This window comes from Ambystoma mexicanum, chromosome 7q (genome assembly GCF_040938575.1).
Source record: "Ambystoma mexicanum isolate Mex_15411 chromosome 7q, UKY_AmexF1_1, whole genome shotgun sequence".
Lineage (NCBI taxonomy): Eukaryota > Metazoa > Chordata > Amphibia > Caudata > Ambystomatidae > Ambystoma > Ambystoma mexicanum.
Window position 1 is genome coordinate 355,385,125 of NC_090941.1, and position 72,089 is coordinate 355,457,213.

Here is a 72,089-nt window from a genome sequence, read left to right on the forward strand (position 1 = left end):
TGAGTGCCTCGAGGAAGCTCGCAGGGAGTTTGAGCTGAACATGGGGTTATCCCTGCGAGACCTCGGGGCCAGGACAGAGTCCCGCCTCCAGGACATCGACATGGAGTTCGATGATGCCCTGGCCAGCAACATCAACAAGTGAGCCGCAGGACTTGCCCGCTGCCTTTGTATATAGTTATATAGTTAGTTAGTGTTAGGTTTCCTTTATTTGTTTTTATTATTTTGGACCGCTCGGACAATGGCCACTTTTTTGTATATATTTTTTTCATTAGGTAGTAGTAGGTTTCCTTTATGGTGTTGGGCTCACGGACCCTGGTACATTCCTGTATTTAGTTTATTTTTTTGAAGGAACATTTTCTTTTTTTCATTATTGTGTTCACCATGTGGAAATGGTTTTTCATTCTTTTGCTTCTACTTGATATTGCTTTGGTCAACATTTGTTTTTGTATTCCTTTTTCGTTTTTTGATTTTTACTTTTGTTCTCCAACATGGACCATTTATTTTATTATCCACATAGTTGTATGTTTGATTTGTTTACTTATTTTTGATCTTTAATACATTTTTTATTTTTACTTCCACTTGTCTTATTTTGTCTTTGGTTTCATACATGTCATGATATGGGTTTTGACATTCACTTGCAGCCATTGTGTATGTGTGTGTGACGGACATGTGTTCATTTACATACTTGCCATTGGGGTTGTGTCATGTAATTGCATTCACTATGTGGGTGGATGCAATCCTTGCCTGGGTGTTTGTGCTGGGTATGCTGCCCATTACTGCCATGATTGTGTATCGTCAGGACCTGGGGGCAGGGGGACATGGGTGGGGGCCTGGTGGAGGGTGCCCCTGGTGGCTGGGGGGTGGGGGTGGTGGGTGACATGAGTGGGGGCCTGGTGGAGGCTGCCCCTGCACTGCTGGGGTGTGGGGGTGGTGGGAGACATGAGTGGGGGCCTGGTGGAGGGTGACCCTGCACTGCTGGGGTTTGGGGGTGGTGGGAGACATGAGTGGGGGCCTGGTGGAGGGTGCCCCTGGTGGCTGGGGGGTGGGGGTGGTGGGTGACATGAGTGGGGGCCTGGTGGAGGGTGCCCCTGGTGGCTGGGGGGTGGGGGTGGTGGGTGACATGAGTGGGGGCCTGGTGGAGGCTGCCCCTGCACTGCTGGGGTGTGGGGGTGGTGGGAGACATGAGTGGGGGCCTGGTGGAGGGTGTCCCTGCACTGCTGGGGTTTGGGGGTGGTGGGAGACATGAGTGGGGGCCTGGTGGAGGGTGCCCCTGGTGGCTGGGGGGTGGGGGCGGTGGGTGACATGAGTGGGGGCCTGGTGGAGGGTGCCCCTGGTGGCTGGGGGGTGGGGGTGGTGGGTGACATGAGTGGGGGCCTGGTGGAGGCTGCCCCTGCACTGCTGGGGTGTGGGGGTGGTGGGAGACATGAGTGGGGGCCTGGTGGAGGGTGACCCTGCACTTCTGGGGTTTGGGGGTGGTGGTAGACATGAGTGGGGGCCTGGTGGAGGGTGCCCCTGCACTGCTGGGGTGTGGGGGTGGTGGGAGACATGAGTGGGGGCCTGGTGGAGGGTGACCCTGCACTGCTGGGGTGTGGGGGTGGTGGGAGACATGAGTGGGGGCCTGGTGGAGGGTGCCCCTGGTGGCTGGGGTGTGGGGGTGGTGGGAGACATGAGTGGGGGCCTGGTGGAGGGTGCCCCTGGTGGCTGGGGTGTGGGGGTGGTGGGAGACATGAGTGGGGGCCTGGTGGAGGGTGCCCCTGGTGGCTGGGAGGTGGGGGTGGTGGGTGACATGAGTGGGGGCCTGGTGGAGGCTGCCCCTGCACTGCTGGGGTGTGGGGGTGGTGGGAGACATGAGTGGGGGCCTGGTGGAGGGTGACCCTGCACTGCTGGGGTTTGGGGGTGGTGGGAGACATGAGTGGGGGCCTGGTGGAGGGTGCCCCTGGTGGCTGGGGTGTGGGGGTGGTGGGAGACATGAGTGGGGGCCTGGTGGAGGGTGCCCCTGGTGGCTGGGGGGTGGGGGTGGTGGGTGACATGAGTGGGGGCCTGGTGGAGGCTGCCCCTGCACTGCTGGGGTGTGGGGGTGGTGGGAGACATGAGTGGGGGCCTGGTGGAGGGTGACCCTGCACTGCTGGGGTTTGGGGGTGGTGGGAGACATGAGTGGGGGCCTGGTGGAGGGAGCCCCTGGTGGCTGGGGGGTGGGGGTGGTGGGTGACATGAGTGGGGGCCTGGTGGAGGGTGCCCCTGGTGGCTGGGGGGTGGGGGTGGTGGGTGACATGAGTGGGGGCCTGGTGGAGGCTGCCCCTGCACTGCTGGGGTGTGGGGGTGGTGGGAGACATGAGTGGGGGCCTGGTGGAGGGTGCCCCTGGTGGCTGGGGGGTGGGGGTGGTGGGTGACATGAGTGGGGGCCTGGTGGAGGCTGCCCCTGCACTGCTGGGGTGTGGGGGTGGTGGGAGACATGAGTGGGGGCCTGGTGGAGGGTGACCCTGCACTGCTGGGGTGTGGGGGTGGTGGGAGACATGAGTGGGGGCCTGGTGGAGGGTGACCCTGCACTGCTGGGGTTTGGAGGTGGTGGGAGACATGAGTGGGGGCCTGGTGGAGGGTGCCCCTGGTGGCTGGGGGGTGGGGGTGGTGGGTGACATGAGTGGGGGCCTGGTGGAGGGTGCCCCTGGTGGCTGGGGGGTGGGGGTGGTGGGTGACATGAGTGGGGGCCTGGTGGAGGCTGCCCCTGCACTGCTGGGGTGTGGGGGTGGTGGGTGACATGAGTGGGGGCCTGGTGGAGGGTGCCCCTGGTGGCTGGGGTGTGGGGGTGGTGGGAGACATGAGTGGGGGCCTGGTGGAGGGTGACCCTGGTGGCTGGGGGGTGGGGGTGGTGGGAGACATGAGTTGGACATGGGTGGGGGCCTGCTGGCAGGTGCCCCACAGTGCTGGGGGGTGGGGGTGGTGGGGGACATGAGTTGGACATGGGTGGGGGCCTGCTGGCAGGTGCCCCGCAGTGCTGGGGGGTGGGGGTGCAAGGGGACATGAGTTGGTGTTCATTAGTTCAAGGAGACATGTGCCTTTGCTGGGGGGCATGCCCATGGTGGGTGGGCTGCCTGCGGGACATGACCAGGGATGCAGGGTAGTCCCCTGTGGTGTGGGCTGCCTGCAGGGGCCGTGGAGGGTGTACAGGGTACACCTGGGAGGACCCACACTGTCAAATCACATGTGGAACTTCCCGCGCACCCCTGAAATACACGCGCCCAGGCTATTTGCGTGTGGAACTTCCCACGCACCCCTGAAATACACGCGCCCAGGCTATTCGCGTGTGGAACTTCCCGCGCACCCCTGAAATACACGCACCCAGGCTATTCGCGTGTGGAACTTCCCGCGCACCCCTGAAATACACGCGCCCAGGCTATTCGCGTGTGGAACTTCCCGCGCACCCCTGAAATACACGCACCCAGGCTATTCGCGTGTGGAACTCCCCGCGTGCCCCTGAAATACACGCGCCCCCAGGCTATTCGCGTGTGGAACTTCCCGCGCACCCCTGAAATACACGCGCCCAGGCTATTCGCGTGTGGAACTTCCCGCGCACCCCTGAAATACACGCGCCCAGGCTATTCGCGTGTGGAACTTCCCGCGCACCCCTGTAATACACGCGCCCAGACTATTCGCGTGTGGAACTTCCCGCGCACCCCTGAAATACACGCACCCAGGCTATTCGCGTGTGGAACTCCCCGCGCACCCCTGAAATACACGCGCCCCCAGGCTATTCGCGTGTGGAACTTCCCGCGCACCCCTGAAATACACGCGCCCAGGCTATTCGCGTGTGGAACTTCCCACGCACCCCTGAAATACATGCGCCCAGGCTATTCGCGTGTGGAACTTCCCGCGCACCACTCAAATACACGCGCCCAGGCTATTCGCGTGTGGAACTTCCCGCGCACCCCTGAAATACACGCGCCCAGGCTATTTGCGTGTGGAATTTCCCGCGCACCCCTGGAATACACGTAGCCCGCTCCCCCAGGCCCGATCGCGTGAGGAACTTCACGCGAACCCCTGTAATACACGTAGCCCGCTACCCCAGGCCCGATCGCGTGAGGAACTTCACGCGAACCCCTGTAATACACGTAGCCCGCTCCCCCAGGCCCGATCGCGTGTGAAACTTCACGTGAACCCCTGAAATACACGTAGCACGCTCCCCCAGGCCCGATCGCGTGAGGAACTTCACGCGAACCCCTGTAATACACGTAGCCCGCTCCCCCAGACCCGATCGCGTGTGAAACTTCACGCGAACCCCTGAAATACTCGTAGCACGTTCCCCCAGGCCCGATCGCGTGAGAAACTTCACGCGAACCCCTGAAATACACGTAGCCCGCTCCCCCAGGCCCGATCGCGTGAATAACTTCACGCGAACCCCTGTGATGCACGTACCCTGCTGAAATCGCGTGTTAGACTTCCCGCGCACCCCGGTATACACGCACACGTATTTTTTGTCAGCGGGTGTCCGTGTTTGTGGGTACCCCTTTGCACGTCATTTTTCCTGGAGGGCCACAGTATGGGACATTCATCATGGCAGTATATAGGTGCTATTTGTTGGCGCACCTTTTGGCGCACATTTCTTACAGCCGCAGAGACGCTACCGCCTGCTTTCTTGTGGCGGTCGTGTTTGTGCCTGTGCGCTGGTTTGAGCGTGCGCTTTTTTCCCCTATTCTATTCCATGAATACGTGTTGTAGGCGAGCGTGTGGGCGTTCTGCGCACTTGTGCCCTGTACTTCCCCCGTGACGCCCACGTTTTGGCAAGTTGTTCCCCATTCCGAGTGTTACGCCCGTGTTCCGCCTACTTTTGTTGCGTGCGCCGCGCTATGTGCGAATTTCGCTGTGGCCTGTGCGATTTTCGCTGTGACCTGGCGCACGCTGTTAGATGGCCTGTGCGCCAACGTGCGCCGCGCACTTTTTTATCGCACATCCGCTGGTTTTCTCGCGCACGGCCTTCCATGAATCGACGTGCGCTGCTTTTCGTGCGATTTTCGCAATTGCACTGCGATTTTCGCTATTCCACTGCGATTCGCACGTTTTTGCCCACTTGCGCCACGCTAATTATTCCATGAATCGGCCTGACAGGCTATAAAAATTCACAGATCTTTAATTTACTGTACAGTTTACAAAGAAACAGATAGCTATCTGGCTCTCAACACCCCACAATGTGTACCAGCCTGACAGAAAAAGGTGAGAGAATCCTGGGCATTTAAACATTCATACTTTTATACAATTTCGAATAATATTGTCCAGCCCCTCTTCATGTTAATAATCTGTGGTCTAGAGTTCGTGCCTAGTTCACATACAGTCTTCAAGTGTAGCCCAGGATTATGGGTACAGCTGGTCTAATTGGCGACTCATTAATAGATCACTTAGATTCAACAAGTCTTACAAGTTGTCTCAGAGAATGTGATTTAAGGGATAGGAGACCCCCTAAATCTATGTATTAAGTTCAATTTCGGTCGCAGGTCACTGGATTGACGGGAAGCCGGGGAGAACCCGTCATGCACAGTCAGATGAAAAAGAAAAATAGACTCAACCAGAACCAATTTGAATTTGAATTTGCTGGTGACCATAATTGTAATCAAATCAACTTTTTGGATCTCTACATACATGCACAGAACGACCATCTAGAAACTTGGACCTTTCGAAAACCAGCAGAAGTCAATTCAATATTGCATGCGCAGAGTTGCCATCAACGTTCAACAATTCACAATAATCCACTTGGAGAGTATATCCGAGCAAGGAGGAACTGTAAAGCTGATTATAAGTTTCAACAAGAGTGTCAATTCCTGAGAAATCGATTTAAGAAAAGAGGCTATCCTAACAAATGTCTACAAAAAGCGTTTGAGAAAACTAGGAATCTTCAACAAACTGATACTTTGATTGCCAAGGGCACATCAGAGGCAAAGCAGATGAAGCTAATGTGCATAACACAGTTTAATAAAGATCATCAACTGATTCGGAAGACCTTACAAAAACATTGGCATTTACTTCACCTGGATGAACATTTGACGAAATTCATTGATGACAGACCTACAATCATATTAAAGAAGGCCAGTACGCTGAATACAATCATTTGCCCATCACTGTTACCAGATCTACACAAGGAGAAACCAGTCACCCGGCTCACCAAGAATGAGCCATGTTTTCACAAATGTGGTTTTTGTACGATGTGTCCCTATGCGGGAGACAAGATTAGTGAACTGAAGGGCCCTGACAGCAAACTGTTCAGGAGTAAGCAGACGTTAAACTGTAGATCAAAGTTTGTAATCTATGTGATTATTTGTATCTGTAACAAGTTATACATTGGCAGTACTAAAAGAGAACTGAGAACCAGGATTCGTGAGCATTTAAGCAAAATTGGAAGTCAGGACCTGACTCTGCCACTGTCAGCACACTGGCAGAAAAATCATCAGTGGGATGACAAATCTGCAATTGAATTTGTGGGGTTACAACAGGTCCAAATGAATAAAAGAGGCGGAGATAGAGTCCTACCACTACGCCAAGCAGAGGCTAGGCTTATCTGTTACTTTAACACAACCATGTTGGGTTTAAATTTAGATACAGAAATGGCGTCATTCCTATAATTCACTGCAAGTATATTATATAATGTCCTATGTTTAGACTAAATGGTATGATTGATGTGTTGAATTGTACAAAAGGATAGACCGAATTCATCATACACATTGTATGAATTGCATAACAGTCACTAATATGGCATGATAACTATGTCGAATTTTTTCGTCTTGTTTTATTTTTTATCAGGTAGCAACCACATATTCGGGATGGGAATAGATATATTTGCTTGCACCCAGTATGGGTTACTTGGTTACCATGGCACAGTACTGAATGAGGTTCATTCATAATACCGAAGCATCACCCATCCTGCCTTAAATGCCTTTGGTGACTGCTAGATGCATGCAAATATTGGACTTCATCGTAATCAAACAAACTATTCATTTTTTTCTGTCAGGTTTTCTCTTTAGGAATAAGCGTGTCAGTTGCTCAGCAACACCACACTTGCTTAACTAGATGCATGCAAATTCAGGACCTCTTCATAATTAAAACACAATAATAATAATCTCTTTCAGTTAAGTTTTCACTTTATGGAACGAGCGTGCCAGTTGCTTAGCAACATCACATAGCGACGGATCGAACTACGCGTCACCTTGGGAACATGAAAACAAATAGTACCAAGATGGCGCCTGCCCGCGTTACACTTTCGGACCAAGCCAACGCGTATGACCAAGTAAGCAAGCTACTCTTAGCAACTCTGTTTTTGGGCTTTACTTTTGCTCTTTAGGACGGCATCTTATTATATGGGGTAAAGATACTTATGGGAACTTGGGGTCATGCTCCCACATGATCGAACGATGACAAAATTACCGTGCCGCAATGAAATGCATGACTCAGCAGGCTATGAAATTATTATTGTACCAGCAGATTCATCACTTGTCTCTCTATTCATTCCAGACTATTCTAGGAATAGATATGACAAATTATGGGACTAAAAAATAGATAAGAAAAAGAAAATAATTTTTCTGTGATAACGCCAGGTTCACAAACCGTTTTACGATTATTTTACAGCAAGACTTATTTAATAAGTAACTCAACACGATACAGGCGACAATTATGATTAATGGTTGTTTCTTTTAAATTATTATAATAACAGTTTGGAGGGAAATGGGAACAATCCCAAAAACTTTTTGAGACAAATAGACTAACTCCTGAAGAGGGTATGCTTTAAAACAATGCAACATAAGCTTTAATTGGCAGTATAAAATTGGAATTATTGTTACTAACAAGACCTTTCTCTTGTCTTCTGTTTTTGCTTGTTTCATCTTGTCCCCTATTTCCCTACCCTCGGTTTGCATTGTATTTTATTTATATATTTTTTTCATTTGTGGTGAAATTTCCATAATCATTGACCATGTGTTTCTCATTCACTCCCATGTATCCTTCCCAATGCCAATCCCTATTTTTCTGTCTGACGCACAAACTATTTTTGCTTTGTTCTGACATATGAACATGGGATTATTTTTGATGTGTTTCTCATTTGTTGAACATTATGTGTTAAATACTCGGCATTGCATTGGATACTTATGGGGCTCAAAACATTACGGGCCTCATTACGAGTCCGGCGGTAAAACCGCCTGGTTACCGCCAGACTCATATTACCATTCCGCCTCCGTGATTCCTGGAATTACCGGGGCATTACAACCCCGGTTTCCCGGGAATCATGGAGGCGGAATGGTGTTAATCCCCATTCCCATTGAGTCCTAAGGGACTCAATGGGAATGGAAATAATGGAAACACCGACAGCATCTTGTGATGTTGCCGGTGTTTCCTCGTCCGCCTGCAGGTGGGCAGTGTTAAACCCGCCAGGTCAAACCTGGCGGGAACATCACCTCCCACCTGCAGGAGTCGGGATCAGGCGGTCCGAAAACAACGGTGGCAGCGGGTTTACCGCCACCGTTATTTCCGGACCGCCTGATTTGTAATGAGGCCCTATGATTTTGTAACTTTTACTTTATGTCTTTACAAGGAATGCACTAAGCCCTGATTTGAAAAAGGCCAAAAGAGGGTCCAAACACGTGTCATTAATTGAGGGCTATTTTTTCATTAAATAAGCTTTTCACCTTATTGGGCACACTGTCCTGGACTTTTTCCTTTCTCTTCTGATAGTTCACATACAGCTTATACAATAATATGCAAAAGGATTACATAAGTTAGCATTTCCATGAAGATACAATAGTGGTGTATATTCTCGGATCCTGCGGTAAGCCTTAGTCTATATTACAACACAATGCAGTTTGGCCTGTGTCTACGCTTGAGGTTTACTTTACATTGTTTCAACATTTATACAGGGATAAGTCTTATGTGCGCAGACAATACTCGGATGACAGTTCATATGGAGCGCAAGGTTTCTTTACCTAGTCTAAACAGTCGGCACTCGGACAACCTAAACATTAACAGGACTCAAAACTCGAGAGGCTTGGTTGCAAGCTGAAAACACAATCCACCATTTTAGAACAGAGAATCGTACAAACATAAATCAAAATGGCGTCTGAATCTTAAAATGGCGACGAAGTCGATCCAAAATCGGAACTTTGCAACGCGGTTTTCTGTGTAAAGCAATTTGGCTTAGGCCAACATAAATATAGGGCGGTATTATACATTTACAATTTCATAAACCCTCCTTTTGGCCTAAGCCAATAGCTCACTAAATATGTTTGCTTTACTCACAACTCCACGCTTCAATGTCCATACATGCTAAATCATATTCATCAGACACATTGTTCATCATTGGATCCTTAACAGTGATATCTTCATCGCCACAAATGAAATAACAGAATCATCTACATACGGAGGTCTGTCCCCACTAATCAAATTTGGAATATTGGTACAACCCTTAAAAGGACCCTTTGACTGAGAACCATCTCTATGTATGTAGAAGGAAACAGAATAGGGGTTGTGATTGATAGCGCAAAGAGGGAGACGTGGCATCCCGGTTGCTTACAGGTGCCATTTTGAAAAGAAATAAAAAAAGGCTTAGGAATCTACCAAAAAGGGCCTGAATAAAGCAATGTTAAGCTTGCTCCTCTTTACAAAAAGAGGACATCCCAGTGGCATCAGAACTCGCCTTTAAACTTGTTCAAGTTAGTGCCATCAAAAATTCCTCGAGATGCTATCATTCACATAACCAAAGAATAATGCCCTCAGAGAGGCTTAGCATACCGTAGATTTTAAAGCAAAGGATCAACATGTCTGCCTCACCCTTGACCACCTATCATAACAAATGTAAACATATCCATTAATTAATCCTAGTCAAAATGATGTGACTTACATTCATAATAAACAGAAGTGTCTTGTTATAATAACCCCATCTGTGTTGGGAATCCCTAAAGGATAGAGTGTGCAGATGCACAAAAGAAGAAGACATAATAGAAGCATTTATCAACGAATATCAAAGTTTCGAATGGATGCACCCCCTTTCAATATACCAAAACCTAGAAGCAATCAATACTGTAAGACTGGTTAACACAATTATATGAAAACAATACGCCCTTGCGGACTATGTATTTGATCGTCTACTGTCCTTGTTAGCCACACAATCAAACAATTGGTTCGTACGTGTAGAGATAACGACAAGCATTGTTCCTCACAGCTCTTCCCCGAAAAGTTCTTGCGAAAAACGTTGTAGTCCATTTGCTGGTGATCTCCTGATCACGTGATTTCTTAGTCTTTCCCAGTCCCCAGCCACCTACTTTCCCTTTAATGGAAAAAGAGTGTCAAAGGACAAGCTCTGTGGCTGTTCCCCTGTGGGCACAGCCGTGCTGTGCAGTAAACCAAGCTCCATGGACGCAGATTGTACCTTGTGACTCCTGGTACTACATGATCTGCGAACAGAGTGTCATTGCTTCCTGATGGAAGTGATGAAAACAGCGGAAAGATTGCTCAAGAGAGCAGAAAGATCCAAATAATATTTCAAAGACAAAGTAGCTGTCTCCCCAGGCCCCATGGGCTCAGGAAGTTTCCCCGACGTACCCTTGATGTCATTCAAGATTTCTTGATCCTCAGAGACAGGGCAAGTAGTTTTTATTCTTTTTCTTCTCTGTCAGATGACAAAAAGAGCAAGGCATTTTCCTGATGTGCGTCGATCCGATGTCTTTTTTCCATCTACCCGTACCGCTGTCTGTGTAGTCAACAGGACCTGGAGCGGCCCTCTTTGTGTGGTGCGAGACTGGGTGCTCTCTTAAATGACTTTGGGAGCACTCATCTACCTGGTCGTATTCGGTGACCCGGCCCCTAATACATAACTGGGAGGGCTTCTCGCACCTGTTAATAAATCAAATACACGTTTTGAGTTAACTGGTTACAGCATTTAGTAAGAAGCAAAATACTCCACACACTTTTAACTGGCCTCCCCTCCATGGTTTCATTCGGGGAGGGGAGGGGTCCAGTTCTAATCTGTGGGGTCGTCCATATGGACAATAAAGCTATAAGTTAGTGTCCAATTACTTCAAATTACTGGGATATCTTGTGTTTACCCACACAGGTTTTAATATTTTACGGATATTTCTAACACATGTGTAAATGGGACCACGAGCCATTGTGATCATGGAGGTGATATTTGTATCGGCTAGTGTCCTACTTCCCTTTACACTGCCTACCCAACACCTTTCCTCATCCAAACTCACTAAAACCAATAGCCCAGTATCGAAATTCTCTTGAAGTAGCATCAGCTTGAATATTCCTTGCCAAACAATCCCTTCACCTAGTATACATATATTTGTGGTTTCTTTCCCGCCATACGTTTCTAAATATAAATCAATAGAAGTATGTTCAGCTATACTGTCAGCAAAAAGCGGTACCTCTCCCTGCATCATCTACTATTTTTTTTTAATGTGTTATGCACTTCATGATTAGTAATTGAGTAGGGAGTGCAAGTGCTGAGAATAGCTGAACTATCGGGGTGCCATGATGGATTGTTCTGTTTTTCGTACGAGATCAAGAAACCTTGTTCTACCCTCTGTCAACCCCTAGTTATGAACCACCCCAAAGGTATACCAGTTATCTGTAAATATATTCACTGTAAAACTTTCTAAAAGTTTACAAGCTTAAATTGGTGCAATAATCTCTGCGGCCTGCACAAAGTTATTCAAAAGTTCTCCTGGTTTCCACAATCTTGCTCAGTGTAGAGATGGCATAAGCAATAATGGAGGTACCATACGAAAGTTTTAAAACAGGAGCCATCAAAAAACAGCTCCCCTTGTACATCGTTCAAAGGTGCATCATTTAAATCAATCCCGCCTTTAATTTCTTATTCTGCGGTATAAAAGGCGGTCATGTGACATTTCATTACCGCAAGTGATATGCGGTACATATAAGATCAGTTCATATTTTGTTGATCGTGCGGAAGTAAGGTGTTGTGTTTTTGCATTCTACTTCATAGACCGTCTACAGAGTGAGGTGTCATGCCAGGTAAAATATGGCCTAGAACGATTCCCTCACTCTGCTTCATGAACTCAGCAGCAGCAGCGGCAGCTCTCAGATATCACAGCAAAGCGCATGCAACAGGATCAACTATGGAGGAATAAATAACCACACAGTCTATTCTCTCCCCCCTCCATACTCCTGTATTAACACAGCCAAAGCACATTCGTCACATTCATGCACATACAACACAAAGGCCTTATCATACTTCGGTGTGACCAAAACTAGTACTGGACATAGTGCAGTCTTGAGCAGGTCAAAAAAGCTTTCTGGTGTTCCAAGTTCTACGGCAATGACAAAGAAGTGCCCTTCTCTGTAAATGCCAACATTGGTTTTGGGATCCACTATCTACAGTAAGAAGCCATTCCTATCAAAGCTCTAACTTCTTTCTGTGTATTTGGGACAGACATGCTAGAAATGCTTCTTATACTTTTATATATTTAATTTATTCAGGCGTCATCAATCGTCGTCCCTCCTTTGACAGGAGATAGCCTAAATAGGCGACCTCCTGTCAATAGTACTAAACTTTTACAAATGAAGCTTTATGTTCATGTTCTACTATATGAATATTTGATAACACAGTACTCTCTTTGCAAACACTTTCCAAGTCTGTAGCTAAGAGAAGGTCGTCAATATACTACAAAAATGTACAAGCGAAAGGCAACTCAAATGTATCAAACTGTCATTTCAAGGCCCTACTATAAATGCTTGGACTCTCTGTGTACCCTTATGGTGCACGGGTGAATATAAACGAGCGTCCCCTAGGGTGAACTCAAACAAATCTCTACTATCCATGTATATGAGAATGCTAAAGAAGACATTCTTAAGATCCACAATACTAAAAGGAGTAGCAAAAGTTGGAATCATTGTCAGTATCATCGTTACATCAGGCACAATTACATTTTGTGGAACTACAATCTTATTGACAGTGCGTAAATCGAAAATGAAACAGAATAGAATCGAATTATCCCCTTTTCTTGTACCCCGGTGAAATCAGACTATTGCACAAACTTCCTGCAATTCCCTCAATCATTCCACGATGTACAGAATCAGAAATTATACTCTTCAAAGCTTGCTCACCATCAACAGAAATCTTTATATTGTGGAATTCGCGGCAACTTAACTCCAGGTTTCAAAACGATTTAAACAGGCTCAATTTGTAAAATACCAACATCATTGTCATCAATTGCCCATACACACTCCGGAACGTCACTAAATTCCGGCGGCAAAGGTCTAGTCAGAAACTGTGAGGTAGAAAACTGCTGTGGTGAAATCATCAAATGCACTCCATCTGAAGAACAATGAATTACCGAATTTAATCCCTTCAACAGATTCAATCCCAACAAATTCTCACCACAGTTTGATGTCAGAAGGAACGAACAATAATCCGCGAATGGACCCAGTAAAATCAGTATCGGAAAAGAAATCATACTAACCACTAACGTACCAGAAAATTCTAAAAACATTATTCTGCCCTTGCAGTAAAATGCTTGGAAACCATGAATGATCAATGGAACACTTCTGTGCCCCATATGTACGAAAAATAGATGCTTCCTATTCCCCACCTTTATCTCATCGTAGAGACTTCTTCGATTAACGGGAACAGGCATCGGACCAAGATCCTCCTTCAGGATAACCAAACAGAACAATGTACCTTTGAAGGGAAGATCCTCAGAAAAATAAGCAGTAGAAGGATTATCAAAAATATTTTTGCTATCTACATTATACTGCTGGTTACCTTGCAAAAAAGACTGGGACTTTTGAGCAAACTGGTTTCTACCAAGACCCCCTACTCCAGGGCGGCTTCTGGGTCGTCTACCCATGACACCATATGTTTTATTCGACCTCTGCTGGAGGATCGGGCATTGTACTCGCCAATGACCCTCTTGTCTGCAATAGGCACATTGGTTCGCATGTACAAGACCCAACGGCACATTACCTTGTGGCACATACTGTCCCCGAGACTGTGTACTACCCCCTCTAGGTCCTTTTACTATCTGTTGCAACAACACCTTAGTTTTCAAATCTCCCTCCTTCTTTCCTATCCTTTCTTTTTCATTATTAACTTGGTTCTCATAATAGCAAGCCATATGCAATACTTTGGACAGTGATTTAGCTTGCCAAGCACTCTCGGAAGTCATAATTTGTGCTTGGATATCAGGCAACAATCCATGCACAAATTTGTCCACAAATAATCTTTTGCCAGTCTCGGTGCTTAAATCCTATCTGCTAAAATCCAAAAATACCTGTTCAAATCAATCAGAGAATTTGGTGGCACTCTTAGATTTTCCTTCGATACAAGCAGTAAGTTTGTCCCAAACTATCCTTCTCTCAGGGATTAAGGTTTTTAATGTTTCCGCTATTCTATCTGGCAAAGTCGGTAACACCTGTGGAAGTTTCTCACCAACTTTTCTTTCTCTATCTTGTCTGAGCAAACTATCCCATGTGTCACCCAAACCCGCTACATTGTCTACAGTCCTAATCTATTTCCAGAAGTCAGCAGGTAGGAGCACGGGAAACAACAAATCTATATCACCCAAAGTGAAAACTGACGACCGCAAGACAGATTCAATTTCTTTATAAAACCCTATAGGATTCTACCTAATATGTGGAATGGACTGCCTGATGGTATTCACTTCCTGTCTTGAGAACAGGACGTGAACAAACTATGATAGATAATGTGTGTCAATATCATAGGCGGCAACACCTGTTGAAGCATTAGCCAGAACCTCAACGTTAGGGACAAATGTCGGAGGAACCTCTCTCACATGCAACTGAGAAGTAGGCAACTCCGTACATTAGTTAAGCAATAAAGTCAGATCAAACGCTAAAAAGTTGTGATAGGAATAGTATCGGATGCAAGAAAGGGCTCCCTTATAGACAATCTTTGATTCCACGGGACAACAAATCTAATTTTTATACACTCATCCTTCAGGTATTCTACCATTACCTGTTGACACTTACCTCTGCATTTCTGGAGTATACTGACTATACATTGCATATACTTCTGTGGGAGACATCAACACATAAAAAAAAATCCATCTAAGCGCATCCCTTGTGAAAATTCACGTTTCTTCACTCTTTGGTTTACAAGGAGCAAGGAACCGTTTCTGTACATAAAAAGCGTCTAAACTATCACAATCTATTTCATCATTCTGTCACCATTGTAACTCCCTTCTTAACTCAAAACCCTCTCGACATGCCCATGTGCTTTGTCTGCAGAATCCCTCGAATAGCCTAAAACATTAAAATCCCTTTTGCTCTTCTCTTTGGAAATTATATCCTATGTTACAACCTTTGAATTAATGCTCGCCCCTGTATCGACTACATGCGGAGCAAAACCGCTTGGGAAAGAAGGACAGTAGATAAATCCTGTACAATAAACAGTGGAACTACTACTAGCAACAAAAGACAAACTTTCTGGAACAGTAGCAGTCGGAAAAGGTGGAAGTACAGGTAGAGAAACAACACTAGAAAACAAAAGCAATAACTAGTGATGGAGAAACAACAGGAAGAACAGGAATTGCTATGGGAAAAGGAGCAACATCAAGAAGAGGTAAAACAGCAGGGATAGGTTCATAAGCAGGTGGTGCAGCGGCACCAGGCCTTTGTTCATTTAGGAGTTTATCAATTAGTTCATCTAAGACATAAAACATTTTTAGACAGATATATTCTTTATACACCAAGATTTTTTTTTTAGCACCCTATCTATGTTCCTAACAAACTCTGTTTTTGTTGATCATAAATTATGGTTTTCTCCAGAATTTTCACATATGACGACATGCATACTTCTATTTACTCTGAGGTTGCTACATAGCTTCTCTTTTCTAACTTTATATTACATTAAAAAAACTGCAGGTCTAGTATTCGGGCAATCTTAAAACTACCATTGACTGACCACTGAAATTCAGAAACATGTCTAGTTTGTCTGTGCCAAATATTACCAAATACTCTACTACCAAATGCCCTTATTACAGTTCATAGACATGCCGGCGACCCCTCCTGTGATGCCAGTTGGCCAAATATCAAAGAGTGTCTGTCTCTGGCAGAACATTTCTCAGGCATATCAGATTACTGGTGTTAGCTGGCAATAATTGTGTTCGTGAGAACAATGCACCAAATCAAATATCAGGATACTTAGGAATCGGGGCACGACTCACCTGATTCAAAGGACTAAGGGAGGTCCGATCGGATTACTAAGGACAACAAAGTACCCTCGTGGTTGGTGATTTTGGCAAAACTGCCCGCCTCTAAATGTGGACCCTCGTCAAGATGCCATCTCGGATCGCATGCTCACCGTCCAGGGATCGGTTTGTGCAGTACTGTTGAGGTATTGCATCTCATCCAAAAGGGGCCCCCTTTTCTCACCATCCAATCCCGGTCCAATAGCCACGGCAACTGTTCAACGAGGTGGCATCAATCTTGAGGGTCCCTCTTCGGGTGCCATCTGTAAGAGCAAAGAAATATCAAGGCTGAGTACCACAAATGAAATACACCAAACACGGGCTATAATAGTTCACAGATCTTTAATTTACGGTACAGTTTACAAAGAAACAGATAGCTATCTGGCTCTCAACACCCCACAATGTGTACCAGCCCAACAGATAAAGGTGAGAGAGTCCTGGATGTCTAAACATTCATACTTTTATACAATTTCTAATAATATTGTCCAGCCCCTCTTCATGTTAATAATCTGTGGTCTAGAGTTTGTGCCTAGTTCAAATACAGCTTATACAATGAAATGCAAAAGGATTACATAAGTTTACATTTCCATGAAGATACAATAGTGGTGTATATTCTCGGATCCCGCAGTAAGCCTTAGTCTATATTCCAACACAATGCAGTTCGGCCTGTGTCTACGCTTCAAGTTTACTTTACATTGTTCCAACGTTTATACATGGATAAGTCTTATGTGCAGACAATACTCGGATGACAGTTCATATGGAGCGCAAGGTCTCTTTACCTAGTCTAAACAGTCGGCTCTCGGACAACCTAAACATTAGCAGGACTCAAAAGTCGGGAGGCTTGGTTGTAAGCTGAAAACACAATCCACCATTTTAGAACAGAGAATCGTACAAACAGAAATCAAAATGGCGGCTGAATCTTATAATGGCGGCAAAGTCGATCCAAAATCGGAACTTTGCAACGCGGTTTTCTGTGTAAAGCTATTTGTTTAGGCCAATATAAATATATGGAGGTACTATACATTTACCGTTTCACACTATCACCCTCCTGAGACTTAGTCTTGACCACCTGCCAGGCTACCTAGATTGGTATGGCTTGTCCAGAAAGTTCCCCTGTTTCACTAAACCGAGGGTGGCCTCCTAAACTTTGACACATTAAGTAAGAATTTAGAACTCCATCTTAACAACCACCTCCAGCCCTTGTAGATTCATAGGCTCCTCCTTCAATCAGCTATGCACTTGCACAGCTGATTGGCACAAGGCCTAGTCAGAGCATGAATGTAACGTATGTAGTATGGGCACGCAATGTCACCTGTCTCACATTATGGTAGAGAGGGCTGCCTCAGGAGCACAAGGGAGTATGAATGGACATGTATGAATTGTAGTAAGCGCTGTTCAATTGAAGGTAGTCCCCTGTTACACTCACACCACAATGAATACAACCCTCTAGGAAAAGAAGCCAACTGGTAGCATGCAAGGATAACAAGGTTTAATTGCACAGAATACAAAAAATATAAGCAAAGGATTCTGCTGCTCGAGAAAGTTCTGAATCCGGGAATGAATGTTGTTTCCTTTTGAGAGGCAACAGCGTCAGTAATGACATCGGATATAGGGTCTGAACCTGCACAGTTGATTGCTAAGACAGTATACATGATCCTGCTCCATAGGGGATGCCAGGCTACAATTGGTTCCCAGCCGTCTGTCGATTCCCACGTGGGTCAGCTGGGCTCATCTCTCCATGGAGTGAAAGCCAGGTCTCTCATAAGTTACATTTTGAAAACTATGATAATATGCTAAGCCTACTACTACACCACTATAGCTTCCACCTGGGAGGCTTGGGGGCTGGTGCCACGGGGAAGGGAGGAAGAGATACAGTCACACTGACCCAAACATTCTATGCTTTGTCCCATGAAACAGTGCTGGACAAAGGAGAGGTGTGGTTTTGATTGAATTTTCTTACAGAGATATCCCTGCAGGCAGCAGCAACAAATACCTTTCTGGATTGTTCTTACGTTCCTGTGGCAAAACATATTTTACAAAGCTGTTTCTAACTGTGCTTGTTTTTCTAAACCACTTGTCCAAAGCAGAGTCTTATCCAGATTTTTTAAGTTTTTTTATGTGTTATTTTTTCCAAAATCGAAACCTACCCGTCTCTGGCTACAGTCACTGAAAACAGGATGCTATTGTTATTTGGCCTTGAGCGAATGTCAGCAACTGTTTGAAGGACACAAAGTGTCAAATACCCACAACAAATTATAACTTTGACCATATTGAAAGTGGACATACGAAAATTTAGTTTCCATTTCTGCGATCTGTTGTTTGGAGCGGTTAGTCAACGTGACATTGAGAGAATGGAACTTCCTGAAATTGTGTAAGCTCAACTATGCATAATATGGAATGGGTGCTGTGTGCATAATGACTAATTCAGCGATGTGCAAAAGTGTGATTTGAACAAAAGAATTAACACAGTACTTTATGTTATGTTGAATGATATTTATACATTGCGCTATAAGAAACTGAGTGCGTAACTCGCAGTTTGTTAATCTGTCTAGTTATGATTGTTACTTGTGTATAGTTTAAAAAGGAGTGAATGAAGGTATGATTATTTGGGAGTTATACATACTTCACAGCGCTAAACTTTCATGCACGTTGTGGTCTCAAATAGTCCCCCAACGTTGTCATGTGTGTGCTCATTCTGTGTGGTTTGTGTTTATGATTAGGTTTTATACTGTTCTGAATTATACAGTAATGTGTCATATTCGATTACAGAACAGCTACTAGAATATATTATTTTATTCTGTTTTCTACACAGCTATATTGTACCGTTCTGCATATGCCATAGTTTTCAGCTATCGCCGGATGGATTCTTCAACCAACATTGGTGGATAATCATCAACTGTGCTTATTTAATCACTGTTATGTGGGACGACCGACAGGGACCAATCTGCCCTTTGGCAGTAGCAGAAATAAGGAGCAACCTGTGATTGTTTCTGTTGGGAAAACATGATGCAGCGAAGGTGTTGCGATTGAAAGTGCAAACAATCCAAATCTTCTCTGTGGTCTAGAGTTTGTGCCTAGTTCACATACAGCTTATACAATAAAATGCAAAAGGATTACATAAGTTTGCATTTCCATGAAGATACAATAGTGGTGTATATTCTCGGATCCCGCAGTAAGCCTTAGTCTATATTCCAACACAATGCAGTTCGGCCTGTGTCTACGCTTGAAGTTTACTTTACATTGTTCCAAAGTTTATACAGGGATAAGTCTTATGTGCAGACAATACTCGGATGACAGTTCATATGGCAGCGCAAGGTCTCTTTACCTAGTCTAAACAGTCGGCTCTCGGACAACCTAAACATTAGCAGGATTCAAAAGTCGGGAGGCTTGGTTGCAAGCTGAAAACACAATCCACCATTTTAGAACAGAGAATCGTACAAACAGAAATCAAAATGGCGGCTGAATCTTATAATGGCGGCAAAGTCGATCCAAAATCGTAACTTTGCAACGCGGTTTTCTGTGTAAAGCAATTTGTGTGTGCTCATTCTGTGTGGTTTGTGTTTATGATTAGGTTTTTATCCTGTTCTGAATTATACAGTAATGTGTCATATTCGATTACAGAACAGCTACTAGAATATATTATTTTATTCTGTTTTCTACACAGCTATATTGTACCGTTCTGCATATGGCATAGTTTTCAGCTATCGTCGGATGGATTCTTCAACCAACATTGGTGGATCATCATCAACTGTTCTTATTTAATCACTTTATGTGGGACGACCGACAGGGACCAATCTCCCCTTTGGCAGTAGCAGAAATAAGGAGCATTCTATCATTGTTTCTGTTGTGACAACATGATGATGCGATTGAAAGTGCAAACAATCCAAATCTTCTCATGAACGGAACACCATGTGTGTCATTACAACGTTTTGCTGGTGTAACATATGGACACACAAGAATTGGAGTACATGGAGTACATGGATTGATAGATCGCTGATCGCAATTGCCCTATCATGAGGACGTTATAAACAACATTCCGAGCATGCAATGTTCGCTAGCTATAACTTGTATGGCCAAAATATATTGTTCATTTCGTGGACTTAATATTCTCTTGTGAGCGTTCTTTGAAAAATAAAAGCACTTGTTCTTGCAGACTATCGATGTTTTCTCAAAAAAAAATGTTTTGCTCTTCTATATTGGACAAGAAAGAAAAGTTACGTGCTGTGGGATTATGCGTGTGTTTATCTTCCTGGTTCTGCGTTATGTAGCATTATGGCGTTTGGTTATGCTGGCCACAAATGTCATAAAAATAGGTGAAGCATATCGTTTGGACTAGTTATGTCAGTTTGAGGGGCGGGTGATCTGTATTCTTGTCGCGAGGGCACTTGAACTTAGGGCGATGCATCAACAGATAAGATTAGCAGAAGATGGCCATGCCCAACCCATTGTTTTTGCATGTGTAAAAATGAGGAAAACTAAGGTAAGATGCATAGGAAAACATTTTAAGATTGATTACAGTATGCTTAAAAATACATGCCTGAACGATTGGGACAATAACATTTTTGAACGGACAATGAGCCTCATTCTGAGTGTTGAGGTAATCATGGCGCTATTTGCACCATGACTACCTCCCATACCTGTACCGAGTCCGCCCTGGTTCAATGGGGACTTACCGGTCTATTCCGACCTTTGCAGGACCGGCAAGTCCCCATTGGAAAAGCCATTCCCCATTCCCATTTGAGCCCCCATAGGGCTCAATGGGAAGGGGGAAGGTGCTAATAACGGTACCGCAAATTGTGGTACCGTTATTGGCTCTGAATTCCCTTAACGGGTCCCTTCCTTAACGCCTGGTAAAACCAGGCGTTAAGGAAGGGACCCGCTAAGGGACCCGCTAAGGGAACTCGGAATAGGGTGCAAAGGGATTACCGGCACCGGTGTCCTTAACGTTGCCCGGTATCCCTTTGCGCCCAACTCGTAATGAGGCTGAATGCCTTTAATGCCATGACCCTGACTGTGACTGCTAAAAGGCAGCTCGGCAGGATTTATTTTCTAGGGGTGCCTTACATTCTGAAAGCAGAGGCCAGGAATTTAAAAAAAAATATCTTTTGGGATGTGAGCAGCAGTGCACACTCACCACCCACGTTATGCCACGTTTGGTGTAAAGCGCAGTTAGTAGCTCCTGCGCTCCATTGGCCATCTTGGACTGGAGGGCCATATGCAGTGAACACCGGTTCCAATCCTGCAGCAATATGCAAGGCAGGGGCCTGCAGGGGGCACTACGCCACTGCCCACAGCTGCTTTTTTACAATTGTTTTATTTTTTTTATTTTAATGTAGGGGTCGCAAAATAACGTCCCTGAATATGAACGTGCATGGATATGATGATAGAATTCTTTCTAATGCAGATTTATGACAAGATTTTTCCTATTCCATTCTTCACTCTTTCTTTTTTGAAAACTTGTTTTTCTTTGTGCATTCGACTGTCGCAATTTGGCTATTAATGAACATTATTTCAATAGTCTACTTTTAATGTACTCACTCATATGTGATCCTCAATATTCAAATATGTGGTTCTGCACGTCATCTTTATGCATTTGCTTTGTTGGTATCATGCACTACATTGAGAGGCTTTCTTTGGAAACGGTTAAACACTATCCAACATGCGATTGGTTTTGTATTACATGTCTATTGCGCCATGTGTCACAATATGTTCATGACAATTAATCTGTTTTCATGGATCATATGTACTCGGTCTGAGACGTGCCTTTTTTTCTACATATATAAATTATCCTATGACTGCTGCTATTTCTAAGATTTTGCCCCGATGAAGGGCTTTTTTGTCCGAAATGCATTGGCATTCTGGCTATTGCCGCTAACACTGGCTGATTAAAATATGTTTGCCTTCTAAAATCCAGAATGAGCTGGGATAACCTTTCCAAAATTGACAAAAAGGCAGAAATGTATATGTAAAGATTGAAGTAATGTCATATATCTTTTTGAGATAGACTAATTGAGTGTAGCCCTCACGACTGGCTTTTCAGCCGAGGTCCTGTTGTTGTATGATAATGATGGGGATCAGCTTCTGAAATGCAAGCCAGTTACAGAAAACGTGAAGGCTAATGTTTGAATGATAGAAAGACAACACATCTAGGTGTCCAAAATATAAATGGAAAGAGAATTAGTAGCTATATTTCCATTTCGTGGAAGACCGTTTCTCCAATTGTTCTCTCACCAAATTCTGATTCTGCCTTGCATTTAGGTAATTTAGTTGAATCTCTCATCCGTTTTAGTTCCTCCTCTAAGAATGTCAATGTACATGACGGTGGGTCAAAAGGCACATGTTCTCAAAGACTGGCTAACCAGATTATGTTTCATGTAGTTTGACCTGTTGATGGTGTCACATATCAAGATTTATTATAAACAGCAAGCTGGGAAAATAATAATAATAATAATAATAATAATAATAATAATATTAATAATTTGAAATGTGTTGGGACTTGTATTTGATTCATAGAAATACTGAGGTGTGTACAATACAAATGGAAAGAACATTGCTAGTCTAAGGGGTGTCAAACCAATTGCATGTATTCATTTAGAACAATCATGGCTCTTATAGGTCGAAACTTGTGCCCCACTGTACTGGGCCTTAATCCTTTGGTCACTTAGGAGGAATAGATTGCAATGATATTTCCAGAGCACTCCATGTTGTTTGACCAGAATACAGTACATACTAAATTCTGCTGAAGTGCCCAAAGGCTAGAGGTCCCATAATGCATTTGTGGAAGAATGAGGGTGGAAGTTTGGAGGAATGCACTTTGGAAGGGCCTGAAAGGAGGTGCACAGTGGCTTTTACTCACTCCGGTTTTGAACCTTTGTCCCCACTTGAAATTCAAAGGCTGTCAGCAGTATTGGGAAGGCGAAAGATGATCAGTGGCTAGCTCTACTGCAAAACGTTGCTTCATATACGTGATAGTGATATTTTGTTTTTTTAAAGATTGGGTGAAGGCATGACAATAAATACTACTCAGATACCATATTTATTCGTGAAAGGTGCAATACACGACTGGGCAAGTCAATGTGAAAAAGAAAGATGGGAGAATTGAGCCCTCATTCTCTATCAGGTTAATGTTTAGAACATACATATTAAAGGGGAGCAGCGGTGATACCCATAGCTGCCACCTTTTCTATGTGAGTGGTGAAATCTCTGGTACACCAATTGTCTGGCTATAAAGGGTACGTGTGTGTGATTGTGCCTGAAAACAGTGTACCGATGTGCACAGTGAAAGTCCATGCATTCATCGGCACTTCGATTTATGTTGAATGATAAGGAGACACCATCTTGTGAAACAATCCAGTGGTGCACAATGTTTGGCTCCCAAGATATTTTGTTCTTAGTCTTCCACAATCGCTCACCATTGATTATTCTGGGTATGGCTCAGGGGCTTGTTCGTCAAAACATCTTGTGACCCTGAGGTTGTCTACCTGTATGATAAACAGTGAATTTCACAGCTGTATCAAACACATCTCAGAGACATGCTGGAGCCAGCCACAATGTGTTAGACAAACAGCTGTGTAGGGTGAGAACAATGAGAGACATATACAATTATGACTCTACAGCACTGAAAAATAAACCCTAAAAAATATATATCTGGAAAACTGAATTGCAAGTTTATTATGTTTGAATGAAAAGCATCAAACTAGAGAAATGTATCAGTTATGGTTCCCAAAACAACAACGACCTAGACCACATAGCGGGTCTTGTTTCACATGTCTTGTGGGAACTGTGGGCACGTTCATGTCATGAGCTGGGCTTGGATGTAACTGTGTTATAGCTGCTTTAGGATTGTAACTGGAAACTTCTCGGGTTTTGATGTGCTTGCTGTGTTTCAACATTAATATCCTTTCATCCATATTTTTATTGAATCCCTATGTATTTTATAACACTAGGATAATAACAATACTTAATCAAGTTTTGTAATGAGCTTCTATACTTTGTCAAAGATGTATACATGTGTACCTACACTATCCACTGGGGGCATGATCTGTGGGTAGGAGCATGTTTACCCTGGACATATCAAACCGCTGAATGTGACCACTGGGCCTGTGACCATGCATGGTGGACACTGCACACAGGTAATGTCCTTTGGCTATTCAGTCTGGCTACTCCAAACTCCCAAATGCACCCACTAGGAAGGGTCTACAGACTTGTCCTATAACTACTTTGCACCAGGCATGGCTTCCGATCATGCCCTTGGCACATCCAGGCCATGTAGTGTAAACATTGGGAAAGGCCTGTGATCATGCCCACTGGGCACTTTGCTTGGCAAATGGCCTTTGATAATGCCAGATAGACTAGAAATGCTCAATGGCCAGTGTCCTTGATCCCCAGACCAAAATATAGCTCTGATCCTCATAAAGAAATGGCGGTGTGGTCCGCCTATCCAGAATGTGGTCCGACTACATGCAGCTGGTCTCAAAATCTGCCATTTTTAACAGAAGGCGGATTCTAGGCCTCCAAGGCACCCCCTTACTAACCAATTTGTTAGATTATGCAGCAATGAGCTCCTGTAATACATGTTTCATTTTATTTCGGCTGAGTATCCACTCATGGGTGAAGCCTGTAGACCAAAAATGATAATCATCTTAACCATGTCCAGTTAATCTCTTCTGAATCTGAAAATCCTTCTTTCACTTAAACAACCAAATGCAGTTTTACTACCACCCAAATCACCGACATTTATAGTCGGGAATTAACTGTTGAGGTTCAGCAACAGATGTGTTCTAGTCCATTAACTTCAGTTTGCCCTTTTTTGGCCTCATTAAAGAAACATTGAACGAATTTTCATCAGAACATATCAAATTTGCTAGTGGAAAGAGGCACCCATTTCTAACACAAGTGTGTATAAATCGGGTGAGCAGTTTTTGTTGTAGATAAGAACACACATTCTGATGGAATTTTGCATGAAAAATGCACATTTTTAGCATCATCCCACATACATTTCCGGGGTAATTCATGGAATCAAGCGCAGAAGTGGCACACGTAGCTGGCGCACAGAGGGAGCGTGTGCAAGCTTGCGCCAACCGCGTGCGCCAAAACCCATTTGGCGCACCGCGTATTCATGGATTTAAACATCCATAACCAGCCGTGACGCAGCGTGGTGCAGCGACCCTGCAGCAGCGCCAGTTATGCCCCCAACCCTGCCCCGTGCACCAAAAACATCTGCACAAATCCCCTACATGGCGCAAAGGCCAGTGGACCAGAATACAGCCCCCCAACTACGAAATTGCGCTAAAAATGCCACTCAGCCCTCACGCGACAAACCAATCATGTGTAAAACTCCTCGCGCACCCCTCGGAATATGCGTACCCCGCTCGCGCCAGCCCAATCACATGTAAAACTCCTTGCGCACCCCTACTAATATTTGTTCCCAACTCACGCCAGCCCAATCACGTGTAAACTCCTGTACCCCGGTCGTGCCAGCCCAATCGCATGTAAACTCCTGTACCCCGGTCGTGACAGCCCAATCGCATGTAAAACTCCTCACGCACCCCTACGAATATGCGTACCCCGCTCTCGCCAGGCAAATAGCATTGAAAGAGTCCCCCCTGTGGTGTGGGCTGGCTGCGGGGCATGGTCAGGGTGGGTGGGCTGCCTGCAGGGCATGGGGAGGGTGGATGGGCTAGCTGGGGAGCATGGTGTGGGTGGATGGGCTGCCTGATGGGCAAGTCCAGGGATGATGGGCTGGCTGCAGGGCATGGTAAGGGTGGATGGGCTGCATGCAGGGCCTGAGGAGGGTGGATGGGCTGGCTGGGGGCATGGTCTGGGTGGATGGGCTGCCTGCAGGGCATGGGGAGGGTGGATGGGCAGCCTGATGGGCATTTCCAGGGGTGGTGGGCTGGCTGCAGGGCATGGTCAGGGTGGATGGGCTGCCTGCTGGGCATGTCCAGGGGTGATGGGCTGCCTGCGAGGCATGGTCAGGGTGGATGGGCTGCCTGCAGGGCATGGGGAGGGTGGATGGGCCGGCTGGGGGGCATGGTCTGGGTGGATGGGCTGCCTGCTGGGCATGTCCAGTGGTGATGGGCTGGCTGCGGGTCATGGACAGGGGTGTAGGCTGGACCCCTGTGGTGTGGGCTGGCTGCAGGTGGTGCATGTGGCTGCTCACCACACTGATGCGTGAATCTGGGGGTACACGAGTGAGCTTTCCAGCAAATTCGCTGGCGTGAGCGGGGTACGTGTATTCCGGGGTACGCGAGTGAGAATTACACACGATTTCACTGCCTCGAGCAGGGTATGTGTATTCCGGGGTATGCAAGTGCACTTTACATGTGATTTCGCTGGCAGGAGTGGGGCATGTGTATTCCGGGGTACGCGAGTGAGAATTACATGCAATTTCGCTGCCTCGAGCATGGTACGTGTATTCCGTCATATGCAAGTGAGCTATACACGCCATTTCTCTGGGGCGAGTGAGGTACGTGTATTCCGGGGGGGGGCAAGTGAGCATTTCACCCGTTTTCACTGAAACAAGTTGGGTATATGTATTCTGGGGTACGCGAGTGAGCTATACATGTGATTTCGCTGGGGACGAGCAGGGTACATGTATTCTGGGGGGCGCGTGTGAGCATTTCACGCAATTTTGCTTGGGCGAGTGGGGTACGTGTATTCCGGGTTACGCGAGTGAGCTATACACGAAAATTGGCATTGCGGGCCCTCCCAGGTGTGCACTCTCCCCTCCCCATGCCCCCCAGGCAGCCCACACCACAAGGGACCACTCTACACCACTGGCCATGCCCCAGAGGGAGCCCACACCACAGGGGACCACCCTACACCACTGGCCATGCCCCACAGGCAGCCCATCACCCAAGACCATGACCCGCTGGCAGCCCATCATCGCTGGCCATGCCCCGCAGGCAGCCCATCACCACAGACCATGCCCCCCAGGAAGCCCATCACCCCTGACCGTGCCCTGCAGGCAGCCCATCACCCCTGACCATGCCCTGCAGGGAGCCCACATGGCACCATGCACTTGTGAGCCCCAACACAAGTCCCCCCACCAGTGATGGGCACCTGCCAGCAGGCCCCGACTCATGTCCCCCGACCCCACCCCCAATGACAGCAACCTACCAGCAGGCCCCGACTCATGGACCCCCACCCCACCCCCAATGACGGCAAACTGCCAGCAGGCCCTGACACATATCCCCCCGCCCAACGTGCTGTCAGAATAGAGGCCCATGTCAGAAATGCAAACCCTAATCCACCCCACTGCGCAGCACCCCAGTCCAAACACACAACCATATATTGTACCCACTCCCCACTATGAGTACTACGCCTTGATATTAAAAAAAAAACACACACATGCACCCAAAGACATGTCCAACAGAGCCACACAGTGGTGACACATGACAGAGGCAATGGACAGTGACACATGCACAAAACTAATGAGAGTAGACCACACCAATAATGATTTGTGAAATGTATTAAAAAGAAAACAAAATGACAAAATCAAAACCACACATGCAAATTAATAAATAATGAATGCAATACGAAAAAGAAATCCAAGAAAAAATAAAAACCCAAGACATGAAAACTGAGAAGTGGTCAATTGCCAGAGTCCATAGAAAAAAAATCGAAAAGCATAAAAAACCATTAGTCCATGGGATGACGTAAAAAAGAAAGTATGTACACATGCAGAACTATTTACAATGAAAGTCTGAAGGGTCCATGATCCCAAAACAAAATGAAACCTACAAAAAACCCTATGTAAAACACAACTATATACAAAAAGTGGAGCAAGGTCTATGTACTCCAAATCATAAAAAAACTAAATGAAACCTAAACCTAAATAACTATATACAAAGGCTTTTCGATGTCCCGGGCCAGGGCATCATCGAACTCCATGTCGATGTTCTGGAGGCAGGCTGGTTCCCTGGCCTGGAGGTCGAGCAGGGATGCAGCCATGGCATCCTCCAACTCCCTGTGAGTTGCCTCAAGGCACTCAACCCACCTCAAAGCCCGGTGCATGGAGTTCTCTGCCCTGACCATTGTGAGCCATGCCATCTCTGCCCGCTGCCACCCTCACCTATTTGCTGGGCCAACCGCTGCCACACGGAAGACACTCCAAATCCTGGGTCCTCCTGCATGCCGGCTGATGCCTGCCCCCGGGATGTTGATGGCCCTGAGCCATGATTGCTCCCACGCTGAGCCTGCTGCTGCCTCCAATGCAACTGCCTCTGGCACCACAAGAGCATCCAGGCTGATGGAATCCTCTGGTGCCACCATGCATGTGCCCTGCTTGTTGATGCCTGCATGTCCTCCATTTGCTGGAGTCCAGTTGGTGGGGTGGCCACCCCTGATGGACCTCCGACTCCCGACTGTGACAGGGATGTGTCCTCTACCTGCCTGGCTGCTGGCTCAGGGGCAGCTCCACAGGGGGCCCCGAAGATACTTGGGCAGGAAGATGGCACGGAGGATGACTGGCATGTAGGGGGTTCAGTTGAGGAGGGGGTCGCAAGAGGATCCAGCATACGGAGCAACCCAGTGCGGACAACCTTTCCTAGTAGTGCAATGTGCCCAAACAGGTATTCAAATGAGGTGCATTGTCCTCACAAGAACCCTGCACGTCATCCTGAATACCACGTTGGCGCAATGCCACACCTGCTAGGACAGTCTCAATCTGGTCACTGATTGCCACATCCACAGGGAGAGGAAGGCCAGTTGTTGTTTGCACATCCCCTCCCTGAAAACGGGTCTGGACGAAGGCATCCCTACTGGTGCCGGATGATGCAGTCACAGGATCAGGGACAGGATTACACACAGTCACCTGTGTGGCAGCCTGTAATGCCTCCTGTCCCTACCCCTGGACTGCACCACTAGCACCAGTGGAATCCCCTTTTCCAGGCCCTGTGTGTGGGGCTTCCACGGCTTCCGCCTTAACCAAACCCCCACCAACATTAATGAGTCCGTGCCATCTTCCTCCATAGGCCCATGTGGGGGCTCAGCTGCCCCTACTGCTGCTGAGGAGTCCACCTCCAACCTCTGCCTCTTGGACCTTCCCTCTGCAGCTGCGGCCATAGACGTGGCACCAGACTCCTCACTCCCCGAAGATATCAGTACCTTTGAGGGGGGCTGGGCCTTGAGTCTCCGGCTGGTGGTGGGATCCCTGCTGCTGTGTTCCACAGCACCATCTCAGCACTCTTCATCAGTCGATGCTGCAGACAGGGAGAGATAGAACACAGGCATCAGGGCACTGTACAATGGTCTGATACACACATGACAGTCACACATGAGTGGCAGTGTCAAACTTCACAGATGGCATCACACTCCCCAACACTCATATAATTTGAACCCACACATGTGAACCAATAAACTGGTATCGTGCAACAGGCATCAGCAGCCATACACACGTAACTGCATGAACCACCAAAGGTTAGCATGACGTCACAAGCAACATGGGGAGTGCCGATAACATGCACACACGCCACCAGACAGACATGCTTCTGTACATCTCCACCACCTGTCACCACCTGTCACAGTGCAATCATCAGCAACTAAGTCACATCTGCCATTCAGGTACCCACATGTCTGGTTCACATGCATCCATGGCGTATCACAGTCGCACACATGTCAAACACACACACGCACATGTACGCCGCACGCACGTGCACGCACATGAAGGTGGAACCAGCATCCATGTGTCACACCCCAACCATGGCATAGTACATACACAGAAATGTTAACATGTGTGCATCATGCATTGGAACACATACATCATACATACATCATTGATGTGCATCACACATGACTGCACTCACATGCAGCACAGGCATGTCCCTGCACACACACACACATCCATTCATGGGCCATGTCAGACATATGTCCAAGCTGAACACTCCTGGCAAACCTCAACATGCACTGCGTCCAATGAGTATGCATGGACACTTACCGCTCGACTCCAGATGGGTCTGCCTCTCGAGGACCTGAAGGTGATGTGCTGGGTGAATGTGTTCCAGGCCCCTCATCTGGTTGATGGTAAGGCAAACTCGGCACCCCACTGCATCTGCTGCATCCAAGAGGTGGCGGGCCTTCCTGAGGGTCCTGGACCTGAAGTCCTCCCAGCACTTATGGACCTGTTTCATGTCACAGGTTGCCACCCCTCCACGTTGATGGCACCCACGATGTCCAACCAGATCCTCCTCCGTCCTTCCTTGTTTCTGCGTGGTCGTCGGAAGAGGGCATCATAACGCACCTTGACTTGCTCCACCAGGATGCCAACTTCTCTTGCAGTGAAGCTGTCAGCCCTCTGCCTCTCTGCCGGGGGGTCGCCACTGGTCCCAAATGGAGTTTTGGCCCGACATGTAACCCCAGAGGCAGATGTGGGTGGGCAACTGGGTCCTGGGGCTGGGATGTGCAGCGATGGAACAGCAGTCGAGAGTCTTCTGTTCCAGCAAGGGTGGTCGCAGCAACTGAACCCCTGCAGATGGCTGATGTGCAGACATCAAATAGTAGGGCACGTGGCCAGCAGACAGGCAGGCAGCAGAAGATGGCTCATGGGGGGCGGCTCGGGGCTCTTGGGGGCAGGAAAATGAACTTCTGGGCAGGAGCATGGTCTTCTGTGGGTTGTCGTGTGGCGAGCTTGATGCAGAGTGAATCCGCACATGAAAAAACAGCACCTCAGCATGTAATTTGAGGAAAGGGCCTTAGTGCGTAAGCACGTAAGTGACGTGACGTGCGCAGGCGTTTCCCTCGGCACAGGTGCATAGTGAATACGCATGTGCAAAAACAGCACGTCTGCGTGTGAATGCGTGTAGTCCGAGGAAAGGGCCTAAGCAGGTAAGTGACACGTACAGGTGCTTCCCTCGGCATGGGTTAAAGGTGAGCGCAGTCCAGCAGTTCGCTGTACGTGCTTTTCGTGGAGATGGAGCGTGTGTTACTACTTCTAGTTGTTTCACGCGCCTTCACATCACAGCGGATCGAGGGCGTACCTATTCTTTTGGCGGAGGTCTTGCCTACGTGTGTTTTTCTTTCCCACGCTTGTCAGATGGTGAGTTTCGCATGCTATTTTTCCCACTGCTGGTCCCCCTGTGTATTGTTTACCCGTTTTTGAGGTCATAGTAGCCTGTGTGTCCCACACATACGCGTTTTGTTGTGTCCCTGGGTGCCACCATGTACTGCGGGAGGTTAATTCCACACACGTGGGCTACTGGGGGTTGCGTGCACGGTTTTATTGCAGATTTGGGGTGCCTGAGCATTGTGTGACCTGTAATTTTGTCACCGGGGTCACATACAGCCTTGCAGGAGCACAGGGGTGCTGTTTACATCTAGTACCCCACCCCCTTCACCCCAATTGCCAAGGACAATTCTCGTGTACACCTCCCATTGGCACTAGTACATCTGTGCCATGGTTGGGAGGCTAGAAAGGTGAGGGGCACCTCAGTTGGGCGTCCTCCACGTGGTAGGCATGGTCAGGCACATGGCCGGGCTGACCAGGGAGTAGGAGGAGTCCAGGGTACCCAGGGTGGCTGCAGATGGAGAAGAGGCAGGGGTGCACCACTTCGGCAGGATGTTCTTCCAAGTGTTGGTGCAGTCATGCCACCACCACCTGTGGCTCCGGGAGATGCAGCTCTTGCATCTGACAATGGCACCCATGTGACCTGGCAGTCAGTTTCATCTACTGCCACGGGCCCAACGGTAGTGGTAGCTGCAGGTGCAGCTGTGGCGACCACCACCCAGGCTCAGGGTCGGCCAGCGAATGATGCGTTGGCACCTGAGGATTCCCAGGCAGAATTCCAGGTGGTCAGGAAGCACAAGCAAAGTGCACGCAGGGCTGCTCTGACCGAGGCACATGTCCCTGGGGCAGTGTTGTCATCTTCTGCCCCGAGCAGCCGGGTGTTGGCAACTGCATGGGCAGATGCAGCCAACACCACTTTGGCTGTGAGTCTGCCAGCCAGGAAAGTCTCGGTCACAGACCTTGGCACAGCGGTTGTTCCTGCGCTGGGTCCAGTCAAGAGCATCCAGCAGCCACTGATGCAAGTCAGGGCTTCCGTCCTAGTTCCACCTGCCACTCCTTTGGTCGAGTCCAGCAGCGTCACTGCCCCTACTGATCAGGGTGGCATTTGCCAGTCAGGGTCCAGACCACTGCCTAAGAGGAGGAAGGTTGCTCCTGCACAAGAGGATGGGACCCCAGACACGGCTCCGGCCTCCGGCACATCAAGGAAGAAGCCTTTCGGCAAGCAGTAACTGGACTTCCTTATGGGCTACGTGTCTGAACACGAATGTGATATGCTAGTGGGCCCAAATTGTCACACTACGCCTGCCCAGCATTGGGACCACTGAAAGCATGTTGTGGATGGTGTGAGGTGTGCACAGCTCAGGACTCCAAAACGCGTTGGGATGACCTCCGACGCTGTGCTAAACTAAAGCATGCCGCCAATTATGCCATGACTCGGGTGACTGGCAGTGGGCCAGCACCTGAGGAGGAAGTACTCACTCCGCATGAGGTGATCACTGCGGAGTTCATCCTGGCACAATTGGTCGAAGGAGTGGGAGAGGTGCTGGATTATGATGCTGCATCTGGTGAGTGTTGTTGCATGTTTGTCCAGCCCGTGTGTGGTTTGCTTGTGTGATGTGTTGTGCTTGACTGCCACTACATGCTATGTGTAAATGGTTCTCATGTGCGAGTCATGCAATGCTTCACTAATGCGTGCCTGTTGTGATGCATGCTGGACATGTCAAGCAGAATCGGACTGTCCTCATCACCACACATGCACCCTACTCACATGCTAGTCAACCGGCTGCCCCTCTGGTCCATGTTCCAGCTCACTGACTCTTCTACATGTAGTCTGGGGTGTCTTTCCACCCAGCACTCGGACTATGTCTTCTCATGACTGACATGCATGTGTGTTCAGCCTGCATGCGGGTACTCCACGTGGGCATGCTTCCTTGCCCCTCCACCCCCTGCACCCCAACTTCACCATGGTACTGGTGGGTCACATGTTGGACTACTGCAATGGCCTGTTCCACGCTCCTGTGTACATGCGTGTACATGCCCACTTCCCCCTGCGAACCTGCCAGACACATACTGTAAGGTACATCCTTTGTCCTTGATGCAGGGTGTCTCATTCGGACTGTGCAGATGGCAAGTGCTCCCCGGGGACATGAGTGCCTATTCATGCTCCATGTGCATTCTTTGCATGCCCCTATGTGTCCTTGTCATGATGATCATTGTAGTACATGTCCAGGATTACATATGTATGATGGCATTTGGTCATCCATTCCATGCTCACTCTAGCTCAGTCCTGCATCACACACATGTTTAGGGTGTCATTGTCTGTGTGGGGCACAGGCCTCCCCCTGTTGCAGGCCCCCTGACTCTGTTCAACTGGCGTAGTGCCTTCTGCATGAATGGGAGCACTACTGAGGGTTCATCATGTGTCCTGCTTACTGTGCCATTCTCATCTGCTGTGGTGTCAGTTGACTGAGGTGATGCAATTGACGCTAGTCACCACTGTCTGCCAATACACAGTTCTCTGGTCAACCTTTCATTGCCATGTAATGCCTCCCTGCATTTTCACATTTTCACTAAGGAGGGGTGGGGGGGGTTGTCTGTAGCCATGCAACCCATTGCATGCACATTGCGCATGATGGCTGAACTTGCCCTTACACTGCCTCCATGTTTATTTATTGACATCATAACGTACTTGTTGATGTAGCTAGTTGGTAATGTACACATGTTCTGCACTGCACCCACCCACTTCTGCGCCATGTTTCACCGTTCTACATGCCTACTCACGGCTGCAATGTCAAAGTGACCTGGCATGTATGTTCAGATTGTCATTCCTTCACTGTTATGAAACGCACGGGCACAGGTGCATCCTGTGACACATGCACTCTGTATTGGAACACCCTAGCGGGTGTTTAGCAAAGTTGATTGGTCAATCTGTAGCCTATACTAACTGGTATAGGCCGTAGATTGATTATAGCCTGCCAATCGGGTTGTAATTATTGTGGAGCTGCCTGCACGTGTGCATGTGTATTCTTTCATGTACATCAAAGCAAACAGTGTTGTAGCTGCTTGCTTTGCTGTATAGGATGCTGTTCATATTCACCATACGGGTGTATATGAACACGGGTGTATTTGAACACTTTCACATATACATATGCAAACAGCTTCAATGCTGTGTACTGCAGCCTAGCAGCCTAGCAGCTACTCACTTAAGTTTATGTGAAAGTGTTTATTTACACATGTGTTCTCTGCAGTTTTTTTGTTGAACGACTAATATGTTGTTATTTGACGTAAATGCTGCTGAAATTTCAGCATTGTGCCCGTTATGTTAAACTGGCACAATCCTGTCGTGCAGTACGTGTACGCCCAGGCCCACTTAGCAAATCTGGTGGAGCCTGATTGTGATGATTTGACACACTGAATAATGTTTTTTGGCACTTTCAATGCACAAAGTGCTGAATCAGGCCCTGAGGGGTGTTCTGGAGGCTTCATGGACCGGCAGCTCGGACCGTACTGTGCGTTATGGTCCCTCATGCCTTGTTGCAGGCCCTCGCTTTGCTCGGGACATTCACTATGTCTACATGGCCCATGACGCCAAGTCCGGCCGAACTGCAGATGGGTGAAGCTATATTTCTGATGATGATTTAGAGATGCATGTGTACATGCATAGTACGTGTGTCATGGTGGGTTTTGATTCACTTGCAGCTGGGCCATTTGGCTGTTCAGACATGCTTGTGGTACGTGCCATTTCTTTGTTGCCATCTGTCATTTCTACCTGTGATATGTGCCTGGCAGGGGTGGTGTGTGATGGAGGTGATGTACTATATTCAGTACATGTGTAGGCTTCGCAATTTACACGCATCCATTTCTGCTTTCAGGATGCCGTTGCATATCAATGCCACTGGATGCATGCCAGAATTTCAGTTGTGCTTCATCTGTTGGCTGTCGATGTGATGTCTATATGTATTTGGGTTATGTACTTCTGATGGTTTATAGTGAAAATGTCGACTGCAAAAATGTCGAAAAAAATAATGTAGAAAAAAAAATGTCGAATGTGTTTTTTCTAAAAAAAATGTTTTTAATGGGTGGGTTCACCTCCAACCCCCCGTTTATTTTTACTACCTAAACCCAAAAAAACATACAAATAAAAAAAAAACACATTCAGATTTATTTATTTTTACATTTTTTTTCGACATTTTTGCATTTGACTTTTTTTTTCTCAATATTATAACTGGATACTGCTTCTGACATGTGTACTTATGTTTTTTTTTTCACGTTACAGTTGATGACGCAATGGAGCCAGAGGATGGTGATGTCATTCCAGACACAGGGTTGCTATTACATCAGCAACCCGGCACAAGTGGGGGTTGTGGGGTGGTAGACCACGAGAACCCACTTGTGCTGCAGACCACCATGTCCAGGGCTGGCAATTAGTCAAGCTCTGATGATCACTCTGAGCACAATGTTGAGTTGAATGCTCATCATGTCCATTGGTCGCCGGTGAGTGATCCTGATGTGGACGATCTTCTGTCCCGACACCTGCACTGAGGGGCCATACAGTGTTAGAACCTCTGCCTGTGGTGGTTCTGGACGCACAGTCACACTCCACACCAGTTGCCGATGTTCCTGGGGCATCATGTCAATGGAGGGATGTAGTCCTGCAGCCGTGGGCGGTGCCAATCCAGCGAGGACTATTGCTCCTTGGGCCTTGTGGGTGTCATGTCCAGCAACGCGGTGGCTGTGCACCTGCGGGTTATGCTGAGTGGGAGCAATCCATGTATGCCAGTTCAGAGCAATAGGGGGCAGCTATTGATGAGATCGCTCAGAGCATGCAATGTGTGGTCCAATCCGTGCTCCCCCATGCTAGGCTGGTGGAGCTCCAGCAGCAGACAGTGCAGTCCACGGGCCGCTCACTCAGGCTGGGCATGGTGGCCTCAGACAGGGCACGCCAGGCTGAAATGGTGTCTCTGCGTGAAGCACTTGCTGCTCACACAGAGGCACACATGGAGGCCCTGAGGGATGACCATCAATACTTCAAATCTACTCTGGGTGTGCTCAACATGTCCCAGAGGCAGCGGTCAGAGAAGAGGTTGGAGCAGCTTGAGAACACCATCTCGGCTGAGTTACGTGCATGCCGGGAAGTGCTCCAAATGTCATGTGAGGCCATGCAGGCAGAACTCTGTGTTAAACATGCTACCTTGCAAGAGGAAGCACACATATCATGTGAGGTGGTGCATGCTGACCTACGTTCCATCGCCACACAGGACCGGGTTTACCAGACCCACAAGCTTGCTGCCATCGAGGGGCAAGCTGTGCATAAGCGTGGTCATGGAACTGTGCCACATCCACCTTCTTATTTCCATCCAGAGGGTGAGCAGGACGACGACTCCCACACAGGTCAAGCTGTGCAGGCGTTGAGCCCATGAAGTTTTTTTTTATCTCACCATCATCACATCATCACCCATCACTCCAGCAATTTAAAAGGGAGGGAAAGACATAGTTAATAGAAATTAAATCACACCAACAGGTAAGTACTCAGGGCAATTGAACCAGAGGAACTACAGTGATCGAATCAGATAGAAAAGGCTTAGGGCCAAAGTCAATGGGTCAAAAGTCTTTTGTTCAAGATCACACAGTTCAGGGTAGTTCTGAGGTTGGTTGATAGAAAAGTTAGTTCAAAGAGAAGAAAAGGACAAGCCCTCGGATTGAAGAAATATTTCAATCACTTTCACCGCGGTTGAACGAAACAGACAACTGGATTTGCACGGTACCTTAAAACAGAGAGGGAGCTGTAGCTGAGGTGGACGTTCCTGGTGGTCCTGCAGGCTCACGATTCCTGAAGCGTCTGTCGGACTGACACGAAGTAGGAAGACTGGAGGGTCCTGAGCCACCCTGGGAAGAAGCCAGCAGCAGAGCAAAACAACAAATAATATGTGTGCTCCTTAAAACTCAAGCAGGGTCCGACTTTCCTGGCTATCCGGGCCACTGTAGCTCTGTACAGCGAATTTGAACAGAGGGGGGGGGGTCCTGGCTTGTAGTTTGGGCGAAGCGGTTGGTCCCACCAGCTCAAGGGAAGAATTTTCCTGGAGGATCTTCTCTGTCGTTGGAGTGCTTCATCGGGTGGTTCAGTCATTGAAGGGATCCTCTTCTGCCAGCTCCTCGTTTCTTTCGTTCCAGTGGCGACTCTGCCTTTCCAGTCCCAAAGACCTGCTTTTTATGCAGTTTTCCCCATTCATACAGCCTGGCTGTCAATCACACAGCATGGTGGATGTCCTGGCAAGGACAGTCCCTTCAGCCAATCAAACAGGAGTGTGACTTGGGTTACCGAGGGAACCCATGGCATGGGTCCGAAGATCCCTCCCTCACATCTTGCCTACCTAGACTTTCAGGCGCCTTAAGGAGGGCTTCTGTGCAGAAGCCCGTGAAAACACAGCGAACCAAGGAATCATCCCCGGTTTGGGGTACAGAGAAAAACATGAGAATGACTCTAACAAAAAGAAATGGCAAATAAACCCAGCCATAGCCAAAATAAAATGTATTTGGTCAAGCAGGTTTATGTTTGAGGTTAGTATAATAGCCTAAAACAATACCACATTTATATAAGATATACCACCAGCCAAGTCTTAATGTAAAGGGAGCTAAACAATGCTCCAAGAGACACAGACAAAAAGGGATAAGAGTTAACCCTTTCCAATACTCCATGTAAAATGGGGTGTAGTGGGTCTGTGGTTTAAAGTGACAAAAATAAAGTTAATGGCAACTTTACCTTTTCTGAGGGACAGTAGTCAGCCCTAGAAAATGGAGTCAGGGTGAAGTCTAAAAGACAACCCTGTGTCACTGCACTGAAGGTGCTGTGTAACACACATGAAAAATATGAGGCCATGGAGTAGGTGAGGCTCCAGTGCCCAAGATCACACAAAAAGTGAAAAACACACACAGCAAAACACATGTAAGAGTGGGAAAAAGGCTCACACTCTTACCAGGTGAAGAAGATAAACCCCAGAAATCCAGCAAAGCTGCTGAGGGACTCATTAGGTTAGGGAAATCAGCCATTTATGAGAATTCTCCCTAACAGTTAGGTTCAGCCCCTGGGAATTGTGGCAAAGGTGGAAGCATTAGGAATGTGACCCAAGAACAACAACTCATGGTCCAGTCCTCACTTGAGACGTACGCCTAAACTACTTCTGCACTCCGTTCCGTTTGGACAGCACGTTGTATCTGTCTTTTCTCTTGGACTTTGCTGCTGCGTGACGTCACAGTTTTCCTACTGGACTACAGCTCTTTTACTCATGTTTCACACTCTGGTGCCTATAGTCCCTATTTTTCTTCCTGCTACTGTTCTTGTTGCAGATCTGTCCGCTCGACTTTCAGGCAGTTGTTTCCACGTACTCATATGCTGCATCGGTTTTCCTCGGTACACTTCTGTACCACAGCATCTCTCTCTCTCGCTCCTCCTATCTTTCATCTATTCCATCCATACCTTTATGTTCACTTTGGCCTTTTACCAAAGATATTCAACTGTTCTGGCTCTTCACTTGCTGTCAGCTGTTTCCGGCAATCTCGCATTCACTGTGCCTTTCCAGACTTGTGCTGTCTCTGCCGTTCTCCGTTCACGCTATCAAGGATTGATTGGGTTTCAGCTCAACCATCCAGTTGTGCCAGCCTCCTTGGTTATTTTCTACTCAAGTTTCAGCTCTACCCATCATTTGTGGCATCCTCATTGATTATTGTGTACTCAAATTCCTACCCATCCTGTTGAACCATTGTACAACTGTGCAACCTTGTGAGTTATTCTATCATTCAGCTTGGACATGTACTTGGCCATATTCTACAACTTCAAGTCATCTACTGGAGACTCTTCCAGGGATTTTTGGTGCCTAGAGGCTTTTTCCCTGGTTTGGGGGTTTGGCTCCTTGGAGTTCTCTGCGATTTGGTATTTTCACCGGTCATGGTGGCCTCTGAGGGGGCTAGACCCTATTTACACGAAAGGAAGAACAAGGAAACCAAAGGAAGGGGGATCCTGAAGCCAGGTAGACTAGAAGGAAGAAGCCAACGGACCCCAGAGACAGTTCTTCAGAACGTAAAGGTGATGAGGAAATGAGGGAGGTGATTCTGTTGTCGGACAGTACGCCTGGGCTAGTGATTGGTCACTGTCTGACATTGTGAATGTGGGGTACTATGTACATGATGTGTTCTGCTGGTGATTACTTTTCAGGTGTCAGGGGATTGGTGTGGTTTGACACACTGGGGTGTCCACATGGGCAATGTTCACATGTGATGTGTACAGGACACTGCAGGTCACTTCATTTGATATGCATGTATTGAGTGCATGTCCCCACTGACACACACACTTACACAATGCACCACCACACATACAACCACCCATCCATGCCCACACGTGCACACAGAGTGCCTTCTCTGCCATGCTGTGTCCCTGCAGCACATGATCACTTACCATTCTGGGATTGTGTACATGTGCCACTGGGTGATTTTTGTTGCTTGTCCTTTTTATATGATGCTCAAGGTCTATCCCTAACACAATGACCGCTCACTGTGCTGTGTGCTGAGCAGTGTGTTGCAGGGTACACACACAGCACACGGTTTTGGGATATGGTGATTTGGATTGGGCAATGTGCATGCCAACACGCATTTTGTCTTTTGTTAATGGTACCGCTGGTGGCATGCATTTGTGTATGACTTTGTGTGTGTGGGAGGTTGTTGGTCAGTCATTTCATCTGATTCCATGTCAGGTGTGATTGTCTCAGGCCTGTTTCCATTTATCATGTGGCACTTCGGAACTAATTTGTCATGTGTTGTGCATTTGGTTTGCTCTTTTGCTGTTGCATGCCATGTCATGGTGTGGCCGATGAGGGTGATGGGGCTTGGGTGGGTTTGGGTGACATACCAGTGAATTTCATGGCCTGTTTTGCAGGGGGTGGTGTGATATGCACCTTGCATGTGTTCCTTTTGGTCACACCGGATTGTTTATGTTTAAGTAGCTAGAGATGCACACAATGGAGCACTATGGTGGAAACATTCTCAGGGTGGTAAGGTTGTGACAGTTGACTGTCTCTTTGTCATCATCGATTGTCACCTGGTATGTGCCAGGCCTGTGTGCACTCTGCCGGGGTGGGAGTTTAGTTGAAAAATGTGGCCACAAGCTGGGTCCAGGCTGCTTCGCCATGTGCCCTTTCCCTTCACATGAGCAATGTCTGTGCCTGTGGTTGGGGATGTGGGGGCACCACCATGTCCACCGCTAAGCACCGCCGTGTTACAACATTGTGCAGGACACATGCTGCCACAATGATCCTGCACACTACTGGGGGTGCATATAGTAGCTGCCCGTCAGAGCGGTCATGGGAGCAGAAGCGTGACTTGAGCACTCCTATTGTGCACTCCACTATGCCCCTGGCTGCAATATGGGCTGTGTGGTATCTTAACTGGGTTGGTGTGGTGGGGGTCCATATTAGCGTCATCATGTGGGTGCTCAGAGGGTAGGCACTGTCCCCTGGGGAGGTGAAGATGGTTGTCATTAGTCGGGTTTGTGTATTTGATTGTGTGTGCCATTCATGCATGTGCACAGATATTTGTACTCACTAATGAGCCATGTGTCACCATGCTTTCCAGCTTCCAGGTCCCGGCTCGGGGCGGACATTCTGTATATGAAACTGTCATGGGTAGACCCAGGATACTTTGCAAAGACAGAGGTGATGATTCCATGGGCATCGCATACAACCTGTACGTTCATGGAATGCCAGTGCTTGCAGTTGCGGTAGATGTTCTCAGTGGCCCTGCTATCTATGGCACTGAGCACTTTGGGGAAGTGTGGCACCCTCTAAAGGTCCTGGACCATGGCCTGCCTTTCTACAGGTGTTCTGGGCATGTATATGTGCGTGCGGATTGAGGGGGGCGCAGTCATGATTGCCAACACCTGGTGTAGGCAGCGTGACTGCGTGGGCTGTGAGACACCTCCAACTATGGCGGTTGTCTGCTGAAATGACCCAGTGGCCAAAAAATACAGGACATTGAGCACCTTTTCCAAGGGGCTCAGTGCTTTGGAGCACAAGATGGTTGATGTCAGCTCATCCTCCCACTCAGTGACCAGGTCTAGGATGATATGAGGTGGAAACCTATACCTGCCATAGACCTCGTCATCAGGCATCCCAAAAAGGTTGGTCATGGGCAAAGAATTGCAGAGCCTGGCTATTCTCCTCCTCCTGCGGTGTCCCATGATCACTGCTGCGAGAAATGGGACATTTATCGTAGCTGTATATACGTGTTTGTTGTTTGCGCGCACTCTTATACTGCGCGGGCACGCTTCCGCCTGCCTTTGTGTGGCGGACGTGTTTATGCCTGTGCGTGTCCTTTGGTGTGCGTAGATTTCCCCTATTTGATTCCATGAATACGTGTTGTTCGCGCACGTGTGGGCGTTCCAAGTATTTCCCAGCAGTACTTCCCCAGTTACACCCTCATTTTCATGCATTGTTCCCCATTCCTCGTGTTCCGCCCCCTTTTTGGTGTGTGCGCTACACGTTGTGTGCTTTCACTATGCGCTTCCCACACAGCGTTCGGGATGTCACAGTGACGTATGCGCCCATGTGCGCCATGTGCGGTTTCGACGCAGCTCCCTGGAAAAAAACACGCACAGACTTCCATGAATCGCTTGAGTGCGATTTGCACGCGTGCGCTGGATTTTTCTAGATTGCGCCACCGATTTCGGCGCACAATTATTCCATGAATCGGCCTCTTCATCTCAACCAACCACACTGGATGGGACTTTACAAAATGTTAAAAAGCACAAGTCCGGTCAGATCTTTGTATGATGTTTTGTGTAGTATAATCAAACAGAATCTAATGAATATTATCTACAAAGGACCCATCCAACTTAACCACACCTAAAGAGGTGCTACTATCCAATCTGTAATAAATGTGAAAAAGGAAAAATAGTTGTATATCGCTGCACACCAAACGCATCATAAACAGACAATGCTGCAAAGCAATCCTCTCTAAATTTCATATAGAGTAGCAAATAATAAACGAACACATTTTACCTTTACTCATCTTGTCGGATTTAATGGATAAACTATTACGAAAAAAGAGCCATCTACTGAAAATCTTAAACCGTGCAAAACTTTACAAAAATTGAATTTTCCAGTCATGGTTTCTAAGACAACCATAGCTTGGTAACTATCATGCACGGATCAAGTGTTGCGCTGACGTGGACAGTGGCAACTTGAAAAGAATGGGCATTGTTTTGTGTTAACCACTTTCGAGGGTGTCCTGTCCTGTCCTCCCTGAAAATACAGCGTGACCAGAAAGTTTGTCCTCAGGTCAGGCCCCAGGTAACTTGAAAACACCAATTTTCCCAATGACCTCCAGCTTTAGCCTTTTGTCTGGTAAGTGGTCCACTGGCATGATCCACTATCTAATCAGTACAGAAACATGGGAACAATTATCAAAAAGTAGGGCATATGAAACAAGCACAGGGAATGTTCATATTTACTTGCACCTCTTAAATGTGCAGGTCACCATATGCGTAATGGTGACCTACATGTTTCTTGAGGGCTGTGTAGCGGCACATAAGATGTGCTAGCCAGCCCTTTTGCAGCTTCTGAAACTAACAACACTAATGTGTTACATCCCCCCCAGCACCCACGTGGGAGTTAGGAGTTCATTTAACAATAAAAATCCATCTAATGATTGTGAAATGGTTGGCAAAATTACAAAGACATTTAAAAAACGTGTGAATCCCCAGTCCATGGATAGAACACAGTAATCAATGGCAGCATCATAAATGACCCTCCTGTGCATTGCACATATCCCGGCCCTTGTTTAAAACTGGAACAGGGGAATGACTTTGACAGAGAGCATCTCTATTCTACATTTCTGTATGCATTTTAAAAGTAAAAGAAACACCGCCTCATTTGCGTAATTATTCAAAGGAGGTAAACAGAGCATCTCAATTGTGCATAATAGATGTGCTAATTCAGATGCCGTTTGCGAAAAAGGCACCCATTTCATTGGGTCATGTGATGAGATGAGAAGCGCGGGTACAATCAGGACTTGGCCAAAACACGTTTTAAGAATCTGCCGCATAAAGCAAATTGTATTTGCAAAAGCTGTATTTCTATAGTTGATATTTCCTAGTCCTGTTGCCTCAATAACCGCTTTGCACTATGGGGTTGATAATACGTTCAGGAACGTTATCTGGGTTGAGGTTACTCTCTCTCCGAAAGATCAAAAGCTTCCTTTTTATAAAAACACTTTTGAAAATTGTATACATTTCTTACAACACAAGAGTATGTAACTGAATATAGAGAAATGTATGAGGTGCAATCCAATTAATATTAACTATATGTGATTAACTTACAAATCAGCCAACTAATCAAATGTCTTAAAAACGAATAAAGATAATATGCATTTTGTTTCTAATAAGACAATCATTGACATGCATTGCTTCATGCCCACTTGCAAAATCATGCACAGCAAATCCTACATGTTTTGTTTAATGGGGATTTCGTTTAAAAGAAACAGAAAAGCGTGACAGGAAAGACATTTGCATGGGGAGAGTTCAGCTATTTCAGATTGGCTTCTATAACCGTGCTGCATTCATCCTAGAATGATTACTTTTGAAACATCTGCAGCTTCGGATCTGAGATTTTCAAGTAATTGCATCTCCCCCCTGAACTGCCTTCTCGTTTAAATGGCGCGCTAAGGGCGCATGCAGAGAAGCAATGTATGATGTTGACATCGGCACAAAAGCGCACGTTGACACGCTCAAAGGCACGTTTAGAAAGATGTGGTGTTGAACATTAAGCACTTCACTGTAGAATGCAGATCCAACCGGGCCTCACTTAATGTTCAGATGATGGTATTCAAACTTCCAAATAAGCCATGGGATTGGGGGCTGCATTGGCAAAAGGTACATAAGGGAAGCTTCCAACCGATGGAAGGCAATATAAATTCAGGTTTCCTTGATCCGTGTGGACTTACTAAAATCCACAGACCTGCCTCTTTCCATAGAGTGTATGTCTGCTCATAATTGCATGGTCTATGAACTAGCTTCTCTCCAAACCCTGAAGGTATTATTTCCTTGGCGATTTTTTTAATTATTTATTTTTAAAACATCTCTTCTTTACACTTAATCAAGGAGCCTCCAGTGTGACCTCTCAAGCATCTCCCATAAGCCACCGAGTATGGAAACACACGAATCTCGAAAGGTGAGCGGATCAATGTCTAGCCGGCCTCTTTACATTTTTTAATAACATGCTACTTGTTCTCCCTTAGCGTGTCAGCAAAGCAGCATACTCAAATTCTGAAAGCGTAATATTTCATTTACAGCTTCAAAGAACCCACAAAAGATCCCACACGTTGGCACGCTGAAGTTTGAGCACAGAAAAAAAGCAAGCACTGCAAGAAAAAAGAGATCTGGTTTGTTTGAACTGTGTCTGTTGTCCAGTGCATTGATGTGTATGGTTGTTGGCGCGGCCATATTTTTTGGGGCAGTGTTAGGAGAATGTGCGGTTGTTTAATTTACAAAGGCACAGTTGGAGTGTTGATTTAAGGGTTTTATGCGTTTTAGAGTAAATGAATGGTTACAGTAATTGTCCCTGCTCATCCTGTCATATCATAGATGCCGTCCATTGATCCAAAAGCAATTACTCTACATGCCAAGTGTTGTTCTCATTTAACTTGGTAGTGACATATTATTCCATAGTTCTCTTGATATGTCGCAGGTACTGACATAACAAATGTAACAGGTATGTAAAGGATATGTCAGTGAATGCCTTGATATTAAAAATATGCACATATGCACAGGTACAAGCATTGCATTTGCGGTACTGCCACTGTAGTCCAAGGTACTATAAGTCTTTGGTCTTGAAATGTTCTGGTCCTTCCCTCACATGATAGATATTGTCAATATTGTGACCAGGCATGTATACATAACAAATGATCATCCTTAAAAAATAGAGAATGACCAAACTGTCTTAGGCCATTATACTGTTGGGTGAGGGGAGTTAGGGGCGGCAATAATAAACAGGTTAACGTCTTTTGTTTGCGGACCTTGAAGTTGACAACATGCCATGTGTGAGTTGGTGGGGTTCACACAATTTGGCATGTAATTACATCAATGATCACGTCTTATTACCATACAGCAGTTATAGTCATTACATGCCCAGTAAATCCACCACATAAACATGTGCTACCATCATGAGGCCAATCCCTCCTTTGTGGTCTGACTATATGTCCATGTGTATTTTTGCACAATGTGCACGCATGCAATCTCACACCCATGCATTAATACCCACATGAACTTACCCTCAGACGTATAAGGAGGAACTCACCAATTATGATACATGCCTAAACATGTTCTACCGCATAAATATATGTACATATTCTGTTTCACAACACATCATGCCCTCACACGCATACTCAGTCTCCTAAATACCTGTTTACAAAACACTTACTCAGACATACAACAGGCACAATCACTCACAAAGATGCCTAAAACCAAGCATTGACACAAATACACCACTTTCATGTCCTATACACACATCAATGCACATGCACACACAAACAGTTTGCCATGCCACTTTGTTTAAAAAGAGGAGCTGCTCTCATCTCTCATAAAAAAAGAGTTAAGTGTGCATAAAGCAGTTGCTCCAACACCCTAGCCACAAGAGATGAACAGTGAGAAAATAGGAAAGATATTTTCCAGACATAGTGCAAGGAATATTACCACACGTAATAGTTGGCTATTGTCTAACCATTGGGCCACCTCATCACAGTCATCAGATGGGCTGCCAAAAGGTTAAACTAGAAACATTTCATGCAACAGTTGAGCACTCATGCCATGGTAAAATGGTCCTGAGTACATGGGAGGCTGGACACATATCATTGGGCTATATGCCTAGATATGTATTATTCTTCGGGACTAGCATTACCTGGATTTGCTGTGAATTTATTTGGGGTACTGCACACCAAAGTCCACCTGGCATTGTGCCTTTCACCACTCACATTCGTCCAGACAGACACTCACAGTCTTGAGGCACCCCTGGCAGACATCACCTTTCTTACCTACATTACCTTGACATACACACGTCTGCAGGAGCAGAATGTCAGAAGCCAAAGTTGCCATGATCCAGCTTGGACCATTGAGAGAAACAAGCCTGTGAAATAGGACATCTCCTGGTTTATTGAATGCTTCTCTTGTGCTCCATGTGTGACATGACACCACTATGACATAACAGGAAGCACATGAGGGATGACTAGTTCTATCTAGACTGCTCAATTCGTTGTTAATGTCTCAATATTATGTTTTCTTGAACATGAAAAATAATGCCACATTGGCAGCATTGAGGCCATCTACAACCAAACGTTAATGATATTCCAGAACCTTCAGTTTAAGAGATGGCAGCATTGTAGTGAGCTCCATGCAGCAATCAGCTGATTACTTACAATAATAATCATAGGGATGTTAATGTATGTACTGCTCCTTAACACCAAGTGATCACACGCACATTCAACAGAATTTGGGAATATACACACTTAATAAGCCATTTCAGATGTAGCTACCATTATTTCTAAAAATGTATCTGCAAAAAATAACAAGCAATCATCAGATAACAGTCGTAATGCGATTATGAAATGTAGCTGGTCGGAAATATAGATCTGTAATCTTGCTCCAAATCTGAAGAAGCCTGGGCACGCAATTATGTGGTAAGAAAATGAAAATGCCATATCCACAGTCCTTGATGGTACTGGCCATGAAGACGCTCATTCATACATGGTGTTAGAACATTGTATATGTCGCATAAAAGCTAGCAACACAATCCCTATGATTATACATCTAATTAATAAATGTACTGTATTTTGGGTACAAAATAATTGTTTAGGTTTTACATTCACACAGTGTTTATTGAAGTTGCAATTGCCCTATGAAAACGTGGCCATAATTAAAATGCCATTTGCAAATTGTCAGTGGTTCATGAAATGGATTTCAGGATCAAAATGAACCTTTGTTCATTGTGATACAAGAAATGACAGTGGTTTTCAAATTGAACTTAGTGGACAAAATTAAACTATGGTGTGATGAGAAATGACAATGTTTGCAGTTTTTGGGATAACTCAAGAACATAAGGTTGGCGTTATTAGAACATTGTGTCTTCACATTATTCATTTTTGATTGTGATACAGGAAAATGATTTATTATGTATATAATATTTATATTGCTGGTATATTATGTATATTTTAGTTGTGTATATTTTATTTGAGTAACGGATGAATTTGAAAGAAAACATATATTTTTCTATTTTTGTATGTTTTTGATATCAGGGGTAAGTGACTTTTGAACTTCAGGTGATTATTATGCTTTCATTACTCAATGAAAATGTATATTGTGTAAGTTATACATCGTATCATATCGTATTGTACCATAATCCTCCTTTAGAGGGATATGTGATGTTTGCATGAAGCCGATGACATGCATAACTGAGGGCACAAGCTGCATCAAAGAAATACATTATTGGAGTCGGTCCAGTAGCCTGTGCTAATATGAAAACAATTTAAAGCACATCCTCTTTGTCAATTAAATGACTTATGCCATTCCACTCACTGGCTTTCTTCATTGAATGCCGTCCACCCATCCTCATCAATCAAGCGGAAAACATCAACGTGTTCCTTTACTTGTCTTTCTCTTTGCAGGTCAATGCAGTATTGAAGAAAACATGTTACAGGATATCCTACCACTGTTTGATTTCCAATCGAAGGAACATCTTAAAAGACGGTTGATCGTCCCACTCCCAAAATAGTTGCACAACATAAACGAAGGTGGATAACAATAACTAATTAAGAAAATGCAACTCATTCAAAATTGAGCAACTTATTTGATGATGAAGACATACTTAGCAGGTTGTCCCTATTATAACGGAAATACAATGGTACCCTGTGGCATATCAGATAACTCTTAAGGTTGCATTTTCTCATTGGAGCGTAGCTTGTCATATTGGCCCTAAACACCTGCCTATCCTCTCATACATGATTTCCATTCATACAACCCTGGTGGTCATCAAAGGACTACCCTGCATTGGCAAATAAAAGAAGTCAGTTGTGTGAGACACAATTTTTCATTTGCCCCACAGTGATGGAACCAGATCCCAGAAGCCACAAAAAGGAACAGTTACATTTCAGAAAGAGACCTAAGAGTTTATTGTTTGTTAAGGATGACTTTCTCAGATATGACCAATTGCAAATCCTACAGACATAGGCCCTCATTCCGAGGTTGGTGCTAGTCATGGTGCTAGTTATGGCGCTATTAGCGCCATGACTAGCACCAATACCGGTACCGCCACTGACTTGGCGGTATGGGGACTTACCGGTCCAGTCTGACCTTGGCGGGACCAGTAAGTCCCTATTTGAAAAGCCATTGCCCATTCCCATTTGAGCCCATATAGGGCTCAATGGGAAGGGGGAAGGTGTCAATAACAGTAACGCAAATTGCGGTTCCATTATTGACCCCGATATCCCTTTGCGGGTCCCGTCCTTAACGCCTGGTAAAACCAGTCGTTAAGGGAAGGACTCGCAAAGGGACCTCGGAATAGGGCGCAAAGGGATTACCGGCACTGGTGTCATTACCGGTGCCCGGAATCCCTTTGCGCCCAGGTCGTAATGACCCCCATATTGTGGTTGTTGGAGTTACCATGTCTAACCACCTGCGGATGGTGAGTGATATAATTGGCCAATTATCCAAATGAAGTTCTGGCCTGAAAAATAGTTGGTCTGTAAGTGTCTACGGTAAAGGTACTTACTTCCAGGAAAGCAACATTTGTAGCAAAAATGGTGATGTTCTCTCACACCATTTTTGCTTTATGTGCACGGAAGCAACTCACTTGTGGTGCAGTGTAAAACCCCCCAAAAATAAATAAATGAATATACATATATTCAGTGAAAAAAACTTTGTCAAAGGGACGTTATGGTTCCAAGTAAAACCGAAAAACCCCTGAAATTCACCAGTTATGGTAAGCTAAGCAACCATAACCCGCACCACCACCGTGCACTTCTAAGACTAACACCCAGGACATCAAAGATGACATCACAAATATCATTGATGACATCACTGATGACATCACATGTGCATTTACTTTTCATAAAAAGTCTGTACAAGGGGTTCTTATTGTAATGTTGATAAAAAAAGTGTCAAGGATCATTGGAATAAATATTATGAGGTATGTAGTGCATTAAGCAATGCAGTGATACAAACAGCACTCTATTATGAAGTTCTTACCGTACACTAAGCTACTCATGTAGAAACACAGGCATTGTGTGGAGCATACATGATGGAGGTTCAATATTAAGAATCTTGCCATGTTGAATAGTAAAATGATAAATGCTTTCTTATTAGAGTTTTGCCTAGTGTGAAACATTTAATAAGTAGCTAATAAAACCCAGTTGCTACATAATTGCATTATTGCAAACAAAACAGAAACAGACAAAAACACATGCAAATATGAGAATATATAGGGAAAATGAAGTAAACAAAAAAAACAGCAGTATTACCAGACAATCTTCATAACCTAACTATTTATCTTCATGCACAGAAATGATTGCTCTGCTTCAAAGCTACTACTTCTCTATGTACAAGTATCACATAATGTGACTCGACCCTAAGGAAAGTAGTGTGAGTACAATGTATACAAATATGACCATATCCAGGGAAAGTACAGTAATTAAAAAACAGTAGAACTATAAAAAAGTGATGATAACCTTACTGATTATCTTCATACATACAAAGCATTGCTGTCTTCCAAGTCTGTGTTTTCCCCTATGTATATGTTTCATATGCTGTTAGTGAACCCCAAGTGAATTACTGTAAGAACATATTTGAAGTATAAGTCTACAAATTCATACTTTTTGAATGTTTTGTTCCTGATTGTTACTGGCCTATATATGTCAGTAAAGGAAATAAGAGGGAGCCAGACATGTGATGTCATCGGTGATGTCCTCAATGACATTTGTGATGTCATCTTTGATGTCCTGGGTGTTAGTGTTAGCAGTGCATGGTAGTGGCGCGAGTTATGGTTTCTTAGCTTACCATAACTGGCAAATTTCAGGGTTTATTTGGTTTTACTTGAAACCATAATGTCCCTTTAACAAAGTTTTTTCACTGAATTTCATAGGTTTTTAGTAGCACAACTTAAACATAACATTCCTGTAACAAAGTTTTTTCACTGAAAATAGATATATAGATAATGTAAATTTGATAAATGTTTACTAGCATGCCCTTAGTTTGTATACATATAACATACAACATACTGAACCCCCTACATGCGCTAGTGGGTCTGATGTCAGGGGACCATGCACCTGTTCGTGGACGGACTCGGACAACATTAACACTATCCAAAAACTCAGGGGGTATCTTAAATTGTTATATCATCCAAAAAAAAAAAACTAAACATGTTATAAAAGCAGCACATACATACATTACATTCAAAAATAAATACAAACTGAAACTGTGTATATAAGACAGTAACAGTCCAATTACATAGCATACGCAACAGTGGAATGTACCAAACGCAATAAATATGCCTCCAACAGAATTACCTCATGGAAATTCCGCAGCACAAATCAACAGGACACCTACACAGCAGTAAGAACAAAACTTAGTAAGAAACTAGTGAGTACAATACATTTATTGCATATATTTATAATATTTCTGTATTGGGTACACTAAAACTTTTTTTTTTTGTACACAGAAATGTCTAGTACTTTGGAATGACTGGAAGAAAATTTTCCTCGGGATGAAATGTGTGAAGACAGTGATACTAATGGTAGACACTACACTTCCCTATATAAGCCAATTAATAACCATTGCTATATGTGTACTTAACACATTTTATTTAACAGGCCATACAGACATTAAAAATAATATACCAAGAGAGACGTTAGCAAATCCTCTGCAACAAATGGAGCAAAACATGGATCTGTTAATGAAAAATGTAATTCTTTTAAAACACTTTGTGGAGGACCATATAAAAGAAAAGACTAAATATCACTGCCCACATGTTCGTGTTCCCCCTCTCCATATCCCAGCCAACTACCCCCAAAACCTCCCCAGAAAGAAAAACGTTGCAATGAGACTTCAGTCCCTTCCTCCCCTACCATCCATGATGTCCAAACTCAGAATACCCCTGTATTTGTTTCAGTTTCTGGTTCCCCCTCTCTTTCGCAATTTGTATACTTTTGTACAATAATAAAATATTAAGTGTGTTGTTAGTATATTCCTCTGTGTCTTATTTTTTTTTAAAAGGCAGTTAGGGTGTCCGCGGGCAGGGCGGCTGTCCGGGATGTCCTCAATTAACCAAAATGGGGGTGCCCTAAGGACACTATACCTCTTCGCACTGTCCTCAATCAAGATAGAAGTGTCCTTAGGACACACAAGATGTCCGCCTATCCATAATTAACCAAAATGGTGGTGTTCTAAGGACACTATACCTGTTCGAATGGGCCGTAGCCAAAATGGGGGGTCTTGTAGTACAATAAAGATATTGGTAGGTTCGTAGCTATGCAAAATAAAGTGTCCTGAGAACATTTCCCCTGTTCACATTGTCCCTAACCAGAATGAATATGTACGTAGAACACATAGCCCGTCCTCCTGTCGGCAAAGTTGTGATACACATTTATTTTGGTCGGGGACCTGAACACTGTTCTTAGAACACCCACACGTATGCGTAGCACACCCTTGCCCCTACAAACATCGTGCCTGTCTGCAACTGTTCTCTGCACGTGTGTCGCACTTTTAATTATTTCGGAGACTGGAACACTGTACATAGAACACCCGCATGCATGCGCATGGGGCAGCCGTCCCATTCGCCAACGTGTCCTTGACTTCGTCATGTGATCGCACCCACGCTAATCGTACCGAACACTGTCTGGGCCCTTAAAATGTGTATTTTTCAGCAATCCAAGGTATCTTCCTGGGAAAGTTCACCCTTGCACATGTCCCACACTATATCCCTGGGGATCTGCATACTTTTGGGATTTTTTTTAGCCCTTTCTTGGTGTTCATATTTTCCTAGGACAGTGCGGGTTCTGCGAAGCACGCCTCAGTACCCCTATAAAAGGCCACACCCCAGAACTGCTCCTTATTCTGTTTTTGGGCTTCCAGGACAGAGACTGCTCCTTGTTGCATTGGATTGCTCTTGCTCTTTGAAACAGCTGTCTTGATGGCATCCGTGGCTGCTGCTGGTGATATGGCTGTCTCATCAGCACCCCCATCCCCTCCACCACCAACCCCTCCCCGAGGGCCTGCAGAGGGGAACAGTTGTCAGGATACATAGGACAATGATGAAGAGAATGAAGAGGATGAGGTAGTAGAAGTCCCTACTACTAGTTCTCACCGTAAATAGTGGGTGTGGAGGTTAGTTAGTACTGTTGATGGAGTACCAAAAGCATGTGCACAGAAGATGACCTGCAATCAGTGCAAGATGGTGCTGAGTCGTGGGAAACTGGGTTCCTACAGCTATGGTACTACCTCAATGAAGCAACACCTAAAATCGTACCACGGTGGGGCTATTCGTCAGGTTGTACCTTGTGAAAAACATAATAGGTTGAGTTCCCTTACAATATCCTCCGTTTCCGCTCCTGGCACCACAGGAGAAATTCCTGTGGGGCAGCGCATCCCTCCAGCTGCCTCACGGGCCATACATGATGCTGTTGATCCTTAACTTTCGAAGGTCACAGTATTGTGGATGTACTGCAACGCAGTACTCTGCAGGAGCGGGAACCTTCGAAGTGCTTTCAAGACTGTGGTCAAGGAGCATTATAAGAACTGCTACCTACCTAAATAATGCCCACGCTACATCTTCCTCTCGCCAACTGCCCTTTCTTATCCCCCTGGTTGGTGTCCCTTTCTTACCCTCCTTTCTCTTCCTTTCCTTGTGAGTTGTGTTTAAAAAAAACCCAAAAAATATATATCAACAAAAACCAAAAAAAAGCTTTTTCAGAGCTGCCTTTCACAATACAAAAAGAGAAGTGTCAATGAAATGCGCAGGGACCTGCGCATTTTTAAAAGTTCGCAGACAGTCCAGGGACATCTAAAATCTGTGCAGTGCTGGCCTATCACAACCATTGCACTTTTCTCTGGGAGTAAGTGGTGCCTATGAAAAGAGCCTTTTTGTGGTGTTTTTTTGTGTTTCGAAAACTTCAAATGGTTAACACCTACTGCACAATGGATTGCTCTAATTCCAAAAAAAGGTTGCAATGCATTTGTATAGTTCACAGAAAAATCTGATTGCCGGCATAAGTAAGATGTACTCAATCTCTGTGAAAAATGTGTGTACTACAAAACATACAGGCCGATTCATGGAATTAATGTGCGCCGAAAATTCTGGCGCAGAGGTGCCAAAACCTGCGATTCGCAGTAAAAGTGCGAAAATCGCAGTGCAACTGCGAAAATCTCAGGGAAACCAGCGCACATGGATTCATGGAAGTCCGTGCGCGAGAAAAATATTGGATGTGCGCTGAAAAAGTGCGCGGCGCACGCCGGTGCACAGGTCATCCAACGGCGTGCGCCACGTCCGCTGCGAAATCGCACATAGCGTGGCGCACATTACAAAAGTAGGCGGAACACGGGGGGTAACACTCGGAATGGGGAACAACGCGTGAAAATATGGGTGTCACGGGGGAAGAACAGGAGGCAAGTGCGTGGAACGCCCACACGCTCGCCTACAACTCGTATTCATGGAATCGAATACGGCAAACCAGCGCACGGTCAAAGACTCGCACAGGGCCAAACAAGTACGCCACAAGAAAGCAGGCGGTAGCGTCCCTGCACCTGAAATAAATGTGCGCCAAAATGTGCGCTAAAAAAAGCACCCATATACAGCTATGATGAATGATCCATACAGTGGCCCTCTAGGACAAATGAGGTGCAAAGGGGTACTGACAAACACGGACACCCGCTGTGTGAAAAATAGCGTGTGCGTGTATTACGGGGTTCGTGGGAAGTTCCACACGCGATTGGCCTGGACACGTGAATTCCGGGGGGCGCGTGAAGTTTCACACGCAAATTAGCAGGGTACTTGTATTTCAGTGTGCGCGTGAAGTTCCACACGCAATTTCAGCAGGGTACGTGTACTCAGGGTGCGCAGCAAATTCCACACGCGAATCCAGCAGCCTACGTGTATTTCGGGGTGCCGGGAAGTCCCACACGTGAATTGGCCATGTGGGTCCTCCCAGCTGTTCCCTCTACACCCTCCACGGCCCCTGCAGGCGGCCCACACCACAGGGGACTACCCTGCAACCCTGCACATGTCCTGCAGGCAGCCCATCCACCATGGCCATGCCCCCCCAGCTAACCCACAAGTCACCTTGCACTACTGCCCACCAACGCATGTCTCCCAGCACCCCCACCCCCCAGCATCCAGGGGCACCCTCCACCAGGCCCCCACTCATGTCTCCCTGCACCCCCACCCCCCAGCACTGTAGGGCACCCTCCACCAGGCCCCCACTCCTGTCTCCCTGCACCCCCGTCCCCCTGTATCCACGCGCAGCCTCCACCATGCCCCCACTCATGTCTCCCTGCACCCCCACCCCCCAGCACTGTAGGGCACCCTCCACCAGGTCCCCACTCCTGTCTCACTGCACCCCCACCCCCCAGCGCTGTAGGGCACCCTCCACCAGGCCTCCACTCATGTCCCCCTCTACCCCCACCCCTCTGCATCCAGGGGCACCCTCCACCAGGCCCCCACCCCTGTCTCCCTGCACCCCCACCCCCCAGCACTGTAGGGCACTCTCCACCAGGCCCCCACTCCTGTCTCCCTGCACCCCCAACCCCCAGCACTGTAGGGCACCCTCCACCAGGCCCCCGCTCATGTCCCCGTGCACCCCCACCCCCCTGCATCCAGGGGCACCCTCCACCAGGCCCCCACTCCTGTCTCCCAGCACCCCCACCCCACAGCACTGTAGGACACCCTCCACCAGGCCCCCACTCCTGTCTCCCTGCACCCCCACCCCCACCCTCCTGCATCCAGGGGCACCCTCCACCAGGCCCCCACTCATGTCTCCCTGCACCCCCACCCCAGCACTGTAGGGCACCCTCCACCAGGCCCCCACTTATGTCTCCCTGCAACCCCACCCCCCAGCACTGTAGGGCACCCTCCACCAGGCCCCACCCCTGTCCTCCTGCACCCCCACCCCCCAGCAGTGCAGGGCACCCTCCACCAGGCCCCCACTCATGTCCCCCTGCACCCCCACCCCCTTGCATCCAGAGGCACCCTCCACCAGGTCCCCAATCCTGTCTCCCAGCACCCCCACCCCCCAGCACTGTAGGGCACCCTCCACCAGGCCCCCACTCCTGTCCCACTGCACCCCCACCCCCCTGCATCCAGGGGCACCCTCCACCAGGCCCCGACTCATGTCCCCCTGCACCCCCACCCCCCTGCATCCAGGGGCACCCTCCACCAGGCCCCCACTCATGTCTCCCTGCACCCCCACCCCCCAGCACTGTAGGGCACCGTTCACCAGGCCCCCACTCCTGTCCCCCTGCACCCCCAACCCCCTGCATCAAGGGGCACCCTCCACCAGGCCCCCACTCATGTCCCCCTGCACCCCCACCTCCCAGCAATGTAGGGCACCCTCAACCAGGCCCCCACTCCTGTCTCCCAGCACCCCCACCCCCCTGCATCCAGGGGCACCCTCCACTAGGCCCCCACTCATGTCCCCCTGCATCCCCACCCCCCAGCACTGTAGGGCACCCTCCACCAATTCGGAACCCCATCACGCCTCCCGAGGTAAGATACAACACAGCCCATATTGCAACACGTGGCATAGTGGAGCGCACATTCGGAGTGCTCAAGTCACGCTTTCGCTCCCTTGACCGTTCTGGTGGGCAGCTGTTATACGCTCCCCCATTAGTGTGCAGGATCATAGTGGCAGCATGTGTCCTGCACAATGTTGCAACATGCCGGGCCTGGCTGTGGACATGGTGGTGCCCCCACATCCCCAACCACATGCACGCCCGCTGCGCATGGAAGGGGAAAGGGCACAGGGTGAGGCAGCCCGTACGCATCTGGTGGCTAATTACTTCACATAGAAAGCACACCCCTGTGGAGTGCACACAGCCCTGTCACATACCATCTGACAATCAATCATGACTCAATCTGACAATTCTGATGATTTAAGGGACAGTCAACTGTCAGAACCATAGCAGCCTGAGATTGTTCATCTGGAAGTGTCACAATATGTGCATCCCTACCTACACAAACACCACCAATGCAGTGTCATCAAAAGACACACTTCCATGCTGCAAAAATGAATACCCACTTGCAAAATACAACCTGAGAACAGTGCCATGTCACCCAACCCCTCCCGGGCACGGCCACACAACACACCATGGCATGTCATGCATTGTTAGAGCAAACAAATGAATCCCCACAATATGACCCAAGTGTCACCAACTACAGTGTCCCTAATGGAAACTGGCCACACATAAAATGCTCACAGTAATGCAGGACCAACAACACACATTACCAAATACTTACCAATAATACCAATCACCTACACAACCTCCAACCTACCATAATCATGACATTACGGACTTAAAAAATTGGTAGCCTCACTACCTGATAATGCCAGCACTTCAAACACTTCCAACTATACAGTGTTAGCGCCACGCAAAAGTGTAGGTGCACTGCTTACAACATGGACTCCAGTTCCAAAGTAGACCGCCTTGTGAAGACATGAGAAATGGACCTGCAAATTAGGAGGATGAGATGGATGCAGAGGCACATATCAATACACCATGCAGTTTACAATACAACAACAATATGCACTAGGAATGTATACACAGTATTGACTACAGACTGCCCACACATCAAATGGGAGTCCAACGTCACCGTGTAAGTCAATGTCACTTGGGCACACCCTTTGCAAGCCCATGGACACGGGAAGCAGGAGGGGTGTGTGTCACACAAACCCAAGCATCTGACCCAAATTCAGGACAAGCCTGCATGTGCCCAGCCACAATACAGCGTGTGGCTCTCGTGGGCAACTTATGAGTTCCGCAATGGTCTGCCAGTGTGCCTGACGTTGTGCAGGTGTGGTCTTGCATCCTGCAGTAATCACCATTTCGCTGTCATGTGCGGACACATACTCCACAAGTGCATCAAGTTTCGGCCTGAGTGAAGCTGGACTTCCTTGGTGGGCCAGATTGTGTAGCCGTGTCTGGGGCATCAGCCTGTACTGGACGAGCACTCTTCCTCTTCCGCTTGGAAGGTGGTGGTGATACTGAGTGTCCTACGCCACTCTGGACACTAGGGGCAGGAGTCCCGGTGGACTGTGAACTAGGAGTGTGGGAATGAACACTCACCATGGGACTTGGTGCAGGCATTAGCTGAAGTGTGATGTAGTCAGGGGGAACTTCAGCAGGATGGACTAGGACCGACACTGTCCTGGCTGGGAGACTCAGAGCTTGGGTGGATGGAGGCGCAGCTGCCCCTGCAGCCTCCCCACCCTGCCTACTGGGGGCAGCAGATGACATAGCTGCCCCTGATCCACGTGGGCTGGTGACACCAACGTGCACTGCCACACGTGGCCTAGACCTGCTGACCTGGAAGTCATCCATGGAGTCACCCTGTGCCAGGTCTGGTGCCACAATGGGCTGGTCCAACAAGGGCTGAGCAGGGATGGTGTCAGCCACGTTACCCTCAACCGGGGGGGGCATGGGTGTCCCTGACTGGTCACGCACACTTGGGGGGCTAGGGGTACCCTGCAAGTCCTGGCCACGTCCCCTACCATATCCACCACGGCCACCTCTTGTGGCTCGCCCACCTTTGCCACCCTTACCGCGTGCTCGCCTCCCAACCATGGCACCGATGTTGTTGTGCGTATGGGAGTTGCAGTAAACTATTGTCCTGGGCAATTGGGGATCAAAGGGGTAAGGTACTAGATGGAATTCAGACCCTAGTGCTCTAGCAAGGCTGTATGTGACCCCTGGGGGAAGATGACAGGTCACACAACGCACAGACACCCCGAAAAAGGGAGATAATGTGCATGCAACCCCTCCTAGACCACGTGCGTGGAAAAAAAAACCTGCACTACGCTGTGGCACCCAGAAACACAAAAATGAATGTATGCGTGTCACACACAGCCTAGACTGACCTCTGAAGGGGTAGGAAACACACGGGGCAAGCACAGATGTGAAATACGTGCGCGACTCACCGTCTGCCAGGAAATATTGCGTGAAAAATACACGCGTGTGCGCATTGGCAACACCCCCGCCAAAAGAAGAATTGTACGCTGTCTGAGGAGACAGGACAACAGGAGAAGTGAACGCTGTTTGAGGAAACAGGCCCAGGAAAAAGACAAGAAGAGAAAAAGCTGTCAGAGGTAACAGGGAGTACGAACTTGGAACGCCGTGAAGTAAATCGCGTGTGAACCGACAAGAAGTACAGATTTCACCCACTCGCTCTCCACGAAAAGCATGTACAAGGAAATGGCATTCTACACGTACCTTTTAAAGATGCCCACATGTCCAGCGTCACTTCCGCGTGTACGCGCTAAGGCCCCATTCTCCAATTACACGAGCTGACACTCTGACGTGCAGTCATTGCACGTGTAACATGCACCCGTGTACAGGGAAACGCCCGCGCACGCATGTCACAGACGCGCATACGCGCTGGTGGCCTTTGGGCCAATGAATTCACGTACGTGTGCTGACGCGCTTACGCGCTAAGGCCCTTTCCTCAAATTACACGCAGACGTGCTGGATTTTCACGTGCCAAATCACTCCGTATCAAGCTGGCCATGCGTAAGCACACAGAAGACCACGCTCCTGCCCAGAAGGCCAAATTACTGCCACCCAGAGCCCCAAGCACACTCCCACCTGCCATCTGCTGCTGCCTGATTGCCTGCTGCCCACGTGCCCTGCCATTTGCTGCCTGCACATCAGCCAGGGGTGCTGTTGCTGTGACCACCCCTGCTGGAACCGAAGACTCCCGACTGGGATCCCATCGCTCCACAGACCAGCCCCAGGACCCAGTTGCCCACTCACTCCTGCCTCTGGGGTTGTCATGTCAGGCACTGCAACATCTGGCACCACTGACAACCTCCGGCCAGAGAGGCAGAGGGGCACCAGCTTCACTGCCACCGAAGTTGATGTCCTGGTGGAGCAAGTCCTGGGGCAGTATGATGCCCTCTTCGGAAGTTTGCGCGCCTACAAGGAAGGACGGACTCAGATCTGGACGGACATCGTGACTGCCATCAACGCGGAGGGGATGGCAGTCCAACTATTCCATCATGTCAAGAAGCGCTGGGAGGACTTCAGGTCCAGGACCCTCAACAAGGCCTGGTGCCTCTTGAAGGCAGCGGACGCTAAGGGGCGCCAGGGCCACTTGTCGGACGATCAGATGATGGTCCTGGAACACATATCCCCAGCGCTCCATGTCCAGGTCCTTGAGAGGCAGACCCGTCTGGAGTCGAGCGGTAAGTGTACATGCATCATGATTGTGTGCTGTGCGTGTGGTGATGTGCCAGTAGTGTGCAGGTTGCACATGTGTTTTTATGGGGCCAAGTATGGGGGTGGTGTACAGGGCCGTGAGGCTAACACATGCGAGGGCAGTCATGTGTGAGACATGGATGGTGCTTGTGTGTGTAGGCTTGCATGCCAAATGCAGTTGTGTGGGCACACATGTTTGGATGAATGTGTATGTAAGTAGGCATGTTTGTGATGTCACACATGGATGTTGTTTTCAGCTGCATGTATCAGCACTGTGTACATGTGCATGTGTGTGTATTTGACAAGGGTGCAACAGTGATGCAACATGGATGCATGTGACAGTGGGATGTGGAAGCCTGATTGGCAGATGTGACATGGATGCCAATCTGAACACTGCCACAGTTGGCAGAGGTGTACACATGCATGCAAGTGTGGTGGTGTGTGTGCATGTGTAGTGCACTCCCTGTGTTTCATGTGATGTCTGGCTCACCTTTGCCTGCTCATGCTGTTGTATGTGTATGGATGGTGCTGGCTTTTGCGATATGGCTGTGGTATGGCTCATGTGTGCGAGTTGAAATGACATGTGTGTTGGCGATTGTGATGCCATGTCTGAGGTTTGCCAATGCCACTCATGTACAACTGTCATGTGTGTATGTGTCCATTGTACAGTGCCCTGATGCCTGTGTTTTATTTCTCCCTGTCTGCAGCGTCAACTGATGAAGAGGGCGGAGAAGGTGTTGTGGAGCACAGAGGCGGGGATCGCACCGCCAGCCGGAGACGCAAGGCCAGGCTCCCGTCCCAGGTTGTGATCTCGTCGGGGAGTGAGGAGTCCGGTGCCGCATCCCAGGCCGCATCTGCCGGGGGGAGGTCCAAGAGGCGGAGGTCGGAGTTGGACTCCTCGGCAGCAGAAGGGGCAGCTGGGACCCCACAGGGCCCAACGGGGGAAGATGGCACTGAGTCATCCAGGTCGGTGGGGGGTTTGGTGGAGGAGGAGGCCGTGCAAGCGACAGAGACGGGATGTGGAGGTGGGGATTCCACTGGTGCTAGTGGTGCAGTGCAGGACCAGGGACAGGAGGCAGCACAGGCCGCCGTTGAGGTGCCTGTGTGCAATCCTGTCCCTGATCCTGTCACTGCATCATCTTGCACCAGCAGGGATGCCTACGTCCAGACCCATTTTCAGGCAGGGGATGAGCTCACAACAACTGGCCTTCCTCTGCCTGCGGACGTGGCTATCCAGGTACGGGTTGGGCCTGTCCTGACTGGTGTGGCGTTGCGCCAACGGGCCATGCGAGGTGACCTGCAGTTTTTTCATGAGGAGACTGCACGTCATCTCGAATGGCTCGTTGACTGCGTCGGCCTACTGGGGCAGGTCACCCAGGCCAGATTCCTCCGTTTGCTGCAGCTTGCTCCGACCCCCTCCTCAACTGAACACCCTATGCGCCAGTCGTCCTCCGTGCCATCTTCCCACCCATTTGTCACCTGGGTGCCCTGTGGAGCTGCCTCTGACGGTGCGGCCAGGCTGGTGGAGGAGGCATCCCTGCCACAGTCGGGAGTCGGACGTCCAGCAGGGGTGGCCACATCAACGACTGCACCCCAGCCGGTGGAGGATGTGCAGGCAGCAGGAGCAAGGGCACGGGCAGAGGCACAGCAGCAACGAGGTGGGAGCCATGATGGCTCAGGGCCTTTGACATCGGAGGGGCAGGCATCGGCCGGAGGGCAGGAGGACCCAGGACGGGAAGTGTCTTCCTTGTGGCAGCGGTTGGGCCACGCCATAGATGCGGAGCGGCAGCGGGCAGAAGAGGCACAGCTCACGATGGTCAGGGCGGAGAACTCCATGCGGAGGGCCCTGAGGCGGGCCAAGTGCCTCGAGGCAATCCGCAGGGAGTTGGAGGTGAACATGTTGTCGGCCCTGCAGACCCTCGGGGCCATGGAGGAGGACCACCTCCGGGACATTGAGCAGGAGTTTGATGATGCCCTGGCCCGGAACATCCCGAAGTGAGCCGTCAGACTAGCCCGCTGCCCTTGTAAATAGTTCTGTAGTTAGTGTTAGGTTTCCTTTGCTTTTTATATTTTTTGGACCTTTTGGACAATGGGCCACATTTTTGTATATAGTTATTTTTTATTAGGTAGTCTTATTAGATAGGTTTCATTTCTTCTGTTGGGATCATGGACCCTGGATTGTTTATCTGTATATAGTTGACTGTTGGGATTTTTTTTTTCATTTTGATTTTACCCATGGAACAATGGTTTTTGGTTTTAATTTTCCATTGGATTTACTTTTGTGAACTGTGACTTTGGACACCTTTCCTTTGGATTATGATTTGTGGTTTTACATTATTTTATGGACATGCTGCTTTTTGTTTTTAATTCACATTTTCGTTTGTTTCTTTTTGATTCCATTTATGTTGCTTTTAATACATATTTTTTCATCATACTTCAATGTGTAGTATCGTCTCATTGGTTTCATGCATGTCATGATATGGGTTTTGACATTCCCTGACACCCATTGTGTATATGTGAGGGAGATGTGTTCATTTACATACTTGCCATTGGGGTTGTATCATGTAATTGGCATTTCTAAGAGGGTTGGTGCAATACTTGGGTGGGTGTTTGGCATGTGGAGGCTGTCCATAAGGGCCAGGGATCTAGATTGTGATGACATGTTGGCTGGGGGACATGTGTGGGGGCCTGCTGGCAGGTGCCCCTGACTGCTGGGGGGTGGGGGTGCAGGTGGGCATGAGTTGGACCTGAGTGGGGGCCTGCTGGCAGGTGCCCCTGACTGGTGGGGGTGGGGGTGCAGGGAGACAGGAGTGGGGGCCTGGTGGAGGGTGCCCTGCACTGCTGGGGGGTGGGGGTGCAGGGAGACAGGAGTGGGGGCCTGGTGGAGGGTGCCCCTGGATGCAGGGGGGTGGGGGTGCAGGGGGACAGGAGTGGGGGCCTGGTGGAGGGTGCCCCACAGTGCTGAGGGGTGGGGGTGCAGGGGGACATGAGTTGGACATAAGTGGGGCCTGGTGGAGGGTGCCCTGCACTGCTGGGGGGTGGGGGTGCAGGGAGACAGGAGTGGGGGCCTGCTGGCAGGTGCCCCTGACTGGTGGAGGGTGGGGGTGCAGGGAGACATGAGTGGGGGCCTGGTGGAGGGTGCCCCTGCACTGCTGGGGGGTGCAGGGAGACAGGAGTGGGGGCCTGCTGGCAGGTGCCCCACAGTGCTGGGGGGTGGGGATGCAGGGGGACATGTGTTGGACCTGAGTGGGGGCCTGCTGGCAGGTGCCCCTGACTGGTGGGGGGTGGGGGTGCAGGGAGACAGGAGTGGGGGCCTGGTGGAGGGTGCCCTGCACTGCTGGGGGGTGGGGGTGCAGGGAGACAGGAGAGGGGGCCTGCTGGCAGGTGCCCCTGACTGGTGGGGGGTGGGGGTACAGGGAGACAGGAGTGGGGGCCTGGTGGAGGGTGCCCTGCACTGCTGGGGGGTGGGGGTGCAGGGAGACAGGATTGGGGGCCTGCTGGCAGGTGCCCCTGACTGGTGGGGGGTGGGGGTGCAGGGAGACAGGAGTGGGGGCCTGGTGGAGGGTACCCTGCACTGCTGGGGGGTGGGGGTGCAGGGAGACATGAGTTGGACCTGAGTGGGTGCCTGCTGGCAGGTGCCCCTGACTGGTGGGGGGTGGGGGTGCAGGGAGACAGGAGTGGGGGCCTGGTGGAGGGTGCCCTGCACTGCTGGGGGGTGGGGTGCAGGGAGACAGGATTGGGGGCCTGGTGGAGGGTGCCCCTGGATGCAGGGGGTGGGGGTGCAGGGGGACAGGAGTGGGGGCCTGGTGTAGAGTGCCCCACAGTGCTGGGGGGTGGGGGTGCAGGGGGACATGAGTTGGACATGAGTGGGGGCCTGGTGGAGTGTGCCCCACAGTGCTGGGGGGTGGGGGTGCAGGGGGACATGAGTTGGACCTGAGTGGGGCCTGGTGGAGGGTGCCCTGCACTGGTGGGGGGTGGGGGTGCAGGGAGACATGAGTTGGACCTGAGTGGGGGCCTGCTGGCAGGTGCCCCTGGCTGGTGGGGGTGGGGGTGCAGGGAGACAGCAGTGGGGGCCTGGTGGAGGGTGCCCTGCACTGCTGGGGGGTGGGGGTGCAGGGAGACAGGAGTGGGTGCCTGGTGGAGGGTGCCCCTAGATGCAGGGGGCTGGGGGTGCAGGGGGACAGGAGTGGGGGCCTGGTGGAGGGTGCCCCACAGTGCTGGGGGTGGGGGTGCAGGGGGACATGAGTTGGACATGAGTGGGGGCCTGGTGGAGGGTGCCCCACAGTGCTGGGGGGTGGGGGTGCAGGGGGACATGAGTTGAACCTGAGTGGGGGCCTGGTGGAGGGTGCCCTGCACTGGTGGGGGGTGGGGGTGCAGAGAGACATGAGTTGGACCTGAGTGGGGGCCTGCTGGCAGGTGCCCCTGACTGGTGGGGGTGGGGGTGCAGGGAGACAGCAGTGGGGGCCTGGTTGAGGGTGCCCTGCACTGCTGGGGGGTGGGGGTGCAGGGAGACAGGAGTGGGTGCCTGGTGGAGGGTGCCCCTAGATGCAGGGGGCTGGGGGTGCAGGGGGACAGGAGTGGGGGCCTGGTGGAGGGTGCCCCACAGTGCTGGGGGTGGGGGTACAGGGGGACATGAGTTGGACATGAGTGGGGTCCTGGTGGAGGGTGCCCCACAGTGCTGGGGGGTGGGGGTGCAGGGGGACATGAGTTGGACCTGAGTGGGGGCCTGCTGGCAGGTGCCCCTGACTACTGGGGGGTGGGGGTGCAGGGAGACAGGAGTGGGGGCCTGGTGGAGGGTGCCCTGCACTGCTGGGGGGTGGGGGTGCAGGGAGACAGGAGTGGGGGCCTGCTGGAAGGTGCCCCTGACTGGTGGGGGAATGGGGTGCAGGGAGACAGGAGGGGGGGCTTGGTGGAGGGTGCTCTGCACTGCTGGGGGGTGGGGGTGCAGGGAGACAGGAGTGGGGGTCTGCTGGCAGGTGACCCTGACTGGTGGGGGATGGGGGTGCTGGGAGACATGAGTTGGACATGAGTGGGGGCCTGGTGGAGGGTGCCCCACAGTGCTGAGGGGTGGGGGTGCAGGGGGACATGAGTTGGACATGAGTGGGGCCTGGTGGAGGGTGCCCTGTACTGCTGGGGGGTGGGGGTGCAGGGAGACATGAGTTGGACCTGAGTGGGGGCCTGCTGGCAGGTGCCCCAGACTGGTGGGGGGTCAGGGTACAGGGAGACAGGAGTGGGGGCCTGGTGGACGGTGCCCCACAGTGCTGGGGGGCGGGGGTCCTGGGATACTTGCGTTGGTGGGCAGTGGTGCAAGGTGACATATGGGTTGGCTGGGGGGCATGGCCATGGTGGATGGGCTGCCTGCGGGACATGTGCAGGGTAGTCCCCTGTGGTGTGGGCCACCTGCAGGGGCCGTGGAGGGTGTAGAGTGAACAGCTGGGAGGACCCACATGGCCGATTCACATGTAGGACTCCACGGCACCCCCGGAATACATGTAGGCTGCTGGATTCGCGTGTGGAATTTCCCGCGCACCTTTGAATACACGTACCCTGCTGAAATCGCGTGTGGAACTTCCCGCGCACCCCGAAATACATGTACACAGGGCAATCACGTGTGGAACTTCCCGCGCACCCCGAAATATACGTAACCAGGGCAATCACGTGTGGAAATTCCCGCACACCCTGAAATACACGTAACCAGGGCAATCGCGTATGGAACTTCCCACGCACCCCGGAATACACGTACCCAGGGCAATCGCGTGTGGAACTTCATGCGAACCCCGTAATACACGTACCCTGCTGATATCGCGTGTGGAAGTTCATGCGGAACCAGAATACACGTACCCTGATGAATTTGCGTGTCAGACTACCCATGCACCCCTGAAATACACGTACCCAGGCGGATCGCACTGCTGGAGGGTGGGGGGGTGGTAGACAGGAGTGTGGGCCTGCTGGAGGGTGCCCCTGGATGCTGGGGGTGGGGTGCAGGGAGACAGGAGTGGGGGCCTGGTGGAGGTTGCTCCTGGATGCTGGGGGGGGGTGGGGGTGCAGGGGGACATGAGTTGGACATGAGTGGGGCCTGGTGGAGGGTGCCCTGCACTGCGCGGGGGGGCGGGGGTGCTGGGAGACATGAGTGGGGGCCTGGTGGAGGGTGCCCCTGGATGCAGGGGGGTGGGGCTGCAGGGAGACAGGAGTGGGGGCCTGGTGGAGGGTGCCCCACAGTGCTGGGGAGTGAGGGTGCTGGGAGACATGTGTTGTTGATCAGTGGTGCAAGGTGACTTGTGGGTTGGCTGGGGGGCATGCCCATGGTGGATGGGCTGCCTGCGGGACATGAGCAGGGGTGCAGGGTAGTCCCCTGTGGTGTGGGCTGCCTGCAAGGGCCGTGGAGGGTGTAGAGGGAACACCTGGGAGGACCCACACGGCAATTCACGTGTAGTACTCCCCGCGCACCCCTGAAATGCACGTGCCCTGATGAAATTGCGTGTGATACTTCCCCCGCACCCTGGAAATACACGTACCCTGCTGAATATGCGTGTGATACTTACCACGCACCCCTGGAATACACGTGCCCTGATGGATTCACATGTATTACTTCACGCGCACCCCTGATGTACACGTACCCAGGACATTCGCGTGTGAAACTTCCCGCGAACCACTGAAATACACGTTCCCCGCTTGGCGTTCGCTGTTTGGCAGCCCTGTGGACTGGTCCAGGGTTAGCACTGACATTTGCGATGAATTGGGAATTTTGATGGCTTTTCCTTGCGCAAGGGCGTTCTTGGGGGCGTAACTGGCGCTGCTGCAGGGTCACTGCGCCACTCTGCGCCACGGCTGGTTTTGGAGGCTAAAATCCATGAATACGCTGTGCGATGAAATGGATTTTTTCGCATGCGGCTGGCGCAGTGTATTGCATGGGGACACTGTGCGCCAGCCGCGTGCGCCACTTTTGTGCGAAATTCTATGAATTACCCTGATAATGTTTTCATTGTGAAAAGAAGACATACCAACATCTCGCAAAAAGGCACAGCCAGCTTTGTTAACATTGAGCCTTGCTTTCTTCATTTGAGTACCAAATGAAGAAGAACACAACCACATTTGTCTCTGAGCAATACGGGAAATAATTACTCTGGAGTTTGGATACATGTCTATGACTTTACGAAGTCCTTCTTTCATTGCAAATTGCAAAGAGATTCCAGACACATGTCCTAAAATGTTCCCTCCACAATGAATAATAATAATGTCTGGATGCCACTGTGTCACCCTAGTTGCATAGAGAGGTACCAAATCCAGCCACATTATTCTAAGCACTCCATGCCAGTGTACTTCCACGTGAGGGAATCCAAGATGTACAGCCACTCCACAGCAATCTTCCAAAATCCAGACAATCTGCTTTCTGAAACACACAGTCATAACTATCTCATCTCTTTGCAGGAAAAATACTTTCTGACAAACTCTCTGCTCACACACCACACCCAGTAAACCCTATTGACCAATCCCTTCCTGTGCTACATCACATTTGCATCCCTCTCAACCTCAAGACCTCACAACTGCGCTGTCTGTAGGCACATTGAAAAATATGAGGGTGAGGAATGAAAATTTAAATAGTGTGCCCCACTTCCCTTTTGATGTTGGCTCTGAAAAGTGCCTTTTTTCATTTTTGCAGATTTTTTCAGGCTTCTTTTTAGGCTTTTTCAGATTTTATCTGTTACATGACTTCACAACAACTTCCTGTTTGAGGTCTGCATATTACCAAGAAATATTGCCTGACCGAAATCTGTGAAAGTCATCCATTACAAGAAAAAAAAATTGCACCATCTTCTGAAAGGTTCTCATTTTGGAATGATGACATGCCCACAGAATACATAAAACAAGATATTCCTTTATTAACAATACATCTTGCTATGTCTTGTTGAGGATTAAATGCACAAGGCATCCATGCAGTCCTCGGTGGTATTTGTAAAAAAAAGTATCTTAGCAGATGGAAACATGTGCATCTGTTCCTTGAGCATCTGCTTCAGGGCGCCCAGCAAACTTGTTACACTCAGATAGCCCAAATACATTGCTCCACAATTTACCACCAGAATATCAGGAGTGTTAAAATAAGACATATTTCTAAAAAGTGTATAAACACCTTGCACACCACTGCAGATTAGTAATATAATGATCTCTCACTATACACACTCTAACTCTGTACATCTCAACAACCACATCCATCTTCACAGCATAGAGCAATGAAAAAAATGAATACCCCCTCTCCCTATGAATGACACCCTCAGCATCTGATTGGCTAAATCCCCTAGTCCTATTTCTGTGCCAGATATGCACAGAAGCCCTGGATGCGAACAGGCGCTCTGTCCACGGAGCGCTTAACACTGGAGCAACCCTCCAACCCTTTCCACGTCACTCTCTGCACCATTCCCTCATTGGCTACTGTGAAGCTGTTACACAACCATACACCAATCACATCCAAGAACTCTACATCTAACTCCATCATCATAGTTCAGCACTTTAGATGTAATGTTGATCACTCTGAGTACAATTGTGGTGTGAATGCAAAGAACCTATAGCAACAACTATTATAAAACTCTCCAATGCTTCTGCTTGCAGATTCATACACATCCACATGCATGAACACAAACTACAGTTATGAATATTTTCCGCAAGGTACATGTACAGCTCTTGTGTAAATACATATGAACAGGGTAACTTCCACTCACCCTGTATAATCTATAAAAAAGCTTACTGTCATTTCTCCCATCTGCTATGCCCTGGCCACAACCACCTCAGCATAACACACCCATAGAAACAGTGTTGTAAAGCAAGACTTACAACATCTCCCCCCTTCCCTTGAGTCTGCAACACAAGCACCAGGTCCTTCCTTGCAACCCTTACTTTATTTCAGACTCTCCCATCTCCAAGCACCACAGAATCACCCAGTACTTAATGATCACTTACAGAGTAATAAGCTGGTTACCCCATCAAATCCTTCACATTTATTTCCCGTAAGCAGCCCACATACCACAATCAAAATGTTTGGTGGCTTTGTAGAGTTATGCTGTTGTGGTTGTGTCCAGGGCCTAGAGTCTTGGGTGCATGGCCGAAGGCCGTCGGCCATGCACCGAAGAATCTAGGCCCTGGCCACACCTGCAGCATAATACACCCATAGAAACAAACACCTACCAAATGACCACAACTATGCACTTCAATTAACATTCTAAGTAGTGTGCCCAGTGTTTAGTATATGCGCTGACAACCTCGGTGACTGCGGGCACCGCAAACACATCACGGCCTTCTCCCTCCAAATACAGCATTTGACCATCTCTTACTCCTCCACCCTCTCCAAACACTCATACACAACAACACACTCCACAACATGGGATTTATGCTCACTTACAGCCCATTTTAGCACATGCAATATGGCGGGTGCATAGAAACAATTTAACGCACCTGGAACAGAGCGAACAGGGAAGTGTGTCCGCTGAGCAGACATAAATATCAAAAAATGTTTTGCCTCACTCATAAATCACCAATGTATCTTATGAAAAGGATACAGTAACCACAAAGGATACAATTGGTAGGGCTCTTCCGGATCCTTGAATTCACATGGCTTGATAGTAGTGAAGTCAAATTAGACCTTCCAAATGATACAACTCTCTGACTAGTAAAACAGGCAGAGAGAGGGATCACTGGAAAGGGCGTGGCAGCATTATAGGAAGTCAGCCTAGGATAAATAAGGCATCATGAGAAGTTGTCCCAACTAAACTCTCACTGATAGCACAGCAATAGCACTAATTACAACACTAACCTGTAGGCTAGAACTGCAATCTCCACCAACAAGTCTCAGAAGAATCCAGGAATTGAAACAAAGACAAAGGAGGGGAGGTTAGTAAAGGAGACTTATCCCGAATGGCACGAGGATCACGCTAGATACCGGTTTGGTGCACCACAGGATAGCATACAAAGTACTCTGCACAATCACCTTCAAATAAACAGTTTGTTGATAATACTTCCTTGCCCACGTAGAACAGAAATGAAATTAGTTCACCTGTTATCTCATCACAGGTGCCAGGGATGTGTGTGGAATTACACGTTTCAAAGAGTTAAAAAAACTGTGTGCAGATTTACACGCGACAAAAGTTCACGCAGCCTGAACAGCTGCGCTTGCAAGTACAGTAGAAAGCATGCTGATTTACACGTAACAAAAGTACACGCAACCAGGACCGCAGTGTGTAAAGAGTAGAGTAGACTGCGTGGGGTTTTACCCGCGAACAAAGTACACGCAGCCAGGACAGCCACGCTTGGAGAGTTCCAGCGTCTGCGTGGTGTTTTACCCGTGAACAAAGTGCACGCAGCCAGGATAGCCACGCTAGGAGAGTTCCAGGGTCCGTGTGGGGTTTTACCCGCGAACAAAGTACACGCAGCCAGGACAGCCGCGCTTGCAAGTACAGTAGAAAGCGTGCTGATTTACACGCAACAAAAGTACACGCAACCAGGACCGCAGTGTGTAAAGAGTAGAGTAGGCCACGTGGGGTTTTACCCATGAACAAAGTACACGCAGCCGGGACAGCCGCGCTTGGAGAGTTCCAGCGTCCGCTTGGTGTTTTACCCGCTAACAAAGTGCACGCAGCCAGGATAGCCGCGCTTGGAGAGTTCCAGGGTCCGTGTGGGGTTTTACCCGCGAACAAAGTACACGCAGCCAGGACAGCCACGCTTGGAGAGTTCCAGGGTCCGCGTGGGGTTTTACCTGCGAACAAGGGACACACAGCCAGGTCAGCCGCGCTTGGAGAGTTCCACCGTCCGCGTGGGAAATTACACGCGACAAACTTACACGCAGTCAGGAAAGCAGCATGCAAAGATATCAGGAACCCGCGTGTGAGGATACACGTGACTGAAGTGCACGCAGACATTGCTGCCAAAACTCGCGTGCGAAGGAAAGCCGTCTGATGGTCTTCTAATGGACGACTGCCAAAGATAGCGTGTAGAAATTTCACGCAAACAAAAACTGCTGTAATTTCTAGAAAGCAGCTCCAGAAGTTTGCGTGCGGAAGAAGCACGCCGAAGAAAGCCAAGGAAGTAACTGACGAGATGCGAGGACGCAGATCAAGGGTTCAGCTACAAAACGCCATTTTGGTTCAATCAGAAGCAGCGAGCAAAGTCTCCACGCTGCTTATGAAAGTACTGCAGTAACACACGTGACTTCAACGACGTGAATAATGCAAACGTCGTTTTCCCGGCAGTGCATCAAACAACCTCCATTTAGAATAGAACGGTCTAGCAGTTCTATGAGCATAACCCGTTCTGCGTGAAGATGGTTTTCCAGGTGCAGAGGTAATATGTCCAGCATGCATGACAGTGCCACCCCCCAAAGGAGCAGCCTCTCCCCCTTTCAAGTGGAATTTTCTTAATAAAGCGGGAGCAGGGATATTGGAAAGAGGTTGCCAAGACCTATCTTCTGGACCATATCCTTTCCAGTCCACCAGATAATAAGGCCTACCAGAACGCAGTCTCATATCCAGTATTTCATGTACCTCAAATTCATCTGAACCTTTCACAGAAACAGCAACAGGCCGTATAGGCAATCTAGTAGCATCAGAGCATGGCTTGATGAGTGACACATGAAATACTGGATGCACTTGCCATCGTTGTGGCAATGTCAGACAGACAGCAGCCGGGTTAATCACGTTGAGCACCTCATATGGCCCAATGTACTTAGGCAACAGTTTCTTTTTTCCAGGTATCCTCAAGTTCATAGTAGACAGCCATACTTTCATTCCTGTTTTGTAGACTGGTGCAGGTATCAGCATAGATCTTATCTCATTTTTTAGCCTGCTCCAATTGCTGCTTCACCTTCGTCTTTAGATCTCTGATATTACGAACTGCTGCAGGAGTATTCATAGACAAACCAGAATCCAAAGGAATGGATCTGGGGCGTTGCCCATACAGAGCATAGAAAGGAGAAGTACCTATGGCACTATGGTAGGAATTATTGTAGGCAAATTCTGCTGCTGGCAGGACAGTGACCCAGTATGATTGGAACTGAAGACACAAACATTGCAGGTATTGTTCCATAGTGCTATTGACCCTCTTAGTTTGTCCGTCCATTTGGGGTGATAAGCACTAGACATCCTGTCATCAATAAGCAATGCAGAGGTTAGTGCTCTCCAAAAACAGGACCCCTGTCGGTAATTATCACTGAAGGCAGACCAAAAAACCGGAATACATGTTGGATGAATAAGTCAGCCAGGATAGCAGCTGTTGGTAACCCAATGCAGGGAACAAAAAGAGCCAATTTCGTAAAGTAGTCCACCACAACCCATATGGTATTATAAACATTATTTCTTGGGAGTTCTACCACAAAATCCATCGATATCATATACCATGGTTTGTGAAGAACAGTTAAGGA